The following is a 72,089-nucleotide window of genomic DNA, read 5'->3' on the forward strand; positions in this document are numbered from 1 at the left end:
ATACCGACAATGGGAACACATGCTTGGAATTTTATTATCTACATCATCAACGACTTGGACACATCTCTTGGAACTAGATGAATTGGTTTATTGATTATGGAATTCTAAACTTTAGTGGGAGGACTTTGGTATTTTGTAAATCATATATACTGGACATTTTTATTGGCACACCTTTTATTAAGGTGGAAGGAGATAACAAAAGGAAACTTCACATCATTTTTTCTGATATGGTTATGGTATTTTTTTTTCACTCCCACTAGAGGCTAGATTATTTATTTTATCTCATTCATTGATAATTGGACTTGATATGGTTATGTTTATACTATTTAAAATACAAGTCGGAATGTTTTATTGTGCTTGTCACATTACATACTCAAGTGGAAAATCAGTTGATTAAAAGATATCAAAGTTTTAACAACTGATTGGTGGGGGAAATTACACTTCATGAATATGTCAATTGGACATGAAAAGAGCATGGAACTATTCACCATTGTAATAGATCGTACACTCCGCAATCAAATGGAGGAATTGGATACTTTTACTACCATTTGTGTTTTGGACGAAGCATCGCATATATACTGTTGGTTGTCAATATCGCACATTACTACAAAGCACACACCAGGAATTTTTTCATGGTTATTCTAGTGGATCAAGTGGTCTTTTCTTTTTTTTATGTGGAAAAGGAAAATTGGTGGAAAGTAGGAACACAATTATTTTTATGATCAAGGGTGGAATTGATGACAATCATACTGGAATATAATCTTGACCCCAAGGAAACTCCCAACACCGACATGCTTAGGATAAGTGGGAGGAATTAACTTGGAATGACATCTATGGATAATTGTTATGTGTTGTGGGGGAAAATGCACTCTATATTTTGGAGGAAGTCTCTTGGGAAGGGTCAATTTTTTTCTCAATGTCAACTATGGGTGGAAGAAATGCGGGAAGGAATAAACTCATTGAGGAATTATATAGTTTGGGAACTTATTATCATAACAAGAAACCGCAAGTCCATTGTTTGTAAAAAAAAATATTCAATTTCTGAGGAAATTTGACTCACTGGAATATTATAATGTTACTGTTGTTATTCAGTTCTTCACACAAAGGGAAATATACTTTGTGGAAACTCTCTCTCCTGGAATTTTGGGAAAGAGGAACTAAAACATATAGTTTGCTAATTGAATACATTATTGTATGGTCTTATAACAAGCTTCACATCAATGGAATAGCAAGTCATATGATTTTCTAAATGAAGCAAGGAGGTCATCTACAAATGTAAGTATAAAATATTTTGCTTTATTATTGTATATATTAACATTGTTTTGTTGTTTGCAATGATAAAACCACATTGATGGAAGTGAAAGCTTGGTCATGTTTTAACTTTCATATGAAAGGAACATTTGAAGCTTCCTATGTTTTGGGAGTGGAACCACATAAGACATATTTTTGAAATGTTTCTATGGAAAATTGCAAACTTGTTAAAGTACGTGAAACCAAACTCAATGAGGAATTATGCTTGAATTCCTGAGGAAAAATGCATAGTACATGATGTTGAAATTTACTGTATCTTCATTATACAATCGTACCTTAGCTTCCGGAATTTACGCTGCATTCAAGTAATGGAAGGAAATACAAGAAGCTAAGGGAATGTCACACATCATATTAGATTGTGGAAAGTGCATCACAACATGTCACTTGTTAAACACATTGAGGAAGCTATTATTGTATCTACAAGATGAGAAATAAGTCCAGGTATGCATATTCATTTTTTTTAGTACTAATATGGTGCAGGTTCACTGACTAAAGTCAGGAATTTCATTCAGACAAGGTTACTTATGGAACTTCATTTACTCATTGGATTTGATATTTACGTGGTTTAAAAATAAATATTCATCATGGTTATCATATATTTCGACTCAATGTGGAATTATTCATAGTATTGATATATGTAACTGGAAATAATTGATGCGGAATTTTACTTGAGGAAACAAAATACTCAAGGTGCCTCTAAAGGTGGAATTGCACTCGAGGAAATAATACTCGAGACGCCGCAGACAGGTATGCTGGAATAATCAGGCGGAAACTAAGGTCTCTAGTAATTTTAGGGGTCACAACAAGGAAACATATTGAGGGAATATATCACAATATATATTTATGGAGTTTTCAACATAGTTTAATATGATTGTTGGTCCCTTGACTAAGCTTCTTAGTCAGGAGGTATTCGGCAAGCATGTTAAGGCTATGGATTTACGAATATTTGAATGATCATTTTGGACAAGTGGGAGATGTTGGAATTATGTGTCCTGCAACTATATTCAAATAATAGGAATTGCTAATATTCGGAATACCTCATCATGGAATTATATATGTATTTATACATGGAATTACTTTACATGATTATCGTGGAATTATTACTTGTTGGAACATACTTAAGTTATATACTTAAGGAAGCTCCTCGATTATCACAGGAATACAATATATTATTTATATTGGAAAGACTACCCGGGTACAGTGATGATCGGAAGGAGCTAGATCATATAATTAGATTACAGCCCTAATGTTGATCTACATAATTAGAGGAATTTACACTCTATTATGACGCGTTGCTCACAAGCGTGTGCTTCGGGGACATAAACGGATAGAATCCGTTAACAGACAAATATGATCGTGGTTGGTAATTTGATCTGGACTCTATCCCGGAAAACTAGTTAAAAAGACTAGGAATCTTATCTGTATAAGAGGTGGACTCTTTGGAAAGACAGTATAAGAAGGTCCCTACCCCCTAGCCTCAGATATGCGATTGTGAGCGGCACCACGGATAAGCGCAGAGGAATAGGGGGTAGACCACAAACCCTAAATATCTAACAGATCTGTGGGTCGTGGCTGTCAATGATGCTACTCATAGTGTCACATGAGTGCAGGATGTGGGGCGCCCGCTACATGTTTGATAAAATGTCAAGGAGATAGAGGTGCCACGTAGACAGTTTGACCAGTCAACCAGACAAAATACGAAGCTCTACAGTGAACCAGTGACCGTATAATCGTCATAACTCGTATTCAATGACCGTATTGAGCGTATTCTGAAGTTCAATGACCGTATTGTGCTTCCACTTTAACTTTAATGACCACCGATGTATTTATATTTTGTTTTTTGTAGTGAGGTGGAGAAGAGGGTGTTGTGTGCGCGACAAACTTGGCCGGAGTTTCTTCACAAGTGCGATTGACCAGTGCAAGACCTTGCACGGTAAAAATCACTGTTTTTAACTTTTTCGAAAAGTTAAGCCGGATCTGACCCCGACTGGAAAAAAAACTGGATCAGACCCTTTTGCTACCGCTAGAGACCTTGGCGGTAGGGTATAACAACCTAGCGCCGAGGCCCCTTGCGGTAGGGTTGCACGCCTACCGTAAAAAGATCTGCAAGTTGCGGACACAATGCGCGCGAGTGCCTACCACCGGACCCCTTTGCGGTAGGGTCACATGCGCTACCGCGAGCCTCTGTGGCGGTAGGCCATTTTCCTACCGCTAGGGGCCTCAGCGGTAGGTTGTTATACCCTACCACCAAGGGCTCTACGGTAGAAAAAGGGTCAGATCTGAAAAAAAATTCCAACTCCAGTCAAATCCGGATGAACTTTTTGAAAAAGGTCAAAACGGTGAATTTTACCACCTTGCTCAGGTTCCGCAACACATCTCGAAGCCTTCACTCCACTCACATGTGGCAAGAACATTGTCAACAAGATAACCAAGTTGAGTTGCTTGCACCATTCTCAGCACAAGGACAACAGGGCCAGGCACCACAAAGCAGCAAACTGAGTTTTCTCTCCCGACGATTAGAGCATCTCTAACAAATCCATATAACATTGATCCGCAAAATGCGTTTACAATTCATGGAAAAATGCCTTTGCGGGCCGGCACGGACGAGAGCAAAGTCAGACCCCGTAAAATGGATCCGTAAAAAAGGATATTCGTAGAAGATGCTCTTTTACGGGTCGGTTCGAGCTGCGGCCGAACAGACCCCTTAAACTTAAACTGTAAATCGAATTTTCGCTTACACTTTTTTCCCACTTCTTCTTCTTCCTCTCTCCCGTGTCCATGATCAACTAAATATGTTTCTAAAATCCAGCGGAGAGCGTATGAAACAGTTAAATATGAAGTCGCCGGTCCCTGAATCCATCCAGGAGCTAGCTAGCTAGCTAGCTCCTTCGTCCACGAATCTAGGAGCTAGCTAGCTATCTAGCTCCTTTCGTGGAATCCATCTAGGAGCTAGCTAGCTCCTTCGTCCACGAATTCAGGAGCTAGCTAGCTATCCAGCTCCTTTGTCCACGAATCCAGGAGCTAACTAGCTATCTAGTTCCTTTCGTGGAATCCATCCAGGAGCTAGCTATCTAGCTAGCTCCTTTCATGGAATCCATCCAGGAGCTAGCTAGCTAGCTAGCTCCCGTCCCCGAATCCATCCAGGAGTCAGGAGCTTGCTAGCTAGCTTCCCTCATCGACGCTGAATCGGGACCAGGACGGACATGGTAGTTGCAAGGATGGGCGGGGCGACGGCGGTGCTCGAGGGCGAACGGGCGACTGCCGGGACGGACGGGACGGTGGCCGGAGACAGGCGGGGCAACGTCCGGGGCGATGCACAGCGGACGTGGACGACGGACGCGAAAGTTTCCGTGATAGTTGGGCTCCCGCCAACTGCTTTCCGTCGATACACGGGACCGTAGAAGCAGAGGCGAAAACTGTGTTTTTGCATATCGGGAAGAGCTTTTTACCGCGCCTGGTAAAAATATTTACGGGTCCGACGCGTTTGCAGGGTCTGATCTGGCAACTTTTTTCGCACGGACTTGTATTTTGACGACTATTTTGTGGGTCGGCGCATTATATGGGATTTGCTAGAAATGCTCTAGGGCATCTCTAGCGGACCCCGTATTGCCATGATCCATAAAATAACCGTCAAAATACGGATCCGTGTGAAAAAACTTGTCCCGTCAGACACTGCAAACGCGTCGGACCCGTAAATATTTTTACGGGGCGCGGTAAAAAGCTCCTCCCTATCTGCAAAAACACAGTTTTCGCGTCCGTTTCTACGGTGCCCTATATCGAGAGAAATCAGTTGGCGGGAGCCCAATTGTCACAGAAACTTCCATGTCCATTGTCCACGTCCATCGTACGCTGCCCCGGACGTCCTCGAACGCCGGCCGCCCGTCCCCTGACACCGACAGCTCCTAGATGGATTCGTGGACGGAGGAGCGAGCTAGTTAGCTAGCTCGTGGATGGATTCGTGGACGGAGGAGCTAGCTAGTTAGCTAGCTCCTGGATGGATTCGTGGACGGAGGAGTTAGTTAGCTAGCTCCGGGATGGATTCATGGATGAGCGACTCCGTATTTAGGAGCAAATTTAGTTGATCATGGACACGGACGAGAGGAAGAAGAAGATATGAGAAAAAAATCAATTTACAGTTCAAGTTCAAGTGGTCTGTTTCGCCGCACCTCGAGCCGACCCGGAAAAACGCATCTTCTACTAATATCTTTTTTTATGAATTTATTTTACGGAATATGACTCTGCCTTCGTCTACGTGAATTGTAAACACGTTTTAGAGCCTTATACGATGTGTGCTAGAGATGCTCCTAGCATCGGCCTACAACCTCATTCAGAGCGGCACATGGATCTAACCTAAAGCCACGCGTGTACGACATACATACACTGCGCCTTATGCCGCCGCGCCGCGCCACGGTTGCAGCCTTCAAAGGACGACGCAACAGTATGCATGTGGAAAAGGTAGTCATCAATGCAAACACATATGTGTAGGCAGGGGCGACGCCATGCATATAGGGCGTGTTTGGTAGCCTGCATGGAGAGTGTATGAGCCCAAAAGTTCCCTCCCCGACCCACTTTTCGCTGTTTGGTAGGGTGTATGGGCTGAGGAGAGCATGCATCAACTGATGCAAAAAAGGGCTTCAGCATAGCTGAGCCCAGCACCCCCGCAGAGGCGAGCTATGCTCAGCCCATGCACCCTCGCCCCGTCGCCCCGTCGCCCCGTCGCCCCGTCGCTCCCGCGCCCCGTCGCCCCATCGCCCCGTCGCCCCGTCGCTCCCGCGCCCCTCCCGCGCCCCGGCTGCCTCGCCCTCGCCCTCCCGCGCCCCTCCCGAGCTCCGGCAACCTCGCCCGAGCTCCGGCAGCCTCGCCCGCGCCCCTCCCGAGCCCCTCCCGCGCCCCTCCCGAGCTCCGGCCGCCTCTGCCCCCTCCCCCCGTTCCTTCACCTCCCTCCTCTTCCTCCCTCGCAGTGCACCTCTTCCTCTTCCCTCTTCCTACCAAACACAGTCTCATCCAAACATGTCACAACACATACATGACCACCAAACAACTGAAGATGAATGTATTCATCATGTCTATACTTAGCATGCATCAACAGGGAACAACTATGCTAGGGTGAGAACAGCTGCCAAACACACCCATAATGCACACGAGATGCCATCACGGCGGTGAACGCTACCACCACCGTTGTACCATGACATGGCGACTGTACCAGCCAGCACGGCGGACATCCATTGCTACTATCCCGAGCAAGCGAGAAACCAACAAGCAACAATACACCAGATTCAGAGGTCAGGTCGTAAAGCCATGACGAGTAACAACGTCCAACCGCGCACAGAGCGTGCTCAGCTTGTTGGGAAATAAGCCGCGGCGAGGCTTAGTCGCGTGCGCGTGCGCGCGCTGGGCACGTCGGATCCGAGCCGCAGCTGGACTCGGGTGCGTGTGTGCGCGCCGAGTGCAGGTGTGCGTGCGTGCGTAGGGTAGCCGCACGGTTGTAGGGGTTGAGCTGGTCGCATGCGCGGTAGTTGGCCGCCTCGTCCGCGTGCGCGTGGGGCGAGAGGGCAGGCCTAGGAAGTGTCGTGCGTGGCGAGTGGGGCGTGGGCGTGGTGAGGCGTGTGCACGCGCGCGTATAAAGCCCACCCTCGCGGTTGTAATTGTTGAGAAAATTGAGTTCGAGCTGAGGAGCAATAAAGAAAACGTTGTGCGTCCGGTGATGGTGTTCGAGCGTCAGAAAATTCATTGTGTTCATCTTCCTTCCCTCTGGCTTTGTCTCCGACGATCGCCGTCATGTTCTGATTCCATTTTTGCGCCAACAATTGGCATCAGAGCAAGGTTGGGAGGTGATCGTCAACGGTCATGTCGTTGGTTTCGTACAGCGGCGGCGATGCGTCGGGGTCGATGCAGATCCCGACGTTGATGCCGACAAGCTACACCTACTGTGTGATCAAGGTGGAGGCGTCCTTGATGCCCAGGGGTTGTGGGGCGTGGTGGCGTTGGCGAATGAAGCGGCGGTGGACGCCGGCAAGTGCAAGACGGAGCGGGCGATGCTCCTCATGGCCCTGGCAGAGGACCTGCTCATGCAGGTGGCGCTGAAGCTCACCGGAAGGGAGGTATGACACTCCCTCAAGGTGCACTTCGTCGGCGCCGATCAGGTGAAGGTCGCGCGGCTGACGATGTTGCGCGGGGAATTCGACCGTCTTCGGATGGACGATGGCGATGAGCTTGATGCATACGTCGGGAGGGTCTACGACATGGCGGCAAGGTACGCGGGGATCAGGGCAACTCTTGACGACGCAACCATGGTGAAGAAACTGCTCGACACCGTGTCGCGCCAGTTGTTCGCCGCGGTGGCCGGCATCGAGCGGTTCTCTAACGTGGAGAACATGGCGTACGAGGAGGCGCTTGGGCGGCTGAAGGCTTTCGAGGAGCGGACGCAGCGACGCACTCAGGCCGGCGGCGAGCAATCAGATGTGCAGTTGATGCTCACTGAGGAGAAGTGGGTGGCGCGCCGGTGACAGAGGGACGCCGGCTTCTACGACGGCGACGGGGGCAGCGGCACGGTGTCAGGCAGGAGAGGCAAACGTTGTGGCCCCTGCTACAACTACGAGTAGCGGGGCCACTTCAAACACGACCACCCCAAGCCGCAGAAAGCACCGGTGGAGGAGCAGGCGTTGTTAGCGGACGTAGGTGACGACTTTGGCGGGCCGGGACTCCTTTGAGCCGCGGCTTAGGGGATGTGTTGGGAAATAAGCCGCGGCGGGGCTCAGTCGTGTGCGCGTGTGCGCACGCTGGGCGCGTCGGGTCCGAGCCGCGGCAGGACTCAGGTGTGTGTGTGCGCTTCGAGTGCAGGTGGGCGTGTGTTAGGCGTGTGTGCGTGTGTGCGTAGGGTAGTCGTGCGGTTGTAGGGCTTGAGTTGGTCGCGTGCGCCGGTAGTTGGTCGCGTGCGCCGGTAGTTGGTCGCGTCATCCGTGTGCGCACGCGGCAGGAGCGCGGGCCTAGGAGGGTGGTGCGTGGCGAGTGGGGGCGTGGGCGTGGCGACGCGCGCGCGTATAAAGCCCACCCCCAACCGTTGTAATCGTCGAGGAAACTGAGTTCGAGTTGAGGAGCAATACAGAAAACGACGCCCGTGCGGCGGTGGTGTTCGAGCACCAGAAAATCCAGTGTGTTCATCTTCCTCCCCTCCGGCCTTGTCTCCGGCGATCGTCGTCATGCCCCGGTTCCGTTTTTGCACCAACACTCTAATCTCCTGCACTGCCGCTGCTGCTATACCACATGTCTGAGAGCATATCCAATAGCACGTCTAAATGAACGTGTATATCAGTTTTATAGGATATGGCCCTAAAACCAGCGTCCAAGAGTTCTTCTAAACGGACGTCTAGATGTCCACATCGTCTAAATGGGACTCAACATCGTCCACGGTTGGATGATGTGAACCCGTCGTCCAAAGCTCAACCGAAGGCCAGTTTCTCCTTCTCGCGGAGACCAGGAAGAGGAGCGCCACCATCGTGAGTACACCATCGTGCCGCACCACCAGGCCAAGGTATGCCCTTTTTGCTTCCATGGACACAGATAGAGGAGGGGATCTCGCCGGGCTGCTGGATCCACCCGCTGTAGTCGGGCTGGATCCATATGCCGCCGTGCTCAGGGGGCAGGGAGAGACGCCGACGCCGCCACGCTCGAGGGGAGGGGAGGGCCACCGCTGCTGCACTCGGGGGTGAAGGGGAGGGTCGCTGCCACCACTGCGACCGGGGGTGATGGGGAGTGTCGTCGCTGCCGCTGCGCTCGGGGGAGAGGGGAGGGTCGTCGTCGCATGTCCGCTCGGGGGGAAGGGGAGGGCCGCTGCTGGTGCGAGAGGGGGAGGGACGGGGTCGCCGCGCAGGGGAAGGGAGGAACGGGAGCACGGGGAGCACGGGATGTGCTCTGTGTGTGGCTTTTGGATATGGATTTGGCCTGAAGGTCTGAATGTGTGTGTTTTCTCAATTTTTTAAGATGAAAGACGACGGGCGTTTTCTTGAGATGTTGAACTTTGGTGTATCATCACAAGTGCCACTCCAGTTGGGGAGCAAGAAATGACGTCAACTCAAAAAACATTTGCATCTACCAAAGGAAAATCTATTAAAGGACCGAATTGGTCTACTAAAGAGGATGAACTATTGGTGGAGGCATGGTTACACACCAATTTGGATGTTGTGATAGGGACAAATCAATCTGTAAATTCTTATTGGGGTAGGATTTATGATTACTACAGCACGCGCAAGAAAGTGTCATGGCCGGATTGTGTTCAAAATACACTCAATTGTCATTGGAGCACTATTAATAAACAAGTCAGCAAGATACTATCAGCAAATACTTAGAAACCAAAGTGGGGTGACTGTCGCTCAGCAGGTATGCATCCGTCTTTTTTGTTCAGTACTAAACTTTCATATGTTGTGTGAGAGTAATAGGCCGTTTATTTGTGCAGCAAGCTGAGGCACTTGTTTTATACAAGTCCAAAGATCCAAAAAAATAAGCCATTTGCATTATTGCATTGCTGGAGACTCGTGTGGTTTCGAAGGGGCCTCAAAAAAAACAGAAGAAGACTTCCGATGCAAGTCCAGGTACAACTTCCGATGATGAAGACTTTGGTTGCCCTGATGCTCTTGATACAAAGATAAGGCCTGAAGGTAATAAGCGAGATAAAGAACTTTTACAAAAAGTTAGAGGTTCTGCTTCCGATGCTCTTGCTCCCAAGTTATCATTAGAAATTGTGTGGACACAAAAGCTAGAGAAGGTCGAGGTGAAAGAGGCCACGAAGAATGCTCGTTATGAGCGAGCATTTGAATTGCAAGAGAAGCAAATTGCAATGCAGGAGAGGCATACGGCAAACGAGGAGAGGGAGCAGCGAAAGACAGATGACAATCCAGGAGAGGGAGATGGCACGGAAACAATTTGAGTTAGAAGAGAAATTATGTCCATGAACACTAGTGGTATGAATGGGGCACAACAATAATACTACATGAACCAGCAGAATGAGATTGCCGCTCATCGATAGAACACATCAGGTTTGTCGTGTGAACTAATTCTCATGTAAATTATTTATCATGTTAATTGTTTGTCGTGTGAACAAGCAGAATGAGTGTATTGAAAACATTGCATTATGCCATAACTAAAATAATACATGATAAAATTCAACTACATTATTACAACTGCGTACATACTTATTCATCTCCAAACTTCTATCAGATGTGCTCAACTAGATCATCTTGAAGCAGAGAGTGAAATGCATTATTTGTGATTCGTTGATTCATTTGAATAAACTTAAGGTGAAATGCATTGTTTGTCATTCGTTGATTCATTTGAATAAACGTACTCAATTGTACTCAATTGTTCCGCATGTGTACGAGGGATCACCTTGTTCCGCATGTGTACGAGGGATCACCTTTACTTCCATAGAGTCATAGTTGTAGTCATATTTATTCATTGTGTTATAGGAGAGAGGACACAAGACTTGAAAGATCAGACAAACACAAGATTAAATGATTTAAGAGAGATGAGAAAGGGTGTTATATGTAGGCCTGGAATAGGAATAGAGCCGTTGGAGGTTATAAAATGATAATTGAACTGATAGTTATAAAATAATATTAAAATATAGGAGAGAGAATATAGACGTCTATATATAAATGTTCTGCTGCAAAACTGGAGGTGTATGAAGGAATCATTTTAGACCATTGTCTATATAAACATATAGACATCCAAATATACACATTCTGTTGGAGATGCTCTGATGACAGAAACAGACTCGAAATGGGGACGGGGAACTTGAGCGGGTCTAATTTTCCAGGACATAACTCAGTCCTACCACCTTCTTACCGTCTCCCTGCTTCGAAACATTGGCAATGACCTCCCCAAGAGGCGGATGGTCAAACTTGCACTGGACGCCAAACTTGCATGCGCCCGTCTTCATGTAATAGGCGCAGGCCTCAGCATCCTGCATATTACATGTCAGCAAGTTTGCATCAACATTCCGCTTCGAAAGAAAAATAATACTCTGGATCAACATTAAAGCGAAAACAGGAACCAAAGGACGGTCCCAACTAAAATTTCATCATTCCTCACCGTAAAAGCTCATAGCAATATTTAGCTAGTTTTTCAGCAATTGAGATCATTATGGTCAAAGGATTACTGCCAACGGCTTACTACAATACAATGGCTGCTTCACCAACCAGACCTCTGAAGGAAATGTTTTAGCAACAGAGAACCACAAATGCATTTATAATCCTGAATCATCAACAGGCTAGTGGGGATTATTCCTGGATGTTACCTCTCTCCTTGGAAAGCCAGCAACAGTAAGCATCACAGGTTGCTGAGATGACTCCCGCTTTGCAATGGAACCAGGTGCAGACCGATCAACTGGATGGTGAAACTTGCATCTTTCAGAAAATTTACAAAATCCTGTCTTCTTATAGAACTGCATTAACCAAAGTAAAATGAGAGAAACGGTAGGGCATATGATGCAGCAATTGGTGCAGAGATGGTTATGTACATACATCACAAACAGTTTCTCCAGGCCTCTGAGGGTAGGTGATTGGCTCAGGTTCAATCTGTATTTTGCAAGAGAGTGTGTCAGTTCGTGTATTTCACAGCACCAGTTCTAACTCCTTTGTTTAACCTTACCGGCACATGGGCCGCGCGAAAATCAAAGCTCGGCAGGAATTTCGCAGCTGGATTTAGAATCTTGCCAGGGACAACAGATGCTGCACAGCACAGGAAAACAACATTAAAAATGTGTGTACAGTAATAATAGTACAAAAAGGTTCATGTTTAAGATGTTTGTGATCAAAATTGGTAGATTTGTCTATTGTAAGAGCAACCAGACGTAGCCCAGAATGCAGCTGAAAGTTGAAGGTGTAGAGTTTGTGGCAAGAAGAATAGGTTCAACTAACCGGCTGTCGCTGCCTACTTAGGTGGCCAGCGCCTGAAGAATTTTGCTCAACGCCCTGCCAACGGCACAAAAGGAGGAATCTTGCTACTATGGGACGAATCCACAGTTTCGGTCACAAATGATCAAATGGGCGTCTATTTCCTCTCGGCATCTGTCACCCTCAAGAATACCTCAGACCATAAAACATTCAAGCTAACTACGGTCTATGGTCCCACACGCAGCAACAACAAGGATGCTTTCTTCCTTGAGCTAACATCACAAAAACCTCCCTCAGGTACAAGATGGCTGGTTAATGGGGACTTCAATCAAATATACCGTGCTTGAGACAAAAACCATGCCAATGTGGACCGTAGCCGCCTCGCCCGGTTCCGAAACACCCTCAATGCTTGAGAGCTCAAGGAGACCCACCTTCAAAACAGGTGTTTTACTTGGAGCAATGAACAAAACAATCCAACTCAGTGCAAACTTGAAAGCTTCTTTTATAATGCTGATTGGGACATCGACTTTGCGACGCACATTCCCCATGCCCTCTCCTCGTCACTTTCAGACCATTGTCCCCTTTTGCTAGCCAACAACTCGGACCAAAGAGGCCCAATTCTTTCCGCTTTGAGAACCACTGGACCAAAATGCCCGGGTCTCAGAATGTGGTTAGTGCAGCTTGGAATGAGCACTCTGGTCATGAGGAGCCCTTCCAAACACACTTACACAAACTAAAGAGAACTAGCCAGAAGCTCCGCAAATGGAGTAAGACTCTTTTTGCACAGTCCAAGATTCAGCTAACATGGCCCTGGAGGTTATTTTGCATCTGGACTTGGCCCAGGAACAAAGGCTGCTTTCCCAGTATGAGAGGGACCTGCGGCAAAGACTTGAGAGAAAGATCATCGGCTTGGCGGTGCTGGAAAAGGCGTGTAAGCGTCAAAATTCAAGAATCACAAATTTGAAAGGAGATGCCAACACTCGCTATTTCCATCTTCGGGTCAACCATTGGAGAAGAAAGAACTTTATCCACCGCCTAAAGCACAACAATGGATGGGTTACTGAGCACGGGCAGAAAGAAAATATCGCTCACCAACATTTCTAAGAAAGGCCCCCCGTGCAACACTGACATCAATTGGGAGATCCTCCCTCCCCCGGCTGTGACCTGCGGGACCTTGATGAGCCCTTCTCCGAGGAAGTGAAGGCGGTGGTGTTTGATATGCCGAGCGACAAAGCGCCAGGTCCAGATGGGTTTACCGGTGCTTTCTTCAAGGCTTGCTAGAACACTGTGAAAGATGACATCATGACGGCCATCAACCACGTCGCGAAATCTTCACGCCTCTCACTTCCACTGGTTGAACTCTGCAAATGTCGCCCTCATTCCGGAGAAGGACGGTGCTGAGGACATAACTGACTTCCGCCCCATTAGTCTTATTCATGCTGTTACTAAGATCATTGCCAAGTTAATGTCCAACAGGCTAGAACCCCACATGAATGACCTTGTCTCGCAAGCCCAAAGCGCGTTCATTAAGAGAAGATGCATTCATGACAACTTCATGTACGTGCGGGACATTGCACGGAGGCTACATCGCAAGAAAACACCGGCGCTTCCATTCAAACTTGACATCAAGAAAGCTTTTGACTCCGTGAGATGGGACTTTCTGCTTGATTTGCTCCAACACCTCTGCTTCCCTCCTAGATTCCGAGGCTGGGTTTCAACATTTTTTATCTTTGGCTTCCTCTCATGTTCTTCTCAATGGAGTTCTCGGTAAACCAATAAAGCTTGGACAAGGACTGAGACAGGGCGACCCACTTTCACCTCTCCTAATCATGCTTGCCATCGACCCGCTACACCACATCCTTCGGGAGGCAACGGAACATGGAAAACTGCACCCTATTGGTGGTCAAGCAATGCCTGTTAGGACCTCCCTCTATGCAGACGACGCCGCTGTTTTCCTGGCCCCCAACAAGGATGACGTCAAGTTTTTTGCTGAAACTTTGAATCATTTTGGTGCACTGGGTTAATCACGAACTGCAACAAAAGCCTTGTTGCCCCAACCCGTTGTGAAAATCTCAAACTCATGGACATCCTTCAACCTTTCCCGGCCAACCGCTCTTCATTCCCAACGACATACCTTGGTCACCCCCTGTCGGTGAAGAGGCTGAAGCGGATCCACTTTCAACCGCTTGAGGATAAGATCGCGGCCCAACTTGTGCCTTGTTTTGCTAAACATGTGGCCTCTCCTGGGAGGGCTATTTTGGTAAAGTCTGTTCTCACGGCCACCGCCATCTACTTCATGACAGCCTTGAATCTTCCGGCTGAGCTACTAAACAAGATTGATGCTCTGTGGCGGGCTTATTTATGGGCAGGCTGTGAGCAAGTTTGCAAATCAAAAACTCAAGGAGGCCTGGGTATCCTAAATCTAAAAAAGTTTGCCGCTGCATTGCGTATTCGGCGGTTGTGGTTTGAATGGATGGACCCGATCAAACCTTGGGTGGGTCTAGGGAACCCATGTGACAAAGCCGATCGTCCCATTTTCGGGGCTGCTACAAAGGTGGAAATTGGGGATGGCCTTCGTGCTTTGTTTCGGGAGTCTGCCTGGTTCGAGGGGTTACAACCCAAAGACATCACCCCCACATCTTCCTGCTGTCCAAAATGAAGAATTGCTCCGTCCGAAAGGCCATGCACAACAACTTCTGGGTCGCCCAAATCAACATCAGCTCGGGCATCTCTGTTGACAACCTAACGGAGTTTGCTACTCTTTGGGAAAAGCTATCTTCCATCCAGCTTAATCCAAACAGGGTGGATACCATCTACTGGAAGCTAACGAGCGATGGACACTACTCCACCAAGTCTGCCTAGGAGGTCCAGTTCAGAGGATTGATTGATAGTGACCTTGTTCAAACTCTTTGGAGAAACTGTCCCCCCCCCCCCCCCCCCCAAAATGCAAGTTTTTTGCTTGGCTTGTCATCAATAACAGGATTTGGACGGCGGATCGACTCCAAAGAAGAGGATGGCCTAACTGCAATCTATGCCCCCTCTGTAAGCAAGTCCAAGAAACGGGGGCGCATCTTCTCTTCCATTGCAGATACACAAAAAGAGTTTGGGATATGATCAAGGGATGGTTGGGCATGCACGACATGAACCTTCTACATTGGGGTCAAATGGAGTCTCTTAACGAGTGGTGGGCCTTAATGCAACCAACAAGACGCAGTTCCGGCGATCACTCATCTCTCTAATGCTTCTCATCTCATGGGAAATATGGAAGGAACGTAATGCAAGGGTCTTCCGCAACGTTGCTGTGCCGGTCGGAGTAATAGTAGCTAAGATTAAAGAGGAATGTGTTCTATGGGGTCACGCTGGGGCAAAGTATTTGCGTTTTCTAATGCCGCGAGAGTAATGTTTTGTAACTCGGCTTCTGGCCACAAACTCTAAACCTTCTTCCTTATTCAATGAAAATAGCAAATCTACTGCCTAGTTTAAAAAAAAGAATAACCAATGAAAAGCTTCCATGGCCGTTTTTTTAGCCCATTTTTTGGAGCAAAATATGACTGCAAAGCAGGTATGGCAGAAGTAGCACTGTCAGTGCCCTGCAAAGCCTTTTTATTTTTGCGAAGAGAAGCATCTCTTTCAGCAAAACGAAAACCAGATTTAAGTTTGAGGACAGATATTGATAATCCCAATTTTGCATCAATCGAGTTTAAACCTTTAAAGATGCCTAGATTATGGATTAAACTTTACCTTTAGCATCAATTGCACAACTAAGTATTCAGTTCAACCAGGGCAACACATTGTGAGTTACAGAATGAGCTAGCTAGTGATGGTCATGCCCTCTGAACATAAAACAACGAACCTTCATTATGTCGTTCAGGATGGTTGAACCGACATGCTCTACCATACCTGCAGCTGTAGATGGATAAAAGGAAATGTGAGATCAGGATGCCCCAAGTGCATTCACAAAACCACAAACATGATAAAGTCAACTGAATAGAAGGTATTTTGTTCAAGAAGATGGTACCTGCCCGTCTTAATATAAAATGAGCAATCAACTTCACCCTGCAATACAGGAAGAGAAAAGGTATTCAACAAGACAATCATGATGCTCTTTCACTTGGATCCAGATAGTAAAAAATACAGTCTTTCAATATATACACACACATTGCACAGACCATCAACATATGCCAGTATTTTGAGAAGTCCCAGAATATTACCCCATAACAGAACTTGTAGCGAGAGCAATAGTATACGCTCATAAAGTTTTAACTGAATACTGGTATCGTGAAATCTCCAGAACAGATTGTGCACGATTAAAAAAAAACTTGCATTACAGTCACAGGCATATCTATCGTTTATAAACAGAAGACATGTATTAGGTATAAAACAAAAATTTGCAACTCTAGACAAGAAAATTAACACTTGATGAAAATACGTACCGGTCGTATAGGCATGCCCTTTGAGTTCTGCTCAAGAGCAACTGCTGCTACCTTCTTTGCTGAAACTAAATCATGCACTGCACCATTGTGCCCTGCTGCTTCAGCAGTTGCTGTATTTTCAGATTCATTTTCACCACTTGAAGGTGCCTCCATATCCTTTGCATGACTGAACTTACAATTTGTTCCTAATTTGCATTTGCCTTTTGCATAGTGCTGAAGTAAAGAAACACAATTCAGAACTGTTCTTTTGCACCATTGCTATATACGAGAGAGAGAGAGGGTAGCCTCTTACCGGACAAGGCTTAAAAGGCTTCACCGGTAAGGTAGAATTACCAGAAATTAGAGACACCTGCAGTCAAAGCACAAAACCCACATCGACATTTAAGATTATGATGGCTCCGGTTAGCAAAAGAGAGGAGTGTAGCCTCTTACCGGACAAGGCTCAGAAGGTTTCACCGGTAAGGTAGAATTACCAGAAAGTAGAGACTCCTGCAGTCAAAGCACAAAACTCACGTTGATATTTAAGATTATGATGGCTCTGGTTAGCAAATGAAAATAACTTACTTTATCGCCTGAGCCAGCCACTGTTCCATCATCCTTTTTCTTTGGATGGTTGAACTTGCATTCAGACCCAAACTTACACATACCAGTCTTTACAAAAAACTGCACCATCAAGAATATTGCAATGAACATGCTGGTTAGCTAGCTAGATTCTGAATAGAGGGCTATGATTTGCTTACAGGACAATCTGGTTTCCCTGGTCGTTCGGGATAGGATTCCTCGGCCTTTTGACCCTGTAAAATGAGCTTTAAGCAAGCGAAAGAAACTTTTGGAGGAATGCAAGACACAAGGTACAATTGCCAGGTGGTCGCAAAAGACTTAAAAACAACAAAACTGATAAGGCAATACAAATCAGAGGTATGACAGTTTCAAGCAAGTGATTCATATGAAAACTGGAAATTGCATTGTTTCACTTCATACCCTCTATTTTTCTCAGACCTATATGTTTTTCTCCTAGACTTAGGTGTGGATGTTTATTCTTCAAAAGGTAGATAAGGCCAACATGCTGAAGATATCTTTACTTATTTTATATTTTATATAAATGGGAATGTGTGTGTTTGTGTCTGGTGGTACTAAGGTACATCGATACCCTGCTCTTGCAATACCTAGTCCATTTTCCACCTTCCTAAAATCACAATGAAAAAACAAACTAGCTAAAAGTAGTCTCCTTATTTCCACCTTCCTGTACATTTCTTACCAGAAAATAACAATGAAACACAATGAAGCTCCTAAGAAATTAACTTAACCTCCTTGCTAAAAACACCTAAGAAAGGAGATGTGACATCGGGCTGTACAGGGCTTGAAGGAGCACGGTTATGCAGCCTCTGTGGATTGGAATAAGCAGACCACGATTGCTTATAACGATCAATACATACACCTTCCGTCCCGTATTACTTATAGCAGAAATGGATAGAACTGGATGTATCTAGAACTAAAAATGCGTCTAGATACATCCATTTCTGCGACAAGTAATTTGGGACGGAGGGAGCATCGGCGACCTTGGACGGGATCCACAAGCAGCTAGGCCACCCCAGCGAGCTACAGCAGCAGCAGACACAGGTGGCAGTGATTGATGGAGGCGGGGCTGATCTAAAGTACGCGCGAGCGCGCCGGATTGCGTCTGCGCCAGGCTTCTAGGTCACGTGCGCGGACGTGGAGATGACCCAGCTTGGCCCGATCTGAGGCACGGGTAGCGGCACCATGGGCTGCTAGACAGTGGCGGAGAGGCCATGCAGGCCCGCAGCAGAGGAAAGCATCGAGCAGACGCTGCAGACAGCAGGGCAAGATGCGGTGGGTTCGCAGTAGCCGGTCGGAGAGAGGATCAGCGGCGGCCCGCCAGATGGAAACGACGACGGAAGACGAGATCGACCAACGGATCGATCGCAAGGTAGAAAAAAAATGGATCGTAAGGACGAGTTGCGGCATCTGGAGACCTAAACCTAGGCTCTAATACCATGTAGGAAAGCAACTTATCTCTATTGAAGGCCCTGCATGGCTGAAATGCATTGCTTAGTGGGACTTTGAGGTGGTTCCAATTCTCTCAACATGCGAAGTGTCCACCTCAAAGTCCCACTAAGCAATGCATTTCAGCCATGCAGTTTGTCCACGTCAGCAATCCTGCCATGTCATTACCTTAGTGCGTTCTGTTTCCAGCGCAACCGCCTGAAGACGAGCGGCCTCTCCGATCTACTTCTAGTCATAAACCGATCGACCACTATTTCACCCGAAGTAAGAACAACAATTTCTCCCTGACGGCTGGTAGCCGATCTTTGTATCTTCCCCGACACTCCGTGTGTTGCCCTGCGTCGTCGTGACAACAGTCGTGGAGCCATGGTCCTTACGTCCCGTCTTTTTTCGAGAAAACGCAAAGACTCTGCGTTTCATTTCATTGAAAAGGGAGATAGTTTAGCAGTACACGCCTCCGAGGAGGAGGCTCACCGGGGAGCAAAAATAACGAAAGTACCTCGGAGGCTCACCGGGGAGCAAAAATAACGGAAGTACAGGAACTAGTGAACGTCCCAGGTTAGCGGCATGATCACCCCAAAATTTATCCAGCAGTCCTCCCAAAATTTGCCCGTTCTGCCGTCTCCCACGGCGAGTGAGGTGGAGGCGAAGAACAGGGCGTGCTCCTCCTTGGAGAACTGGAGGTCAAGGCCGTGCCAAGCGCGACCCTCGTCAGTGCGGCTGAACCAGAGCCACCGCAGCCGTAGGGCGAGCCCAGCACGCTCCATGTCCTGGACGCCGAGGCCGCCAAGGGGGAGGGCCCGGCAGATACGACGCCAGTTGACGTGGCAGCTACCGCCGTTTGCGGCGGCGCGGCCCTCCCATAGGAATCCTCTCTTGATTTTCTCAATGAGCCTGATCGTCTTCTTCGGAGGGGCGAAGACGAGGATTTGGTGGATGGGGATGGCGCAGAGCACGGACTTGACAAGTGCTAGGCGGCCCGCTTTGTTCATGTGCCTGGACTTCCAGTTGGGGAGCATGCCGCCAACCGTGTCGACCAGGGACTGCAGCTGGGCGCTAGTGGGCCGCCAAATGGTGAGAGGGATCCCGAGGTACGTGAGCGGCAGGTCCGCGATCTTGCACCCAAGGAGCTCCGTGATCAGCGTCGTGTCTCCCGGAGCGCAGTTGAGCATGGTGGCTGAGCTCTTGTTGTAGTTGACATGGAGGCCCGTAGCTCGCCCAAAAAAGCTCCAGGATCGCCTTGATCGCGGCGAGGTCGCTCGGGGAGGGGTGGCAAAACAGTACCACGTCGTCCGCATAGAGCAAGATGACCGGGATGGGGCGGCGTGGGTGCAGCTGCTCCAAGATGCCCAGGGACATGGCCCGCCGAAAGAGGCGTCCAAGCGTGTCCATGGCGAGGACGAACAGTTGGGGCGACAAAGGGTCGCCCTGCCGCAGCCCCCGGCGGTGCCAAATAGGGGGACCCGGCTCGCCGTTGATCATCACCCACGAGCAAGCGGACGACAGCAAGATGGCCAACCAGTCAAGGAATCTGCTCCCGAAGCCATACTGACGGAGCGCCTCGAACAGGAAGGGCCATGAGATGGTGTCCAAGGCGCGCGCGGGGTCGAGTTTGAGCAAGACCCGGGGCGCGCAGCTGGTGCAGGAGGCGCATCGATTGTCGGACGAGAACGAAATTGTCATGGAAGGAACGACCGGCGATGAAGGCGTTCTGGTTCTTGCTGACCAACCTGTCCAGCTTCGGTGCCAAGCGCAGGGAGAGCATCCTGGCAAACACCTTGGCGACTAGGTGGATGAGGCTGATGGGTCGGTAGTCGCCGATGGCCTGGGCATCCGAGCGCTTGGGAAGGAGGGAAATCAGGGCCTGGTTGAGGCGGTGAAATCCTCTGCCCCTTAGCTGATACAGCTGGTGGAAGACAGCGACGACGTCGTGCTTAATGGTGCCCCAGCAGGCACGGAGAAACTCCGCAGTGAAGCCATCCAGCCCCGGCGCCTTGCACGCCGGCATGGGCGTGATCGTGCCCCAGATTTCCTCCCCCGTGAAAGGAGCATCGAGGTCCTGGGGGTCATCGGCGGGGTCGATCAGGTGCTCCAGGTTGAGCGTGCACTCGCGGTCGGGGGCCGTGCCAATGAGGTCGTCGAAGTGCACGAATGCAGCCTCGCCCATCTCGCTCTGCTCAATGAGGATCTGGTCCCCCGTGAACAGGCTGAAGATCATGTTTTTTGTCGTCGATAAGAGCATTGCCGGTGGAAGAAAGTGGTGTTGGCGTCCCCATCCTTCAACGAGGCGATGCGCGCCCGCTGTCGGGCGATGGTGCGCTCCAGCGAAGCGAAGCCCAAGAAGGCGAGCTTCAGGCTCCTGTGCAACCATGCCTCATGCGGCGACAGCGTCCGATCCTCCTGGGCTTTGTCAAAGCTGAGAATGAGCACCCTGCAAAGCGCAAGCTTGTGCTTGACGCTGCCAACAGATTTCGCACCCCAGCTGGTGAGCCTCCTGGCGGTGGCCTGCAGGCGTAGCAGAAGGCGGCGGAAAGGGTCGGCATCATCCACCGACGCCCAGGCCTGCGCAACTGTCTCCTGGAATCCGTCAAGGCGCAGCCAAAACTCCTCGAAGCGGAAGCGACGGTGGGCCGTGGGCGTGGGAGAGCAGTCCAGCAGGAGGGGGTTGTGGTCGGAGACCACAGAAGCCAATGCAGGTGGCACTCGCCGACGACGTCCTCCCAGTCTGACGAGCAGAGGACACGGTCAAGGCGAACCAGCGTGGGTGGGGATTGCGCGTTAGACCATGTGTACCAGCGGCCATTGAGATACACCTCCCTCAGGGCGAGGTCGTTAAAGCAGCGCCGGAAGCGGCCCATCATCCTTCGGTTTAAGTTCCCATTGTTTTTGTCCTCGTCGCGCAGGATCAGAATAAAGTCACCACAAATCATCCACGGGCTCGTGCAGTCGCGACGCACGTCCCGGATCTCCTGGAGGAATGCGACCTTGTCGTCGTCATCCTGGGGGCCATAGACTATGGAGATCCACCACGGAGTGCCCTCGGACGTGGCGACCCTAGTGGTGAGGGCATTGGTGGTGAACAATGGGTCGGATAAAGTCACGACCCTGCTCTTCCACGCTAGGAGGATGCCCTCGTGCGTGCCCTCCGCGGGCAGGAACAGGTAGTCATCGAAGTCGAGGGCCAGGGCCTCCAAGACGATCGAGAGACACATAAGCTCCATCTTCGTTTCCTGCAGGCATACTACCAACGCGTCGGCCGTAGCAATGAGCGAGCGAATCGCCAAGCGTCGCGCACGCGCGTTTAGGCCGCGTACGTTCCAGATCACAAACTTGAGGTTGTACCAAGGTACCTCCGACGTCGTTGGGACTGTTCCACCGCAATTAGACCAACCGCTCATGGGATTGAACTACCGAGCTTTCCCTTTTTCAGCCTTGATGGTGCGATGCCGGGAAGGGCCGCATCCGCCAACGAGAGGAACAGCGCACCGGGAACGTGTCGCTACCCTCCATGTACGGCGACTCCGACGGCCGCACCGGTTGAACTGCCTTCAGCGTATACGTATCCGTCCATCTACACCACAAAAGTGTAGAGTACTGTATATGTAGCCATGTAACCTTTTGTATTTACCCTATTGTATAAATGGTTTTCTGCATATTACACACATGTACATGTATATATACTGGCCTATGGCCTCCTGGAAATACAAGTTGCATATTTCCTAACATGGTATCAGAGCCTAGGTTCTTTTTCGCACGCGCAACTCGTGATCTTCCCGATCCAATCTTCTGCACAGCCGCCAGCGCTGTCTCTTCTACCCGTGGCTGCTTTGTTCCCCGCTGAAGGCAGTCTCGTCCGCTCCCGAGTCCCGCTCGATTCCGCTGCCCGAGTCCCGTTGGATCTCGCGCCAGGATCGCTCGCTCTCGGGCTCTCGTTTAAGGAGAGCAATCCCCGATGGATCCCGACGCCAGCATGAATCGAGACGGCTCGTGCATTGATGATTGCTGCCTCTCTCCCGCCTCATTTTTGGGCTAAGGCCGTCTCCACCTCCACCTATCTCATCAATCTACAACCTTCCACTGCTCTACAGGATGGTGTTCCTTTCGAGCGTCTTTTTGATAGTTCTCCCGATTATTCGATGCTTCGTTTGTTTGGTTGTGTTTCCTATGTTCTTCTTGCCCCTCGAAAACGCACCAAACTGAGCGCTCAGTCCGTTGAGTGTGTCTTCTTAGGCTATAGTGATGAGCATAAGGGCTATCATTGTTGGGATCCTATCGGTCATCGGATGCGTATTTCTCGGGTTGTGACTTTTGATGAGTCTCGTCCCTTCTACCCGCGCCCATCTTTCTCGACCTTTTCAGTGGAGGATATCTCTTTCCTCACTTTTCCTGACACACCTATCACCACCATCGAGCCTTTGTCTATTCGTTCTGCTACCTCTGCTTCTCCACCTCTTGCTGATTTGCCGCCACCATCTCCCACAGTTTCCTCACCTAGCATGTCACTGGATCCTGCACCTTCATCACCGATGACTTTTTCGTCTCCACCCCCCAATTCTACCTTGGTGATTCCTCCTTGTATTCTTCCATCTTTTCCTCAGTATTTCACTCGTCGTTCACGTCATGTGGATGCCTCTGCGGATGTGTCGTCTCCTCGTCTCAGCCTACCTGTGACTTGCGTTCTCGTCCTCGTCCGCCTGTTGATCGCCTTGGATTTCCTGCTGCTGGTGCTGCTGTTCTTAAGCCGACTTCTTATCGTGAGGCTGTTGTTCATCCTCAATGGCAGTTTGCGATGGCAGAGAAGATTGCTGCTCTTGAACGCACGGATACATGGGATCTTGTTTCTCTGCCTCCCGGTGTCCGTCCCATCACTTGTAAGTGGGTCTACAAGGTTAAGACTCGCTCCGATGGTTCTCTTGAGCGTTACAAAGCTCGTCTTGTGGCTCGTGGCTTTCAGCAGGAGCATGGTCGTGATTACGACGAGACTTTTGCTCCTGTGGCCCATATGACCACTATTCGTACACTTCTTGCCATGGCCTCGGCACGCCACTAGTCTGTATCTCAGCTTGATGTTAAGAATGCCTTTCTTAATGGTGAGTTGCGTGAGGAGGTGTACATGCAGCCACCACCTGGGTATTCTGTTCCTGATGGCATGGTATGTTGTCTTCGTCGCTCTCTCTATGGCCTTAAGCAAGCCCCCCCCCCCCCCCCCCCGCGCGCGCGCCTAGTTTGAGCGGTTTGCCTCTGTGGTGACTGTCGCTGGTTTTTCAGCAAGTGCCCATGATCCGGCATTGTTTGTCCACCTTTCTCCTCATGGTCGGACTCTTCTTCTTCTCTATGTTGATGACATGATCATCACTGATGACGACCCCGAGTATATTGCCTTTGTAAAGGCCCGTCTTAGTGAGCAGTTTCTTATGTCTGATCTTGGACCTCCTCGCTACTTTCTTGGGATTGAAGTCTCTTCTACCTCTGATGGCTTTTTATATCCCAGGAGAAGTATATCCAGGATCTTCTTGCTCGTGTCTTACTGATGAGCGCACTGTTGAGACTCCCATGGAGCTCAATGTTCACCTCCGTCATACTGATGGTGACCTCCTGCCTGATTCGACGTGTTATCGTCATCTTGTTGGCAGTCTTGTCTATCTAGCTGTCACTCGTCCGGATATCTCTTATACGGTTCATATTCTGAGTCAATTTGTCTCCGCTCCCACCTCGGTTCACTATAGTCACCTCCTTCGTGTTCTCTGATATCTTCGGGGCACGATCTCTCACCGTCTATTCTTTCCTCGCTCCAATTCTTTACAGCTTCAGGCCTATCCGGATGCTACGTGGGCTAGTGATCCTTCAGATCGCCGTTCACTTTCTGCTTACTGTATTTTTCTTGGTGGTTCTCTCATTGCCTGGAAGACGAAGAAACAGACCGCAGTTTCTCGTTCGAGTGCAGAGGCTGGGTTGCGAGCTATGGCTCTTTTGACGGCAGAGGTGACTTGGTTATGGTGGTTACTTCAAGATTTTGGTGTTTCTGTCACTACACCTACTCTGCTCTTATCTAGATAGTACAGGTGCTATTAGCATTGCGCGTGATCCTGTGAAGCACGAGCTCACCAAGCATATTGGTGTCGATGCTTTCTATGTGCGCACTGGTGTGCAGGATAAGGTTATTGCTCTCCAGCATGTGCCTTCCGAGTTACAGTTGGCAGTATTTCTGACGAAGGCCCAGACTAGAGCATAGCATGGCTTCTATCTCTCCAAACTCGGTGTTGTTCATCCACCATGAGTTTGAGGGGGGTGTTAGAGTACTATATATGTAGCCATGTAACCTTTCGTATTTACCCTATTGTATAAGGGGTTTTCTGCATATTACGCACCTATGCATATATACTGGCCTATGGCCTCCTGGAAATACAAGTTGCATATTTCCTAACAAAAAGAACCGGCAGGTGCTATCCCCGTTGAGAAGTGGAGCAGCTCCGTTCCCATCAGTCGTAGTCTCAGCCTCTCGGGTATTTGGTGCCAGCGCCCCTAGTCGACTTTATTCCCCTCCTAATATTCTATATTCTCTTTATCCCCACCACAGCAAAGCTATGCGCGTCCTTATTGAAATTCCTTAATTTCCGGTCCCAAAAAACTAACGTGAATAGCCTTGCCGTCGATGTGTATCTCCTGCTGGAATTACACGTACTGGACAGGGCGAATTTCAAGGCCTCTCTGTCGACAATGCACCGTTGGCGAATCTGAAATCATCACCTTCGATGCGCAACTACTGCTGGTACTACATGTATTGGACATGGTGAATTTCAAGCCCTCGCAGTCGCCACCACACCGTTGTGTGGCCGCTTGCTCGACGAAACTGAACCCCTCCATAGGTACACGTTCGGACCTTCCTTTATTACCATCTTGCATGATGATGTGTTTACTAATCCCCAATCCATGGACTCTTGCATCTTGCTTTTACCCATTGAATTTGTTTACGTGCCAGATTTGGATTCAAGGCGTTTGGATTGAATTGGTGGAAGCGCTCATTATTTTTCTGTCCACAACATTTAGTGTAAGACACATGTTTATTTTGTTCTCCCCATCAGACTGAAATTTGCTAGCACTCGCGGAAGCTCTTGGGATTTCCTTGTCGTGTGCAAGATGAACTCTCATTGGCGGCAATGTCCCCGTCACCAAGGTAAATGGAATTCAGCAATTATTATTTTGCTGTTTTCTTTTACATTGTCAAATCTAAAGGTCAATTATCAATCACATATTAGGATTCAAATCTCTATTTTTCTACGGTTCATTCAGATAAATGCATCGTGTTTTGTTCAGACAAGTGTTGATCTATACCTCCACGAGCAGTCCATCGATCAATCTCTATGTCACCCGCAAAAAAAAAGACGTCTATTTGTCTATTATCTATCAGTCTGCTATCGATATTGTATTTATTTAACGTGTCTATTTGAAAGATAACTGTACAAAATGCTCATATGTGATATTTGTAGTCTCATGAGATACTTGGTTATTTGTAATTACCATATATCATCCATGGTGATAGGTCATGCAGTCTAGGTCTCGCTAAAAATAGATCCGCAACAAATCTTTTTGCATAATAGTGATTCATTCTTTTCTCATGTATGGTTATCATTGTAGCACATAGAGGGTAAGGTGCTCAGAAGTATATGTACAATTAGATTAAGTGTGATATATCCTACCAAATTGTTGGTAAATAATAAATGGATTCCACAATATTATATCATATCTCTATAATTTGCCAATATTAATCCGTTTGTTTCATGTATATTTTTGCAGGGAGCTCAATTCTGAGGATGTTTGGTTGGGCTTTTCCATGACTTTTGCACCTTCGCTCATAAGCCAAAAAAGATTGTATTTTGTAGAGCTCTTTGTCGTTGGTAGCTTCCATGAAAAATCCACGAGTTAACTACAAGTTGTCAAGAGAATACATTACTCCCTCTGTCACGGTTTAGAAGGCACGGTTAAATTTACGTGCATTTTCACAACGGACAAGGTTTACGACGCGTTGCATTTACTCCTAGCAGCTAAGTAGTACTTCGTTGTACTATTTCTATATGCATGCGTAGTGTGAATGCTATCTTTCAGCCCATCTCACAGCCAATCAATAACCACCTAGGTTCCAGAGAATTTCCAAACACGCCTTCTAAACCGTGACGGAGGTAGTATATGATTATTGGTTAGTTGCTTGCATGTGATTGTGTTTTATAACTACATGTATAACTTGGATCTTGGCGCTTATCTATGTGTAAGTTCTCATGCTTTTTATAGCCTAACACTTTGAGACAAAAGGAATATGTATTTGTTTTGGCAGGAAAAGGGCAAATAATTGGGTACTCATTTGTGCAGATGATCTTGATTTGGTTTGTTCTTATTGTGATATTGGATCTCCGTCACTCGCCATCAAGTATAGCAAGATACTACAATGGACAAATTCATTTTTAGTTTGTGTTCTTCGTTAAGGTCTTAATAACTATGTAGATATTTAGATTGATTTACTCATGTAATATAACTATATTTACTAGGAAACTTTATTACATGATTCACATTTTGTTATTGTTCATAATTACATTCAAAATATAGTGGTCACTACAAAATTTTCATCTTAAGATCATATATCTACTATATGCAAGCAAACTTATATTAACTTATGTATTATCAGTGTGTACCTCAAAGAGTTTCGTGTTGAACCGGTATGGGCCCAAGCCCAGCCTCTTCTCCCTTAGGGCCCAAGCCCATGTAGAGGGACTGACCTAGATAGGAGGCACCCAGCCATCCAGCCCCCTCCTGAGCCGCCACATCCACGAGAACACCAACGAGCGACCAGGGTTCGTCCCGTCTGGAGCCTGGAGGTAATCCTCTCCCCCTCTCCCGTTCCTACATGGTATCAGAGGCCAGGGATGGCGGGGCCTGAGGAGGCGACAGCGGCGTCCGGCGAGGTGGCGGCGGATTTGGGCGGCGTCCGGCGAGGCGGCAGTGGATCTGGGAGGCGTGGCGTGGCTGCGCAGGAGGAGCGGCTCATTGGCTGCGTGGCAGAGGAAGGAGAGGTGGAGCTGATGTGTTGCGTGGCAGGAGGAGGAAGCTGAGGAGCGGCTTGGTCTCCTCGAGAGTGGGTTGTGCTGCGGCTGCTGCTTGCCCCTCGGTGTGGCGGCATGTGGTGCTGCCAGAGGAGAAGAGGAGAAGGGTAGTGGAGAAGAGCAGCTCCTTGTTGTGCTGCTATGTGTGCGTGTGTCTGCAAGGGACCGGGAGCTGGAGAACTGCTGCTGGGGTTGGCTGCTGTTGGAGGCCAAGATCCTCTGGAACTGCTGCTGTTTGTTGTTTGCAGAGGGAGGAGGAAGAGAACTGCTGCTGGAGGAAGAGGATGTGGTTGCTGCTTGCAGTTGGAGCTGCTGAGTTGTTGGGTGCTGCTGCTAGCCAGGGGGCGTAAAGGGACCAACCGTGCAGCTGTAGGGTTGTGCTGCTGAGGGCTGTTGTTGCTGATTTCCGGATCAGAGATGGCTGAACCAAATGCGCTTGCTGCGGCTTTCGAGAAGCTCGCTAAGATCCTCGACTCTGGGGCCATCGTTCCTCGACAGGAAGTGGCTCAGAAGCTCGAAATGTCACCCCTGGACATGAAGTTGGAGGGGGCCACAAATTACTTGAGTTGGTCCAGAAGGGCATTGTTGGCTGTAGAACAGAAGGAACTTGATGGGCACTTATTGGGTGCGATTGATGAACCAGGAGACAAGAATACCACGGAGGGAAAGAGGTGGAAGGTCATAAACTCTATGCTAGTTGGCTGGTTGTTGAACTCAGTGGTGCCCTCCATTGGACGCTCTCTGGAGGGACTATCCACGTCCGCCGAGATATGGAAGACCCTATCCACCCAATACTCAGGCAAGGGTAATTTCATGCTAATCGCTCAGATTGAGGGGAAGATCAGTCGGTTGCGCCAAGGTGACGACATGTGAGTGATGGCATATGTGACAGAGCTGCAGGCTTTGTGGGCGGAGCAGGATAATGGCGATCCTTTGGAACTCTATGATGCGGCTTGCATCGAGTGAGGGCGCAAGTGGATTGCACGCAGACGTGTGCTGGAATTGTTGGAAGGGCTCAGAGGTTGCTTTCATGAAAGGGCGGCATCCCTGTTGCACCAACCACTCCTGCCAACTATTGAGGAGACGATTGCAGCAATGTCTCAAGAGGTGAGGCTATCTCTTGAGCATGCAAACCAAAGTTGTCAGATACATGACTCAAGTCTTAGAATCTTACGATCTTACAATCCAAACAAGCCCCCCCCCCCCCGATTCTACGATTTTGCTCATAGAATCTAAGTTTCTACGATCCCGATAGTTAAGATTCTACAATTCACGGAGCTTCGATCCGATTCAGAATCGCGATTCTGACAACTTTGATGCAAACGTGAAGGCTGTGCCGGCTTCGACATTTGCAGTCACCGAGTGCATGGAGTGGGGAGATCCGAGCAAATGACATATCTATGGGGAGGTAGGTCATTGGAAGAGTGTATGTCCAACTCGTGGTAGAGGCAGGGGATACAACAAAGGAGGAACTGGCAGAGGCAGGTATGCTCGAGGCAGAGGTGGATACCCAGGGAACTCAGGGGGTCAACTTTCTAGGGGCAGAGATGGCTACTCAGGAAATTCCGGGGGTCAGAGTGCTCATATGGTAGTTCAAAGGGACACCGAGACGTCACAGGGCGAGGGAGTTGATGAGGCTGCCTATGGAGACTTTGCTCACTGGGCCTCCACTGATGAAGGTAATCCGACAAATGCATCTCTTACTCCTAATGAGAGTGCTTCAGAGTGGATCCTAGACTCTGGAGCATCTAAGCATGTTGCGGGTAATTCCTGTGTGTTTGAGCCTTACCATAAGCATGATCCTACTCACAAGGGCACCATACAAACTGCCGATGGTACAAATCAGCCTGTTGTAGGGGTTGGCACAATCAAATGCACTTCAACCATCTCTTTCTCGTCGGTTTTACATGTGCCAGCTTTTCCTGTCAATTTGGTCTCTTTCAGTGCTCTCATTGATCAAATAGACTGTCGTGTGATTCTTGATAAGTTCGGTTGCGTGATTCAAGATCGACAAACGAGACAGACGGTTGGGACTGGCACCAGGCGTAGGGGGCTCTGGTACATGGACCAGGAGGTGCAACCGGACTTGGTGTGTGCTGCGACCATGGAGGACAAGGAGAAGAAGGCGATGATCCATCACTGTAGGATGGGTCATGTATCTTTTGATAAGATGAGTAGAATATTTCCGGATGTTATGTGTGGAATAGGCAAGGGCAAGTTCACATGTGATGCTTGCGAATATGCAAAACACATACGAGCCTCATATGTGAGTAAGGGGCTTAGGAGCATATCTCCTTTTATGCTTATTCATTCGGATGTATGGACTAGCCCAGCAGTGTCAATGAATGGAAAGAAGTATTTTGTTACCTTTATTGACTGTTATTCTCGTATGACTTGGATTTACTTGTTGCGTCACAAGGATGAGGTGTTTAGCTGTTTCCAAAACTTCCATGCTCTTGTAAAGAGACAGTTTCAAGTGCAGGTCAAGGTGCTTAGGACTGACAATGGTACAAAGTACGTGAACAATATTTTTGGGGCTTTCGTGTTTGAACAAGGGATTCTTCATCAAACTTCATGTGCGACACCGCACGTCGGAATGGTGAGGCTGAAAGGAAGAATCGTCATATTCTTGAGGTTGCTCGGTCGTTAATGTTTTACCATGAATGTGCCTAAGTTCTTATGGGATGAAGCAGTTATGACAGCCACATACCTGATCAACCGGACACCTTGCAGGATAGTAGGTATGAAATCTCCGTCTGAGTTGCTCGTTGGAGATAATAAGTTTATTGTTTCCCCAAAGCTGTTTGGTAGTATTTGCTTTGTTCGTGATCACCGACCATCTGTTGGGAAGCTTGATCCTCGGGCAATGAAGTGTGTCTTTCTGGGATACTCTTCTAGTCAGCAGGGGTATAAATGTTGGTGTCCCTCTGAAAAACGCAGGTTTGTGAGTATGGATGTTACCTTCAGGGAGTATGAGCCATTCTACGGTGTGCCGACTAATCTCAGTCTGCTGTTTGCAGAGGTTGACCACCTACATCATGTGCAAGATGGTCAAGAGGGGGAGAAGGATGTGTCTCAACCTCTACATCATGTGCAAGATGGTCAAGAGGGGGAGAAGGATGTGTCTCATACTCTGGGTGATTCTGTGGGCAATAACACTGATAATGATATGCAAGTCCAGGTTCAACCAATAGTGGGAACAATTCCAGTTAGTACTCTCACTGATGATGGTGTGCATGTTCATGTTGGGCCAACTGTCGATACACTTAAGATTGGTGCTCTTCGACTTCCTGTTCGGGATCGATGGCAGACGAACACCCTGGTGTACTCCCGACGGCAACCACACGTGCAAGGCAGTGAGGCAAGAGTGCAAGGGGAGCAGCAAGGCAGTGAGGCAAGAGTGCAAGGGGAGCAGCAAGGCAGTGAGGCAAGAGTGCAGGGGAACAGCAAGACAGTGAGACAAGCTCATCTGACACAGTGGAGCTGCCCATTGCATTGCGAAAGGCTACACGTGAAGCGGCATTGAAGGGTGAAGTAGCAAGGAAGGCTCTACCAAAGGATGATGCTCGTGATGATCTTGATATTGGTAATTTTGTGTCTTATAAGGCTTTGTCACCCTCATATAAGGCGTTTGTTGCCTCCCTTCAAACTGTGTCAATTCCAAAGGATTAGAAGGCTGCAAAGCAAGATCCGAAGTGGCGTGAAGCGATGATAGAAGAGTTGGAAGCACTGAGAAAAAACAAGACATGGGTGCTCACCACATTGCCGACAAAAAAGAAAGCAGAGAGTTGTAAATGGATCGATACAGTGAAGCAGAATCCTGAAGGAAAGGTGGAACGGTATAAGGCCAGATTGGTCGCGGGAGGATATAGTCAAACTTATGGAATTGACTATGATGAGACATTTGCTCCCGTGGCAAAGATGAGCACAGTAAGGATATTGGTCTCTTGTGTTGCAAACTTTGGGTGAAAGTTGCATCAATTAGATGTCAAGAATGCCTTTTTGCATGGTGAGTTGCAGGAAGAAGTGTACATGGAGATACCACCAGGTTTTGGTACTTCAGAGACTACGGGGAAGGTATGCAGGCTGAAGAAATCCTTGTATGGACTGAAGCAATCACCAAGGGCATGGTTTGATAGGTTCAGACGTGTTGTCCGTGGTATGGGGTATGGTCAGTGTAACGGTGACCACACGATGTTCTACAAGCACTCTGATCAGAAGATCACCATTCTTGTTGTTTATGTGGATGACATTATCATCTCTGGAGATGATAAGGAGGAAATAGAGAGATTGAAGGGCTGTTTGAGCAAGGAGTTTGAGGTAAAGGATTTGGGTAACCTAAAATACTTCCTTGGCATTGAAGTGGCCCAGACAGAGAAGGGAATCTCTTTGTGCCAACGAAAATGCACCTTGGATCTCTTGAGTGACATGGGCATGATGGGATGTCGCACTGCCCCTACTCCGACTGAACAAAATCATCAAGTGACAGCACAATCAGGAGAGCTAGTGAATAAGGAAGATTATCAGAAATTGGTTGGGAGGTTGTTGTACTTGTGTCATACCAGGCCTGACATTACGTATGCTATGGGGGTGGTGAGCAGATACATGCATGAACCAAGGAGTGGGCATCTTGATATTGTGCACAAAATTCTGAGATACTTGAAGGGGACTCCGGGTAAAGGGTTGTGGTTTGGAAAGAGTGGACATCTTGAGGTGGATGGCTATAGTGACTCTGACTGGCCCAGTTGTAAAGATGATAGAAGATCAACTTTTGGCTACTGCATGTTTGTGGGAGGAAAGGCAGGTTTTATAGGACAGCTATCCGACCTGCGATGTTGTATGGCGCGGAGTGTTGGCCAACCAAGAGACGACATATCCAACAGTTAGGTGTAGCAGAGATGCGCATGTTGAGATGGATATGTGGCCACACAAGGAAGGATCGGGTACGGAATGACGATATACGAGAGAGACTTGGGGTAGCACCGATTGAAGAGAAGCTGGTCCAGCATCGTCTCAGATGGTTTGGACATATTCAACGGAGGCCGCCGGAAGCGCCGGTGCATAGCGGACGGATAAAGCGTGCTGAGAATGTTAAGAGGGGTCGTGGTAGACCAAACTTGACATGGGAGGAGTCCGTTAAGAGAGACCTGAAGGTTTGGAATATCGACAAAGACTTAGCCATGGACAGGGGTGCGTGGAAGTTAGCTATCCACGTTCCAGAGCCATGACTAGGCTTCGAGATCTTATGGGTTTCAACTCTAGCCTACCCCAACTTGTTTGGGACTGAAAGGCTTGGTTGTTGTTGTTGTTGTTGTTGGAGAAGCAAGAAACAACCGGCTGTGTCTAGATCAACAGCAGAAGCTGAGTATAGAGCATTATCTCAAGGGTTGTGTGAGATGCTCTGAGTGAAGTACCTGCTGAGCGAGTTGAAACTTCTGAGGAAGGGACCCTTGAAGGTGTGGTGTGACAATCAATCAGCTATAGCTATCGCTTAACCCAGTTCAACATGATAGGACAAAGAATGTGGAAATTGATCGCTTCTTCATTAAGGAGAAACTTGATGCCGGGATCATCAGCCTTACCCATGTCAGCTCTGGGCAGCAGTTTGCAGATTGTTTGACAAAGGGACTGGGAACAAAGGAGTGTAACTTGGCATGTGACAAGATGGGAATGATAGAAATCTACCGCCCATCTTGAGGGGGAGTGTTCAACCGGTATGGGCCCAGCCTAGCCTCTTCTCCCTTAGGGCCCAAGCCCATGTAGAGGGACTGACCTAGATAGGAGGCACCCAGCCATCCAGCCCCCTCCTGAGCCGCCACATCCATGAGAACACCAGCGAGCGACCAGGGTTCGTCCCGTCTGGAGGTAATCCTCTCCCCCTCTCTTGTTCCTATATTCCGCAACAACGTGCGGGGTTTCATCTAGTACTTCCTAACAGTTATATCCACTCCCCCAACCAAGTGAGCTAAGGCTCGGAGCATCGCCCCCCCAAAAAAAACTTAATAGCTACACCCATAGTTAATTTCATCAAGTTTGGCTCTTGGTGAGGATGCAAGTGGGGCGGGCTTGCCCGCTTGGCTGCCCCGCGCTGGAATGCTTTTCGGGTGTTACGAACACGCTGCCAGATGAAGCGGCGATTTGTTGTCAACCCGCATAGCCCGCGTCATCTATATAAATCGGTGGGGAACATAAACTAAAATAAGAGAATGGTAATCGAAGGTGGAACAAAAGCTAAAAGGCAGGTTTTATAGGACAGCTATCCGACCTGCGATGTTGTATGGCGCGGAGTGTTGGCCAACCAAGAGACGACATATCCAACAGTTAGGTGTAGCAGAGATGCGCATGTTGAGATGGATATGTGGCCACACAAGGAAGGATCGGGTACGGAATGACGATATACAAGAGAGACTTGGGGTAGCACCGATTGAAGAGAAGCTAGTCCAGCATCGTCTCAGATGGTTTGGACATATTCAACGGAGGCCACCGGAAGCGCCAGTGCATAGCGGACGGATAAAGCATGCTGAGAATGTTAAGAGGGGTCGTGGTAGACCAAACTTGACATGGGAGGAGTCCGTTAAGAGAGACCTGGAGGTTTGGAATATCGACAAAGACTTAGCCATGGACAGGGGTGCGTGGAAGTTAGCTATCCACGTTCCAGAGCCATGACTTGGCTTCGAGATCTTATGGGTTTCAACTCTAGCCTACCCCAACTTGTTTGGGACTGAAAGGCTTGGTTGTTGTTGTTGTTGTTGTTGTTGGTAATCGAAGGTGGAACCAGATAGCCATTATTTGTTCTCCTTGGCTCGCCTGATGAAGCAGGGGATGATAAATGTAAAGTAATCGGCTGTATTCGGAGCAGCGCAGAACGAGGCCATCTGCTCACACTCCTCCGTCGTCAGCACCTTCGGCTTCAACGGTGGCAGGCACAGTGGGCTTGAATCAGACACAGTATCAGGACCATCAATTACGATGCTACCTAATAAACTGTACCATGTGATGCTAGAAATTCTCAGGAGAACGGCCCAGCGTAAACAAGAGAGATAGAAGATGCCCTGATATGCGGGTCAGGCGGCGGCAACGGTACTCGAATAACTACTTCATCATCAACCGCATTACCGATAATAACTATGCGGGCAGAAGTAGAGGGATGCGGGATAGCCGCAGCCTATCCCACTTGCAACATGAGCTCTTGGAATGGAAGGTGCCGTTACCAGATCATTCTAGCGTACCATTCAGGAGTAAATAATCATTATCTATAAAAAATGGATGATTTCCATTTAGTTCACTGTAACAGATATTTTATCTTTTCTTCAAACACCATTCATTAATTTGTCATATCTCTACGACTAAAAAGGTTCCTATCCGGAACATCAAAAGTTCCAATGTGAAACAGATATACGACCCCTGCCTACCCCAATCTATCGCATCATAACCCCCCCACACACACACACACCACCACCACCACACACACACACACGCACACCCTGCCGCCCTCTCTGTTCTGCTTACATCGTCTCCTCTTGTAGCTATGCCGAGCAGCAGTTGTTAAGTGTGAATGAACAGTACAGGTAGTAAATCAAGAAATTTGTAAATTAATTGATCTAGTTCAAACTAAATTTGCTACTATACTTATACCACTGGTAAGGAATATCTAATCATGTTTGAAACTAGATGTGTTTTCTGCCATGACACCCACGGAGGGGTACTTCTTTGTTTGTCAAACAGCAGAAAAAGTTAGAAAATTTTGGCAATATAATTATGGTTTAATGGTACTTCTCACATAAACTACCATGATAAACACTATCTATTATTTTCACTGCAAGCAATATTTAATGGCAATACAATTTGTGATTTTGGAAATAACATATACTCCCTCCATCAAGAATTACTTGTCACGGGAATGGGTGTATCTAGACGTATTTTAGTTCTAGATACATTCATTTTTATCCGTTTCTACGACAAGTAATTCAAGATGGAGGGAGTACTTCTTTAAAATAGCTTACTATAAATTGACATAGAATATATAGACCTAAAAAAAATGAAAGATAATCACCTCTTTCCATTTTGGAATCCCACCCTTTGGAACCCATTGTGGATGGTCAAATTTGCAGGTTTCTTCATACTTACATGTTCTGGTCCTCATATAGAAAGCACATTCCTTTTCCCCAGGTCGTTGTGGATAAATAGGAAGGCTGCTTTCAAGCCTAGGGCGTTTGGCCATAGTGTTTGGAGAATAAAAATCATCACTCTGCCCAATAGTACTATGGCTTCCCATAATAGGTCGATGATAGAGAACTATAGTAGATATACAAAAGAACTTTATTAAGCTAGTGGTATTAGAAAACCATATAGTAGCAATAAATAGTGGTAATAATAATATACTGAAATGAAAAATAATGGTACGACAAGGAAACTAATATATTGATCGGCTTCACACTCCTAACCTAAACACTAATATAAGTTGAGAATGAAGCTCTAAGGTCATTTACAGGACATCATGGGAAATATCTCCGACACCTCAAAGGTAGACTTGCATAAGCACATATACAAAATTCCCATGGAGCAACCTCTCGAAGTCTAAGAAATAGGCTTGCATTTTGGTTTACGTAAATTTATAGATAAAGCTGTTTCAAGCTTTATCTCACTACAATATTAAAAAAAAAACGTGTATGGTCATCCAGTTCTCGAGCACAAAATCGATATATGATGACAAACAGGAAATTAACTTAAGTGATAAGAAGTTACACCGTCCAGCATAAGAATTATATAGTTCGTTCATCCTCATTTCATCTGTAAATTGTGTAAGAACCAAACTTCTTTTTTCTTGTACAGCTGCTAATTTCTCCTCTTTCAAACTTCAATAATGCTACGTTAAGCTTATTCTACGCGCAAGATTATGAGATGTCTGAAAAGGCCCAAACTATGCAAGGACCTGAGATGTTCTGGAGGCCAAAAGTTGACACCCACATGAAACTCAGACCACTAGAAACCCATTGTAATCCAGAAGGACCTACCATATAGCTCCCTCCAACTTGGATAAGCCCCCAACAGCATTAATGTGTACAAAGGAGCAGAAACTGCTCAAGAAATAACTATCAGAAGCTTCTCCTTGACAGAATGGCTTGATCTGACATCTAACTTGTGTGGACGCTCAGGAACCAGTTAAAAACTGGCTACGAGAAATGTATGACGGAATAAGCAGAAGCACATGGCGCTGACAAACTTTCTCCGTACCCACTATCTACTGTGTTCTAAGTGAAAATGCATAGGTTTAGGTAGCTGCATGATTCACATAATGCAACAAACCACTGATGTGTTCATAGATCCTAGTATGTGTAGTATAGAAACATTAACAACACGTGGACACAATTTATGCGAGTACCAACGCATATTGATGCGCGCCAAATGCCACAACCAATCGATGTTCTCTGACTCGATCCCGTACCCGTAGAAAAATTCAGTCACGCCAGAGAACTTGGACGTTTATTTCACAAGGAATATGCTGCCGCACATGTGTAACCGGCAAAACTCGGTAGCATTATCAAATAAACGCAGTAGAACACTACCACTTAATAGAACAGGGAATGGGCTGCTCTCACCATCTGCGGGGCGCCTCGCGCCGACATGCGTGTCGAATTCGCCGGAGGCGGAGGGGTAGGGGTAGGGGTAGGGCGACGGGTCGCCAGCGTAGCGCGCCGCGATGAGGTCGATCTCATAGGAAGAGTACCTCGCCGCCGCATCGTCGCCTACACCGCCGCGGCCGTATGGGTAAAAAGGGTAGCCCGACATCGCCGCCGCATCGTCGCCTGCGCCACCGCGGCCGTATGGGTAAAAAGGGTAGCCCGACATCGCCGCCGGAGTACGAATGCGCTAGGGTTTCACGGGCTCGGGGTGTGGAGTGGGGTGGGAAGCTGTTGGGTACAATTCACCCAAAGAACGAAACTCTCTTTTTTTTCGAAACAAGAACTTGTATCTTTACGCTACTCCTAATTGGGATTGGTAGCTTGATACGCGGGGTTTTTTCGTACATGGATTTTTTTTGTCTGGTTTTTTTGTCCCACCTCCCACCGTCTTCTTCGTTGGTTTCTTGTCTATTGGTTTATTTTATTTTATTTTTAAATCAACACTTTCCTAACACACGAAAGAATACAGATTTCGTTTTCCTAACTTATCTAATCCCGCATATCTATCTAATCTATACTAATATTACCTATCTATATATACCTATACCTACCTAATAATAAAGCGGTTATTGCTTCCGTCGGAAAACCCACCACGGTATTTTTCTAAAAAAAAACCTGTAATTTTTGTTATTCAACCCGCGCTTCATCATTTATCTGCAACGCAAAAGGAAAAAACGATTCGCTGTAAAAATTATACCCGTACGCATCGCCTCCTCCCGTCGACCCTTGGCCACCCTCGCATGTGCCCAGGCCGCTGCCACACCACTCGTCGCCGCGTCCGACCTCAACCGCCATCGCTGCCGATCTCAACCCACCCGTCTCCACGGATGTACCTCTCCCCGCTCACTGCCCCCGTTGCGGCACTCGAGCGCATCGCGTCGACCCTGGTCCACCCTGGCCTGTGCCCAGGCCGCTGCCACACCACTCACCGCCGCGGCCGACCTCAACCACCACTGTTGTTGATCTCAACCCACCTGCCTCCGCGGTCGTATCTCTGCCCGCTTGTTGCCCCCGTTTCGACGCTCGAGCACAGCTTCTGGATCGAATCAACGCGACAGCTACAGTGACTTTGGATGATGCGTCTGCTCGATGCAGAACGGCAGCGGCGCGCGGATAAGGCGCGGTGGAGCGAAATACTTGCAGGTGGAGGCGGGCCTCCATGCCTCACACGGGGAACTCCGAGGTTATGGCGCGGCAACGACGACTCCTTATGGCCAGGTAGAGGCGCCTAACCCTCATCGTATCCCCTCCTCCGGCAGGAACTCATCATCTGATGAGATCCCCTCCCCATGCCTCCAACCGTGTGCCAAGCACCGGCAAGAAATTTTGTTTTGTGGAAATTTGTTTGCTCATGAATGAATGTATTGAATGTAAGATTGCATTGTTGTAGAGAGAGAGAGAATGGAACACCACCTTTAGTTTGTCATCTGATCCCACATTCTCTACCCCATGAGTGACGTAGCCTATTTGTTTTGCTTTGCTTGTCCCGCTCAATTTTTCATCATGGTGGAATTAACAATGGACGGGTTGATTTCTCAACAAAATAGGATAGGACTGACTACATTAGTTAGTTACCTTATTATTTTAATAAATCAAAATGATTATAAAAAGATTAAAAGCGTGTGGTCTTTTTTCTCCCATTGCAACGCACGGGCCCTTTTGCTAGTAATAATAAAGAGGCTATTACTTCCGTCGAAAAACCCACCGCGGCATTTTTATAAAAAAAACCTGTAATTTTTGTTATTCAACCCGCGCTCCATCATTTATCTGCAACGCAAAAGAAAAAAATGATTCGCTGCAAAAATTATACCCGTACGCATCGCCTCGTCCCGTCGACCCTGGGCCACCCTCGCCTGTGCCCAGGCCGCCGCCACACCACTCGACGCCGCGGCCGACCTCAACCGCCACCGCTGCCGATCTCAACCCACCCGTCTCCGCGGCCGTACCTCTCCTCGCTCACTGCCCCCGTTGCGGCGCTCGAGCGCATCGCGTCGACCCTGGTCCACCCTGGCCTGTGACCAAGCCGCTGCCACACCACTCGCCGCCTCGGTCGACCTCAACCACCAATGTTGTCGATCTCAACCCACCCGCCTCCGCGGCCGTACCTCTGTCGGGTTGCTGCCCCCGTTTCGGCGCTCGAGCACAGCTTCTGGATCAAATCAACGCGACAGCTACAGTGACTGGGGATGATGCGTCTGCTCCATGCAGAACGACGGCGGTGCGAAGTACTTGCAGGTAGAGGCGGGCCTCCATGGCTCACACGGGGAACTCCGAGGTTATGGCGCGGCAACGGCGACTCCTTATGGCCAGATAGAGGCGCCTAACCCTTGCTCCCCTCATCGCATCCCCTACTCCGGCAGGAACTCATCATCTGGTGAGATCCCCTCCCCATGCCTCCAACCGTGTGCCAAGCACCGGCAATAAAAATTTGTTTTGTGGGGATTTGTTTGCTGATGAATGAATGTATTGAATGTAAGATTGAATTGTTGTAGAGACAGAACATGGAACACCACCTTCAGTTTGTCATCTGATCCCACATTCTCTACCCCATGAGTGAAATAAGATAACAGTCCATTGATCAATTCACGTAGCCTCTTTGTTTTGCTTTGCTTGTCCCGCTCAATTTCTCATCATGGTGGAATTAACAATGGACGGGTTGATTTCTCAACAAAATAGGATAGGACTGACTACATTAGTTAGTTAGCTTATTATTTTAGCTAAAGTGACTGGGGATGATGCGTTTGCTCGATGCAGAACGGCGGCGGCGCGCGGATAAGGCGCGGCGGTGCGAAGTACTTGCAGGTGGAGGTGGGCCTCCATGGCTCACACGGGGAACTCCGAGGTTATGGCGCGGCAACGGCGACTCCTTATGGCAAGATAGAGGCGCCTAACCCTTGCTCCCCTCATCGCATCCCCTCCTCCGGCAGGAACTCATCATCTGGTAAGATCCCCTCCCCATGCCTCCAACCGTGTGCCAAGCACCGGCAATAAAAATTTGTTTTGTGGGGATTTGTTTGCTGATGAATGAATGTATTGAATGTAAGATTGAATTGTTGTAGAGACAGAACATGGAACACCACCTTCAGTTTGTCATCTGATCCCACATTCTCTACCCCATGAGTGAAATAAGATAACAGTCCATTGATCAATTCACGTAGCCTCTTTGTTTTGCTTTGCTTGTCCCGCTCAATTTCTCATCATGGTGGAATTAACAATGGACGGGTTGATTTCTCAACAAAATAGGATAGGACTGACTACATTAGTTAGTTAGCTTATTATTTTAATAAATCAAAATTATTATAAAAAAATTAAAAGCGTGTGGTATTTTTTTCTCCCGTTGCAACGCACGGACCCTTTTGCTAGTTAATGTAATTTGTTTTAGGAAATAAATAATATTTTTTCTTTCAAATTAACATTTTCTTAACATACAAAAAACACAGATCTAGCTTTCCTAACTTATTTAATTACACGATTCCTTTAATTGATGCAATTTGTTTAAGGAAACAAATAGTAACAATCTCTACTCCTAATCTACTCTTAAAGGAAGAGTCTGCGGCGTTCATGGTACGTCGGTACGTCATTCGTTTGGTTTTGTTTCGTTCGTTTTGTTCAACCTAATGATGGATCTCAATCGATAGTTTCCAAAGGTAGCTCGCCTTTCTTTTTGATCTTTCCTACAATTTTCTGCCAAAACGAGCTCCTAAAAATTTAGCCACCCCACCCGTTCATCCCCCCTTTCGTACGGAGCCCCATGGACGATCTGTCGGGAAAAAAAGAACACATGTGATCGATTTTGCCGTTGCCCCAGCCCTACTCTCCCTTCCCTTCTCCTAATAGCAGTGCCGGGGGGAGAGCCACACGAAACAACAATGGGACGACAACAGCGGCAAGAAGCAGGTGGTCGGATGACTCTATGACTCTATCCCACGGGATCGTTCATCTCTCATTATTTTTCTTTCTCAATATCAAAATTGTGATATCAAAATTAAGATATATAGCAGTTGATTTGGAGCGAAGTTGTTGGGGTGACGGATGTGTGTGGTGGCATGTTTGGAGCGTGAGAGGGGCGTCGAGACAGTGATGGTGGAGGGCTAGAGCCTAACCGCGTCATGAGTGGTGACCAAGAGCTCGGAAGGTTGCTCGCATTGAGAACGCGGTTAGCGGCCTCCTCTAGCAGAGTCGGTGGCGGTTGGGTCATGGTTGCCGCCTCCTTCCTCCGACCACCAACAACAGCTCCCCCCGCACGGCCTAGCCTTTGCCATCAAGGAGATGTATTGCGACCCCGCTCGCTCCCTCCCTCCCTCGATCACATCGACATCAATCTCGCTAAATGACTCACTCATTGGTCGATTGCATCAGCCAGTTCGACACCGCGCACTAGGCCCGGACACATGCGTTGGCCGCCGCCATGGCGCCTGCCGTGCTGGCCGCACTCGACGTCGCCGTCACGGCATGGGCAAGATCGTGATGAACGAGATGGCCTACGACATGAACAGCGAGAACACGCACTACGCACTCCCTCCAACCCCTGCACTCCCGGTGGCCTCGGCCGCCAGCCTCGCCGACTTTGCCCTCGACACCGACATTGGCGACAGCTTCAGTGTGCCCGTCGCCTACTACGTGTAAGTGCATCTAGTGCCCCTTAGTGATTTTGGTGGCTTGAAGACTTATAGGTTAAGAGACTGATATGTTTGTGAGTGTACACAAGCTCTATAAGTCGCTGAGGAGTTTGAGTTATTCAATGAATATCGACCCCTAAAAATGAATGTCTTTGGGTGAAGACTTTGGTCATTCCTTGAAGACTTTGATCGTGAAGAAATTGCAAAGAAATTGACATTCCTCATGAAAATATTGAAGATGAGGAATTCGGTGTGTTCTGAAGAAAACACTCTGAAGACTTTGGAGCGTGAAGATTTACTCTTTCTGTTTCACTTTCTTTACACTTGAGTCATAGAAACAACGTACTGTTAAAGGGGGTCGAGGTAAAACTATGGAACAATTTTCCTCATGATGCTCAACCCAAGCCTAAATCTACCAAAGCCTCAAAATGAGGAATATGAGAGATATGAGGACTTTCACAGTTGAAAGTTCCGACCATTATCGCGCCACACGCCACGTGTCACATATCTTATCCACCCCAACAGTCATATTATTAAAGGGCATTTATGTCAAATCATGTCGGGATGCTCCCAGGCTATAAATAGTCGCCCCTGAAAGTGCAATCATGCCCTTAATCATGTTTTGATGTTGGTGACAACACACATATAGGAAACTAATCATCTTGTGTATCTCAGGTTTTGTTCCCATGAGAGTTTTTGTATGGATCATGACTAATTTATCCAGGATGCTCAAGAATGAAGAAACAAGACGAAGTGGTCTATCATTTTATTTGTCTTTCTTGAGTATAGGGACCCCGCACTATTAAGAGGGGATCACTGAGTCTCGCAAGAAACTTGCTCAAAACTATTATAAGTTCCTCTCTCTATCTTCCTGTCTGATCTGCTCATGTCCGATCGTCCGGTGGTTCTCGAACGTCCGGACCGTGGATGGCCGACGTCGTCTGGAAATCCTGAGCCAGCCAACAGAACCAAAATGTCGGACTTCCGGCCCCTCCGGTCGTCCGAGGACATGGCGTCCGGGTACGGTAGGAATTCCGTTGCCACCCAACATATCCAAAATGTCGGACTTTCGACCATTCACGGCGACCGTGCCCCGGACGGTCGATGCCCTTCGGATGTCCGTGCGCTGTTCATTTTTTCACCTGATGCCGACCTAATATCTTGTGTGTCTTCGGACGACCGACATCCTTCGGACGACCGTATGCTGATTACCTCTCCACCAAATATTATGGTAATTAGATGCCTTCTGCATCTTCGGACGACTGACCACTCTCGGACGTCCGACCCTTCGTGGGTGGCCGGACGACCGTGAACTGTCGGACGTCCGGCAACTGGACAACATAAGTGGCTCCAACGGTCACTTTTCTACCACCACTATATATAGTCTTCTCACACCTCGAGGGGGGTGGTTGAACACAGCTGAAACACTCTAAGAATATCTTTCTCTCTCACTCCCATTTGCTTACACCAAATCCTAGATCCCAAGAGCATTCGTGAGTCCCTTTGAGTGTTGTTCCAATCAAAAGATAGATCGTCTCCCTCTCCTCCTCTCAACCCAAGCTATTTGTGTTTTGAGCAGTCCCCGTGATCTTATTACTCTTGGAGGTTGGAGACTCCTAGGCGGTAGGAGTTCTTCGGAGAGGAATCAAACCTTTGTGATTTCCCCTGGAAAGTTTGTGAGGGTTTGGAAGCCACCTCAAAGGCTTACCACTAGTGGTTGATAAACGCCTTGTGGTGTTGTCTCAAGGAGAGAATAGGGCGAGCCTTCGTGGCGTTGGTGCGCCTTTGTGGTAACACCCACCTCTCTAAACGGTGACGTAGCTTCCCTCCAAGGAAGTGAACATCGGGATACATCCTTGTCTCTTGGAGTGGCGGTTATACCTAACCTTAACTTCCTACTTGTTGCTAGTCTTTGATTACTTACTTGTGCTTTATTATATCCTACTTGTTGTCGTGCTTGGTTCACAAAGCTCACCCTTCACCCTCGCAATTGTTAGGCTCATTTTCATATTCCGCATTACTGCCTAAAATTGCAAAGTAATCGATAAAATTTGTAACTGTACCTATTCACCCCCCCTCTAGGTACATCTCGATCCCTTTCAATTGGTATCACAACCTCGTGCTCTATTCTTGTGGCTTAACCGCCCTAGAGCGAGATGAACCCCGATGGGACTCCCCTAGTTGCAGATCAAATGGATAAGGGCACAACTTCCAAGGAAGTCAAGTCCTTCACTTCTGAGGATCTGGAACGGGCCCTTGCTAAGCAAAAGGAGGAGCATGATGCTTCTCTTGAGGCCTTGGTCCAAATGAGACTGGCCACATTGTCCACGATGATGGCATCACCTCCAAGTGGTGGGGCCTCGAGGCCAAATGTGCCGAGATCTTCACCTGGACAACAACCTCCTGGCACTGACCAAACTAGTGTTCCATGGCTTTATGCTAGACCTCAAGTTGAGAATCCTAAGTACAATCCTGGAGGAAAACCTCCTTTGCTTGATGACAATTCCGATTTTGCTTTGTGGAGAGTTGGTATGCAGGATCATCTTAGGTACGCCAATGATGAATTGTTGGACATTCTGGAGCATGGCTACCATCCTGTCGACCCAAAGAGTCTCACTCTAAGAGAAACTTATGACAAGCATCTCAACGACACCGTAATCATGTGCATAAGAAAAGGAATGAATGATAAGCAACGGAGACCTTACATACACATCACAAGCGCCAAGGATTATGGTCCTCGAAGAAGCAGAATTGTGTTTCCCTCTCCACTGCCGAAGCTAAATACATTGCAACTGCGAGCTGTGCAACTCAATTGCTATGGGTGAGACAAACTTTAAAGGATTATGGTATCACCTATAGACATGTGCCTCTTTTATGTGATAACAAAAGTGCCATCAAGATTGCTGAGTGCTACCTCTTGAGCTTGCGTTGGTTTTTCCCTTGAAGAGGAAAGGGTGATGCATCACAGTAGCAGTAAGTATTTCCCTCAGTTTGAGAACCAAGGTATCAATCCAGTAGGAGTATCAAGGCAAGTCTCCAAAGTACATGCGCAAACACAGCAAACTTGCACCCAACACTACAAATGGGTTGTCAATCCCTTCACGATTGATTGCAAGGTGAGATCTAAAGGCGGAAAGTGCAACAAAGTAAAAGTGTAGAGCTGAAAATATAATGTGAAGTAGACCCGGGGCCATAGTGTTCACTAGAGGCTTCTCTCTTGATAGCAAATATTACGGTGGGTGAATGAATTATTGTCGATCAATTGATAGAACCGCGCAAAGTCATGATGATATCTAAGGCAATGATCATACATATAGGCATCACGTCCGAGACAAGTAGACCGATACTTTCTGCATCTACTACTATTACTCCACACATCGACCGCTATCCAGCATGCATCTAGTGTATTGAGTTCATAACAAACAGAGTAGCGCCTTAAGCAAGATGACATGATGTAGAGGGATAAATTCATGCAATAGATATAAACCCCATCTTTTTACCCTTGATGGCAACAACACGATGCAAGCCTTGCTACCCCTTCTGTCACTGGATGAGGACACCACACAGTATGAACCCAAAACCAAGCACTTCTCCCAATGCGAGAATTATAGATCAAGTTGGCCAAACGAAGCTCACAACTCAAAGATAATTACAAGGATATGAAATCATGCATATAAGAGATCAGAAGAAACTCAAATAAGATTCATAGATAATCTGATCATAAATCCACAATTCATCGGATCTCGACAAACACACCGCAAAAGAAGATTACATCGGATAGATCTCCATGAAGATCATGGAGAACTTTGTATTGAAGATCCAAGAGAGAGAAGAAGCCATCTAGATACTAGCTATGGACCCGAAGGTCTGTGGTGAATTACTCATGCATCATTGGAGAGGTAATGGTGTTGATGAAGAAGCCCTCCATGTCTGAATCCCCCTCCGGCAGGGCACCGGAACGTGCCCCAGATGGGATCTTGCGGAGACAGAAGCTTGCGGCGGCGGAAAAGTATTTTCGTGGCTCTCTCCCGTGGTTTCAGATTTTTAGCGAATTTATAGGCGGAAGAGGTAGGGCAAAGGAGCCACGGGGGGCCCACAAGCCTGTTAGGCGCGGCCCCCCCAGGCCGCGGCTAGGGGGCTTGTGGCCTCCCCCGGGACCCTTTGCCTTGGTTCTCAAGCTCGCTCCGTATCTTCTGTTCCGAAAAAAATCTTTTCGGAGGTTTTATTCCGTTTGGACTCCGTTTGATATTCTCCTCTGAAAAAGGTCAAAAACACGGAAAAAACAGGAACTAACACTTGACACTGAGTCAATAAGTTAGTCACAAAAAAATATATAAAATGCATACAAAACATCCAAAGTTTGACAAGATAATAGCATGGAACTATCAAAAATTATAGATACGTTGGAGACGTATCAAGCATCCCCAAGCTTAACTCCTGCTCGTCCTCGAGTAGGGAAGTGATAAAGACTGAATTTTTGATGTGGAATGCTACCTAACAAATTTGTCCTTTGTAACTTCTTTCATGTGACATGAATGTTCAGATCCATAAGATTGAAAACAATAGTTTTCTATTGACATGAAAACAATAATACTTCAAGCAAACTAGCAAGGTAATCATGAACTTTCGAAATAACAAGGCCAAAGAAAGTTATCCCTACAAAATCATATAGTCTGGCTATGCTCCATCGTCCCCACACAACGAATTTAAATCATGCACAACCCCGGTATTGTCCAAGTAATTGTTTTCGCACTCTTTCTTTCTCAAACTTTTTCAAATCTCACGCAATACATGAGCGTGAGCCATGGATATAGCACTATAGGTGGAATAGAGTATGGTGGAGGCTGTGAGGAAAAAAAGGAGGAGATGGTCACATTGACTCGGCGTATTAATGGGCTATGGAGATGCCCATCAATAGATATCAATGTGAATGAGTAGGGATTACCATGCAACACATGCACTTAGAGCTATACGTGTGTGAAAGCTAAAAAGGAGAAGTGGGTGTGCACCCAACTTGCTTGCTCACGAAGACCTAGGGCAATTTTGAGGAAGCCCATCATTGGAATATACAAGCCAAGTTATATAATGAAAATTATCACTAGTGTATGGAAGTGTCAAACCAAGAGACTCTCTATCTTGAAGAACATGGTTCTATTATGAAGCACAAGTGTGGAAAAGATAGTAGCGTTGTCCCTTCTCTCTTTTTCTCTCTTTTTTTTGTTTTTGTTTGGGATCTTTGGCCTCTTTTCAATTTTTTGTGTGGGCATCTTTGGACTCTTTTTTTTTATTTCCTCACATGGGACAATGCTCTAATAATGATGATCATCACACTTTTATTTACTCACAACTCAATACTTAGAGCAATGATGACTCTATAGGAAATGCCTTCGGCAGTGTACCGATATGTGCAACGATCTAGCTTAGCGTATGACGTTGAATCATCTCGCTAGCTATCTTACGATCATGCAATGGCAATATGAAAGTGACGGCACATGTCATGATACGGAACGGTGGGAGTTGCATGGCAATATATCTCGGAATGGCTATGAAAAGGCCATGATAGGTAGGTATGGTAGCTGTTTTGAGGAAGGTGTTGGTGGTTTTGTGCATCGGTGAAAGTTGCGCGGTACTAGAGAGGATAGCAACGGTGGAAGGTGAAAGTGAATCTATACCATGGACTCACATTAGTCATGAAGAACTCATATACTTATTGCGAAAGTTTTTATTAGTAATCGAGACAAAGTGCGAAACACATACTCCTAGGGGAAGGGTTGGTAGGTGTTAACCATCGCGCGATCCCGACCGCCACACAAAGGATGACAATCAATAAATCAATTATGCTCCGACTTCCTAACATAGCGGTTCACCATACGTGCATGTTACGGGAATCACTAACTTCAACACAAGTATTTCTAGATTCACAACATCCTAATAACATAACTCTAATATTACCATATCCATGTCTCAAAACTAATTGTGAGGAATCAAACTTTTCTTACTAATCAATGCACATGAATATGGAAGTTTCATTATATCCTCTTTGGATGCCTATCATCTTTAGGACTACTTTCATAGCACAAGCCAACTACCAAGTTACTCAGAGAGAGCACTCTAAAAAAGATATAAGTGAAGATCGAGAGTTCTTATTTCTCAAAAAGATGACACCGTTGTGCTCTAAAAATATCTAAGTGAAGCACTAGAGCAAACTTATCTAGCTCAAAAGATATAAGTGAAGCACATGCGAGCTAAATTGCCTAACTCAAAAGATATAAGCGAAGCTCAAAGAGTATTCTAGCAAATTCATGATGAGTGCATGTAACTCTCAAAAGGTGTGCATCAAGGATGATTGTGACACAACAAAAAGAAAAGACTTCTATAATACGCGACGCTCCAAGCAAAACACATATCGTGTGGTGAATAAAAATATAGCTCCAAGTAACGTTACCGATGGATTGAAGACGAAAGAGGGGATGCCTTCCCGGAGCATCCCCAAGCTTAGGCTTTTTGGTGTCCTTGAATTTGGCTTGGGATGCCTTGGGAATCCCTAAGCTTGAGCTATTTCCACTCTTTATCCCTTTTTCCATGAGAACATCACCCAAAACTTGAAACTTCACAACACAAAACTTAAACAGAAACTCGTGATATCATTAGCACAAGAAAACAAACTACCAACTCTTTAGGTACTGTAGGAAACTTGATTTCTCTTTATATTGGTGTTATATTACTGTATTTTCACTTTTCCATGACTAGTACCCCCCGATACTATCCATAGTTTCATCAAAATAAGCAATCAACACAACAAAAACAGAATCTGTCAAAAACGGACCAGTCTGTAGCAATTTGTATACTTTGTGTACTTCTGTTATCTCAAAAATTATGAAAAATTATGACAATTTGGGCAATTGGCATATCAACCAGCAGCAAAAAGAATCAACTCAAAATCTCTTTCTGGATAGGAATGAAAAATAATTTTGTGAGCACAAAATTTCTGTCTTTTTCAGCAAGATCAAACAACCATCACCAAAACTAGTCATAAAGGTTTTACTTGGCTCAAACACAAAGAACACAATCATAATAGAATTATGATGGTGTGGACACAACAAAACAGAAAGCAAAAAAGCAAAGATAAATTCATTGGGTGGCCTCCCAACAAGCGCTATTGTTTAACGCCCTTTGATATGCACAAGGCAATAGAATCAAGTGTCGTCATCTTTGGTGCTCAAAACATAAGTAGCCCTCATCATGGATTCATAAGCCAATCTTATTTTCTTTCTAGGAAAATGTTCCATGCCCTTATTTAATGGAAATTGAAATCAAATATTCCCTTCCTTCATATCGATGACAACACCAATAGTCCTTAGGAAAGGTCTACCTAGAATGATGGGACATGTAGGATTGCAATCAATATCAAGCACAATGAAATCTACGGGTACATAGTTCCTATTTGCAATAATAAGAACATCATTGATCCTTACCATAGGTTTCTTAACAGTAGAATCCGCAAGATGCAAATTAAGAGAGCACTCATCAATCTCATTGAAGCCTAGAACATCACATAAAGACTTTGGAATAGCGGAAACACTAGCACCCAAATCACAAAAAGCATTGCATTCATAGTTTTTGATCTTGATTTTGATAGTAGGTTCCCACTCATCACGAAGTTTTCTAGGAATAGGAACTTCCAATTCAAGTTTCTCTTCAAGAGATTTCATCATAGCATCGACGATATGTCGGTAAAGGCCCTGTTTTGGCTATAAGCGTGTGGAGAGTTTAGCATGGATTGCATCAAGGAAATACATTCAATCAAAGAGCAACTATCATAATTGAATTCCTTGAAATTCAAAGTAGTAATTTCATTACTACTCAAAGTTTTGATATCCTATACTCCACTTTCAATGCTTTTAGCATCAAGATAGATAGACTCCGAATCATTGGGGCATTTCTCAACGAAAGTGGATTCATATCCAGCCCCATCATCATTAGGTTTGACATTAGAAAACAAGGATTCAATGGGAGTCACACCAAGCACTTTAAGATCTTCGTGATTCTCATCACATATTTCAGGTTTAGCAGCCATTTTATTGACTAAGGTAGCCTGTTTATCAGAAATCTGGCCTACCAATTTTTCAAGATGAGCAAACTGAGAATTTAACACAAGGAATTCTTTGGCCATATCATCAACTTCTTTATTCATATAAGCCATAAAAGAATTTTGCTCCCTTGGTTCTCCACGAAAGTAGTTGATATGATCAAACTGAGTAGACATGAAGCCTTTAACACTAGTTTCAATCTCTTCCAACCTTTTATAGTAAGCATCATAATAATTTGGTTGGGACATACTGGTCTTAGCAGGCAGACAAGCACACAAGCAAACAGAAAGCAAGCGAAAGAAAAGGGCGAACGAAAAAGGCAAATATTTTTGTAAATTTTTGTTTTTTAGAAGTGGGGGAGAGGAAAACGAGAGGCAAAAAAGTAAATGCAAGAGATGAGTTTGCAACAGTTACTTGGATAAGCTTCACTTAGAATAGTCCCCGGTGCCAGAAATTGACACGTTAGAGGAAGACTATTCTTGACTTGATACTCCCCGGCAACTGCGCCAGAAATTCTTCTTGCTACCTCTTGAGCTTGCGTTGGTTTTTCCCTTGAAGAGGAAAGGGTGATGCAGCACACTAGCAGTAAGTATTTCCCTCAGTTTGAGAACCAAGGTATCAATCCAGTAGGAGTATCAAGCCAAGTCTCTAAAGCACCTGCGCAAAAACAGCAAACTTGCACCCAACGCTACAAAGGGGTTTTCAATCCCTTCATGATTGATTGCAAGGTGAGATCTGAAGGCGGAAAGTGCAACAAAGTAATTGTGTAGGGCTGAAAATATGATGTGAAGTAGACCCAGGGCCATAGTGTTCACTAGAGGCTTCTCTCATGATAGAAAATATTACGGTGGGTGAACAAATTACTGTCGAGCAATTGATAGAACCACGCAAAGTCATGACGATATCTAAGGCAACGATCATACATATAGGCATCACGTCCGAGACAAGTAGACCGATAGTTTCTGCATCTACTACTATTACTCCACACATCGACCGCTATCCAGCATGCATCTAGTGTATTGAGTTCATGACAAATAGAGTAACGCCTTAAGTAAGATGCCATGATGTAGAGGGATAAATTCATGCAATAGATATAAACCCCATCTTTTTACCCTTGATGGCAACAACACGATGCATGTCTCGCTACCCCTTCTGTCACTGGGTGAGGTCACAACACGGTATGAACCCAAAACCAAGCACTTCTCCCATTGCAAGAATCATAGATCAACTTGGCCAAACAAAACCCACAAATTGAAGAGAATTACAAGGATATGAAATCATGCATATAAGAGATCGGAAGAAACTCAAATAAGATTCATAGATAATCTGATCATAAATCGACAATTCATCGGATCTCGACAAACACATCGCAAAAGAAGATTACATCAGATAGATCTCCATGAAGATCATGGAGAACTTTGTATTGAAGATCCAAGAGAGAGAAGAAGCCATCTAGATACTAGCTATGGACCCGAAGGTCTATGGTGAACTACTCACGCATCATCGAAGAGGCAATGGTGTTGACGAAGAAGCCCTCTGTGTTCGAATTGTTGGGGAACGTCGCATGGGAAACAAAAAAATTTCCTACGCGCACGAAGACCTATCATGGTGATGTACATCTACGAGAGGGGATGGTTGATCTACGTACCCTTGTAGACCGTACAACAGAAGCGTTAGTGAACGCGGTTGATGTAGTGGAACGTCCTCACGTCCCTCGCCCGCGAACCGTCCCGCGATCAGTCCCACGATCTAGTGCCGAACGGACGACACCTCCGCGTTCAACACACGTACAGCTCGACGATGATCTCGGCCTTCTTGATCCAGCAAGAGAGATGGAGAGGTAGATGAGTTCTCCGGCAGCGTGATGACGCTCCGGAAGTTGGTGGTGATCTAATCTCAGCAGGGCTCCGCCCGAGCTCCGCAGAAACGCGATCTAGAGGTAAAACCGTGGAGGTATGTGGTCGGGTTGCCGTGGCAAAAGTTGTCTCAAATCAGCCCTAATACCTTAGTATATATAGGAGGGAGGGGGAGGGAAGAGGCAGCCTCAAACCCTCAAGGTTTGGCCGAAATTGGAGGTGGAGGAGTCCTACTCCAATCCTACTTGGAGTAGGATTCCACCTTCCCACTTGGAAACTCTTTCCACCTTGTGCTTTTTCCTTCTCAAACCTTATGGGCCTTAGTGGGAACTTATTCCAGCCCACTAGGGGCTGGTTTATCTCTTCCCATAGCCCATGAGACCCCTTGGGGCATGACACCCCTCTCGATGGTCCCCGTCACCCCTCCCGGCACTCCCGGTACACTACCGATGAGCCCGAAACTTTTCCGGTAACCAAATGAGGTCATCCTATATATCAATCTTCGTCTCCGGACCATTCCGGAAACCCTCATGACGTACGTGATCCCATACGGGACTCCGAACAACATTCGGTAACCAACCATATAACTCAAATACGCATAAAACATCGTCGAACCTTAAGTGTGCAGACCCTGCGGGTTCGAGAACTATGTAGACATGACCCGAGAGACTCCTCGGTCAATATCCAATAGCGGGACCTGGATGCCCATATTGGATCCTACATATTCTACGAAGATCTTATCGTTTGAACCTCAGTGCCAAGGATTCATATAATCCCGTATGTCATTCCCTTTGTCCTTCGGTATGTTACTTGCCCGAGATTCGATCGTCAGTATCCGCATACCTATTTCAATCTCGTTTACCGGCAAGTCTCTTTACTCGTTCCGTAATACAAGATCCCGCAACTTACACTAAGTCACATTGCTTGCAAGGCTTGTGTGTGATGTTGTATTACCGAGTGGGCCCCGAGATACCTCTCCGTCACACGGAGTGACAAATCCCAGTCTTGATCCATACTAACTCAACGAACACCTTCGGAGATACCTGTAGAGCATCTTTATAGTCACCCAGTTACGTTGCGACATTTGATACACATAAAGCATTCCTCCGGTGTTAGTGAGTTATATGATCTCATGGTCATAGGAACAAATACTTGACACGCAGAAAACAGTAGCAACAAAATGACACGATCAACATGCTATGTCTATTAGTTTGGGTCTAGTCCATCACATGATTCTCCTAATGATGTGATCCCGTTATCAAGTGACAACACTTGCCTATGGCTAGGAAACCTTGACCATCTTTGATCAACGAGCTAGTAAACTAGAGGCTTGCTAGGGACAGTGTTTTGTCTATGTATCCACACAAGTATTGTGTTTCCAATCAATACAATTATAGCATGGATAATAAACGATTATCATGAACTAAGAAATATAATAATAACTAATTTATTATTGCCTCTAGGGCATATTTCCAACAGTCTCCCACTTGCACTAGAGTCAGTAATCTAGTTCACATCACCATGTGATTCCAACGAATCCAACACCCATATAGTTATGGGGTCTGATCACGTCTTGCTCATGAGAGAGGTTTTAGTCAATGGTTCTGAAACTTTCAGATCCGAGCGTTCTTTACAAATCTTTATGTCATCTTATAGATGCTGCTACTACGTGCTATTCGGAAATGCTCCAAATATCTACTCTACTATACGAATCCGTTTCACTACTCATAGTTATTCGGATTAGTGTCAAAGCTTGCATCGACGTAACCCTTTACGACAAACTCTTTAACCACCTCCATAATCGAGAAAAATTCCTTAGTCCATTAGTTACTAAGGATAATTTTTGACCGCTGCTAGTGATTCAATCATGGATCACTCTCTGTACCTCTCAACAGACTTTGAGTCAAGGCACACATCAGGTGCGGTACACAACATGGCATACTTTAGAGTCTACGGCTAAGGCATAGAAGACGACCTTCGTCTATTCTCTTTATTCTGCCGTGGTCGGGTTTTGAGTCTTACTCAAATTCACACCTTACAACACAGTCAAGAACTCCTTCTTTGCTGATCTATTTCGAATTCCTTAAAAAACTTGTCAAGGCATGCATCTTGTTGAAACTTCTATTAAGCGTTTTGATCTATCTCCATAGATCTTGATGCTCAACGTTCAAGTAGCTCAATCCAGGTATTCCTTTGAAAACTCCTTTCAAACAACCTTATATGCTTTACAGAAATTCTACATTACTTCTGATCAACAATATGTTTACCACATATACTTATCAGAAATTCTATAGTGCTCCCACTCACTTCTTTGGAAATACAAGTTTCTCATAAACCTTGTACAAACCCAAAATCTTTGATCATCTCATCAAAGTGTATATTCCAACTCCGAGATGCTTGCACCAGTCCATTGAAGGATCGCTGGAGCTTGCATACTTGCTAGTATCTTTAGGATCGACAAAACCTCCTGGTTGTATCACATACAATGTTTGCTCAAGGAAACCGTCGAGGAAACATTGTTTTGACATCCTATGTGCAATATTTCATAAATAATGCAGCAACTACTAACATAATTCTAACAGAATTTTAGCATCGCTACGAGTGAGAAAGTCTCATCATAGTCAACTGTTTGATCTTGTCGGAAACATCTTTGCGACAAGTCGAGCTTTTCTTAATAGTGACTTATCACCATCGTCGTCTGTCTTCCTTTTAAAGATCCATCTTTACTCAATAGTCCTACGACCATCAAGTAGTTCTTCCCAAAGTCTACACTTTGTTTTCATACATGGATCCTCTCTCGAATTTCATGGCTTCCAGCCATTTGTCGGAATCTGGGCCCACCATCGCTTTCTCCATAACTCGTAGGTTCACTGTTTCTCAACAACATGACCTCCAAGACAGGGTTACCGTACCACTCTGTAGTAGTACGCGACCTTGTCAACCTACGAGGTTTGTAGTAACTTGATCCGATGCTCGATGATCACCATCATCAGCTTTCACTTCAATTGGTGTAGGCGCTATTGTGGAACGTCGCATGGGAAACAAAAATTTTCCTACGCGCACGAAGACCTATCATGGTGATGTCCATCTACGAGAGGGGATGAGTGATCTACGTACCCTTGTAGATCGTACGGCAGAAGCGTTAGAGAACGCGGTTGATGTAGTGGAACATCCTCACGTCCCTCGATCCGCCCCGCGAACAATCCCGCGATCAGTCCCACGATCTAGTACCCAACGGACGGCACCTCCGCGTTCAGCACACGTACATCTCGACGATGATCTCGGTCTTCTTGATCCAGCAAGAGAGACGGAGAGGTAGAAGAGTTCTCCGGCAGTGTGACGGCGCTCCGGAGGTTGGTGATGATCTCGTCTCAGCAGGGCTCCGCCCGAGCTCCGCAGAAACGCGATCTAGAGGAAAAACTATGGAGGTATGTGGTCGGGCAGCCGTCAGAAAGTCGTCTCAAATCTGCCCTAAAAGCCCCATATATATAGGAGGAGGGAGGGGGACCTTGCCTTGGGGTCCAAGGGACCCTCAAGGGGTCGGCCGAGCCAAGGGGGGGAGGACTCCCCCCCCAAACCGAGTTGGACTTGGTTTAGTGGGAGGAGTCCCCCTCCCTTCCCACTTCCTCCCTCTTTTTTTTTCTTTTCCTTTGATTTCCTTCTCTTGGCGCATAGGCCCCCTTGGGGCTATCCCACCAGCCCACTAAGGGCTGGTGTGTCTCCCCAAAGCCTATGGGCTTCCCCGGGGTGGGTTGCCCCCCCCGGTGAACTCCCGGAACCCATTCGTCATTCCCGGTACATTCCCGGTAACTGCAAAAACCTTCCGATAATCAAATGAGGTCATCCTATATATCAATCTTCGTTTCCGGACCATTCCGGAAACCCTCGTGACGTCCGTGATCTCATCCGGGACTCCGAACAACATTCGGTAACCAACCATATAACTCAAATACGCATAAAACAACGTCGAACCTTAAGTGTGCAGACCCTGCGGGTTCGAGAACTATGTAGACATGACCCGGGAGACTCCTCGGTCAATATCCAATAGCGGGACCTGGATGCCCATATTGGATCCTACATATTCTACGAAGATCTTATCGTTTGAACCTCAGTGCCAAGGATTCGTATAGTCCCGTATGTCATTCCCTTTGTCCTTCGGTATGTTACTTGCCCGAGATTCGATCGTCAGTATCCGCATACCTATTTCAATCTCGTTTACCGGCAAGTCTCTTTACTCGTTCCGCAATACAAGATCCCGCAACTTACACTAAGTTACATTGCTTGCAAGGCTTGTGTGCGATGTTGTATTACCGAGTGGGCCCCGAGATACCTCTCCGTCACACGGAGTGACAAATCCCAGTCTTGATCCATACTAAATCAACTAACACCTTCGGAGATACCTGTAGAGCATCTTTATAGTCACCCAGTTACGTTGCGACGTTTGATACACATAAAGCATTCCTCCGGTGTCAGTGAGTTATATGATCTCATGGTCATAGGAATAAATACTTGACACGCAGAAAACAGTAGCAACAAAATGACACGATCAACATGCTACGTCTATTAGTTTGGGTCTAGTCCATCACGTGATTCTCCCAATGACGTGATCCAGTTATCAAGCAACAACACCTTGTTCATAATCAGAAGACACTGACTATCATCGATCAACTGGCTAGCCAACTAGAGGCATGCTAGGGACGGTGTTTTGTCTATGTATCCACACATGTAAATGAGTCTTCATTCAATACAATTATAGCATGGATAATAAACTATTATCTTGATACAGGAATTATAATAATAACTATACATTTATTATTGCCTCTAGGGCATAATTCCAACAGTCTCCCACTTGCACTAGAGTCAATAATCTAGCCCTCACATCACCATGTGAATTACATTGTAATAAATCTAACACCCATACAGTTCTGGTGTCGATCATGTTTTGGCCGTGGAAGAGGTTTAGTCAGCGGGTCTGCTACATTCAGATCCGTGTGCACTTTGCATATATTTACGTCCTCCTCCTCGACGTAGTCGCGGATGAGGTTGAAGCGTCGTTTGATGTGTCTGGTCTTCTTGTGAAACTTTGGTTCCTTTGCTAAGGCAATGGCACCAGTGTTGTCACAGAACAAGGTTATTGGATCCAGTGCACTTGGCAGCACTTCAAGATCCGTCATGAACTGCTTCATCCAGACACCCTCCTTAGCCGCCTCCGAGGCAGCCATGTACTCCGCTTCACATGTAGAATCTGCTACGACGCTTTGCTTGGAACTGCACCAGCTTACTGCACCCCCATTAAGAATAAATACGTATCCGGTTTGCGACTTAGAGTCGTTCGGATCTGTGTCAAAGCTTGCATCGACATAACCTTTTACGGCGAGCTCTTCGTCACCTCCATACACGAGAAACATCTCCTTAGTCCTTTTCAGGTACTTCAGGATATTCTTGACCGCCGTCCAGTGATCCACTCCTGGATTACTCTGGAACCTACTTGCCATACTTATGGCCAGGCTAACATCCGGTCTAGTGCACAACATTGCATACATGATAGAGCCTATGGCTGAAGCATAGGGGACGGAGCGCATATGCTCTCTATCTTCATCAGTTGCTGGGCACTGAGTCTTACTCAATCTCGTACCTTGTAACACTGGCAAGAACCCTTTCTTGGACTGTTCCATTTTGAACCTCTTCAAAACTTTATCAAGATATGTGCTTTGTGAAAGTCCTATCAGGCGCTTTGATCTATCCCTATAGATCTTAATGCCTAGAATGTAAGCAGCTTCTCCTAGGTCCTTCATAGAGAAACTTTTATTCAAGTAACCTTTTATGCTTTCCAAAAGCTCTACGTTGTTTCCAATCAGTAATATGTCATCCACATATAATATCAGAAACGCCACAGAGCTCCCACTCACTTTCTTGTAAATACAAGATTCTCCAACCACTTGTATAAACCCAAATGCTTTGATCACCTCATCAAAGCGTTTGTTCCAACTCCAAGATGCTTGCACCAGTCCATAAATGGATCGCTGGAGCTTGCACACCTTGTCAGCATTTTTAGGATCGACAAAACCTTCGGGTTACATCATATACAACTCTTCCTTAAGGAAACCGTTAAGGAACGCCGTTTTGACATCCATCTGCCAGATTTCATAATCGAAAAATGCAGCTATTGCTAACATGATTCTGACGGACTTAAGCATCGCTACGCGTGAGAAGGTCTCATCATAGTCAACTCCTGGAACTTGTGAAAAACCCTTTGCCACAAGTCGAGCTTTATAAACGGTCACATTACCGTCAGCGTCCGTCTTCTTCTTAAAGATCCATTTGTTCTGAATAGCCTTGCGGCCCTCAGGTAGTATCTCCAAAGTCCACACTTTGTTCTCATACATGGATCCTATCTCGGATTTCATGGCTTCTAGCCATTTGTTGGAATCTGGGCCCACCATTGCTTCTTCATAATTTGCACGTTCATTGTTGTCTAACAACATGATTGATAAGACGGGATTACCGTACCACTCTGGAGCAGCGCGTGATCTCGTCGACCAGCGTGGTTCAACAGAAACTTGAACTGGAGTTTCATGATCATCATCATTAACTTCCTCCTCAACCGGTGTCGCAATGACAGAGGTTTCCCCTTGCCCTGCGCCACCATCCAGAGGGATGAGAGGTTCGACAACCTCGTCAAGTTCTATCTTCCTCCCACTCAATTCTCTCAAGAGAAACTCCTTCTCGAGAAAAGTTCCGTTCTTAGCAACAAACACTTTGCCCTCGGATTTGAGATAGAAGGTGTACCCAACTGTCTCTTTTGGGTAACCTATGAAGACGCACTTTTCCGCTTTGGGTTCCAGCTTTTCAGGCTGAAGCTTTTTGACATAAGCATCACATCCCCAAACTTTAAGAAACGACAACTTTGGCCTTTTGCCATACCACAGTTCGTATGGTGTCATCTCAACGGATTTCGATGGTGCCCTATTTAAAGTGAATGCAGCTGTTTCTAATGCATAACCCCAAAATGATAACGGCAAATCAGTAAGAGACATCATAGATCGCACCATCTCTAACAAAGTACGATTACGACGTTCGAACACACCATTACGCTGTGGTGTTCCAGGCAGTGTTAACTGCGAAACAATTCCACATTGTCTTAAGTGAGTACCAAACTCGAAACTCAGATATTCACCCCCACGATCAGACCGTAGGAACTTGATCTTCTTGTTACGATGATTTTCCACTTCACTTTGAAATTGCTTGAACTTTTCAAATGTTTCAGACTTGTGCTTCATCAAGTAGACATAACCATATCTACTTAAATCGTCAGTGAAGGTGAGAAAATAACGATATCCGCCGCGTGCCTCCACGCTCATTGGACCACACACATCGGTATGTATGATTTCCAACAAGTCACTTGCACGCTCCATTGTTCCGGAGAACGGAGTCTTAGTCATCTTGCCCATGAGGCATGGTTCGCACGTGTCAAGTGAATCAAAGTCAAGTGACTCCAAAAGTCCATCAACATGGAGTTTCTTCATGCGCTTTACACCAATATGACCCAACCAGCAGTGCCACAAAAATATGGCGCTATCATTGTTTACTCTAACTCTTTTGGTCTCAGTGTTATGTATATGCGTATCGCTATCAAGATTCAATATGAACAATCCTCTCACATTCGGTGCATGACCATAAAAGATGTTACTCATAGAAATAAAACAACCATTATTCTCAGACTTAAAAGAGTAACCGTCTCGCAATAAACAAGATCCATATATAATGTTCATGCTCAACGCAGGCACTAAATAACAATGATTTAAGTTCATCACTAATCCCGATGGTAGTTGAAGTGACACTGTGCCGACGGCGATTGCATCAACCTTGGAACCGTTTCCTACGCGCATCGTCACTTCGTCTTTCGCCAGCCTTCGTCTATTCCGCAGTTCCTGCTTCGAGTTGCAAATGTGAGCAACAGAACCGGTATCGAATACCCAGGCACTACTACGAGAGCTGGTTAAGTACACATCAATAACATGTATATCAAATATACCTGATTTTTTTTTGCCCGCCTTCTTATCTGCCAGATACTTGGGGCAATTGCGCTTCCAGTGACCCATACCCTTGCAATAGAAGCACTCTGTTTCAGGCTTAGGTCCAGCCTTGGGTTTCTTCGGCGGATTGGCAACAGGCTTGCCGCTCTTCTTCGAATTGCCCTTCTTGCCTTTGCCGTTTCTCTTGAAACTAGTGGTCTTCCTCACCATCAACACTTGATGCTCTTTACGGAGTTCAGACTCTGCGACTTTCAGCATCGCAAACAACTCGCCGGGAGACTTGTTCATCCCTTGCATGTTGTAGTTCAACACAAAGCCTTTATAGCTTGGCGGCAGTGATTGAAGGATTCTGTCAGTGATAGTTTCTTGCGGGAGTTCAATCCCCAGTTCAGCTAGACGGTTTGAGTACCCAGACATTTTGAGCACATGTTCACTGACAGACGAGTTTTCCTCCTTACGTGCTAACCAAGCGTTCTTAACATCCTGATCAGCCGTAGCGGGTGGTTCATCTCCTAGCGCAGCATTAAGGACATAATCCTTCTTTCCAGCTTGTAAGATTAGCTTAAGATTACGAGCCCAGTCTACAAAGTTGCTTCCATCATCTTTCAACTTAGCTTTCTCTAGGAACGTATTAAAATTCAGGATGACACTTGCGTGAGCCATGATCTACAACACAAATATATTCAAATTGGACTTAGACTATGTTCAAGATAGTTAGAGTTCAACTTAATCAAATTATATGCCAAACTCCCACTCAAAAAGTACATCTCTCTAGTCATTTGAGTGGTTCATGATCCACTTACACTATCCCAAGTCCGATCATCACGTGAGTTGAGTATAGTTTCAGTGGTAAGCATCCCTATGCTAATCATATCAACTATATGATTCATGATCGACCTTTCGGTCTCATGTGTTCCGAGGCCATGTCTGCACATGCTAGGCTCATCAAGCTTAACCCGAGTGTTCCGCGTGCGCAACTGTTTTGCACTCGTTGTATGTGAACGTTGAGTCTATCACACCCGATCATCACGTGGTGTCTCGAAACGATGAACTGTAGCAATGGTGCACAGTCAGGGAGAACACAATTTCGTCTTGAAATTTTAGTGAGAGATCACCTCATAATGCTACCGTCGTTCTAAGCAAAATAAGGTGCAAAAAGGATTAACATCACATGCAATTCATAAGTGACATGATATGGCCATCATCACGTGCTTCTTGATCTCCATCACCAAAGCACCGGCACGATCTTCTTGTCACCGGCGCCTGAAAGGATCGATATGGTTGGCTAGAGGGGGGGGGGTGAATAGACAACGACCACTTTTTAATTAATCTTAGCAAGTTAAGGTAAACACTATACGGGTTCACAAATAATATGACAATGAGGTGAACCCTATAGAAGCTAACAATGAGAGCTATTAAGACTACTAAGATATAGTCACAAGCGAAAGCAAATACAAAGTAAAGGATAGAGATAACCACAAGTGGAACCGATGGAGACGAGGATGTGTTACCGAAGTTCCTTCCCTTTGACAGGAAGTACGTCTCCGTTGGAGCGGTGTGGAGGCACAATGCTCCCCAAAAAGCCACTAAGGCCACCGTATTCTCCTCACGCCCTCGCACGATGCAAGGTACCGTGATTCCACTATAGGTGCCCTTGAAGGCGGCGACCGAACCTTTACAAACAAGGTTGGGGCAACTCCACACAAAGCTTGGAGGCTCCCAACAAGACCACGAAGCTTCACCACAATGGAATATGGCTTCGAGGTGACCTCAACCGTCTAGGATGCTCAAACACCCAAGAGTAACAAGATCCGCAAGGGATAGGTGGGGGAATCAACTTTTCTCTCGGTGGAAGTGTGAATCTAGGCCTTCTCAACCAATCCCTAAAGAATCAACAAGTTTGATTGGCTAGGGAGAGAGATCGGGCACTTTTAAGCTTGTGGAGCAACAATGGAGCTTAGAGAGGTAAGAGATAGGGTTCCTCAGCTAGAAGAACCCTTTATATAGTGGGGGGAAAATTCAGACCGTTTTCCCACTCTCTGCCCGAGATCCAGCGGTAGTACCGCTGGGAAGGAGCGGTACTACCGCTGCCTGGCGGTACTACCGCTGCATTCAGCGGTACTACCGCTGAGGCTTCCAGCGGTACTACCGCTGGAGCAGCGGTACTACCGCTGGCCCTTGGTAGTGTATAAACACTACTACCGCCGAGAAAGTCTTCGCAAAAGGGTCCGTCCACGAAGTACCGCTAGGTAGGTGGAACAGGGCACCTGGAGCGGTACTACCGCTGACCAGGGGCGGTACTACCGCTGGCCAGCGGTACTACCGCTGAACAGGGGCGGTACTACCGCCAGCCAGCGGTACTACCGCTGGCTGCAGCGGTACTACCGCTTGCAGTCCAGCGGTACTACCGCTGGGACCAGCGGTACTACCGCTGGGGACCATTTTGCCGAGACACAAAGAACAAACAGGCGAGGGCCGCGACAAGGATAAAGGAAAGGGAGAAAATAGAGGTGTGCGCGTGCAAAGATAGATTCCACCCAAACCTTTCCACTACGGATCCCCTCTTAATAGTACGGCTTTCCTATGACTCAAATGAAAAGAATCTAGGATAGCGCCGTGCTTCCGTTCCCGAAGAGAGGAGTCGTGTCGTCTTGTGCCGTTGACGAATGTTGCCTGAAACCTTGACACACACGATTAGTCCTGTATGGTATTGTCAACAATCACCAAAATTACTTACGCATAAATTATGCCTCAACAATCTCCCCCTTTTTGGTGAATTGATGACAATACCGGATTTGCATCGATAATAATATGAGAATAAAAAGGATGGAGATATATGACATATGACTCACAGCATATGATGGAGATAAATCTAAACTCACATAGGGTAGATCATGTCTCACACACGATAGCAAACAAAGCAAACCAAGTTCAAAGCAAATCAGCAAAGCAATGCAAAGTTCGAATGAAATCAAATCCTAGACTCTCTCCCCCTTTGGCACAAGACACCAAAAAGGGGCACACCTAATGTCACAGGTAGCTACTCCTCGTCCTCAGGATCACCAGACTCGTCAGTCCCCTCCTGGTCAGTCTCCTCCTCATCTTCCGCCTCATCACCCGACCACTGGTACCCCTGAGCCTGCATCCAGGTGGCCTCCGGCATGATGTCGTCCTCTGAGCCACTGGAGATGTCCACATCCAAGGTCCTGAGAACACGCTTATGCCTCTGGCGGCTCTGCTTCTCAGCCACGTGTGACTGATACTGACCCTTGGCCTGCATACAGAAGAGAGTCTTCATCTTGTCCTGCAACTTGATAGCCCAAGATGGCATGGCAGACGAGCGGGGCTGAGAGGCAGGTCCTCTACCAGCAGCGGTCTCTGTATCTGTGTCCATTTGCTGAGAGGAGGAAGATGGGTTGGTCCACTTATCCTTGATGCGCAGCTTGATTGGGTCATGCACAATATAGTCAGACTGCGCGTAGAGCACCTCACCCGGAAATGCCTGTTCCCACTTGTGGCAGATGTAAGCAAACAGGTAAGGCCCGTAGATAGGGACCTTACGGTTGATGATGCAGTTCCATAGTTCTGTGAACATCACATCTGCAATATCCAATTGAGCAGACTCCACAGACATAGCCTCCTCACATAGTAACAACATCTCAGCCAAGACGCCATGGACCTCATCGAAGTTACCACTCCGAGGGAAGAGGGTGTTCCGAAAGATGCGGTGCATAATGTCCAGGTGCTTGGGAAGCACCCCCTTCCTCAGATATAGTTGCTACAGTCTGTCCTTTGCAAGGCCCTTATCAGCGGGGACTGGAGCGTGAGGACGCAGCCCAAGAGGGGTGTCAGCACCCTGAAAATCAATGTGCAAGAACTGCATGAACTCTGACCAGGAACCAGTCATCTTCTGTGACCCAGTCATCCAAGTCATGGAGCGCTGTTCATCATGGGAGAAATGAACAGTGACGTAGAACTGAGCAACTGCCGTGGGATCAAAATCGGTCTTGAAGGTGATGATGTTTTTGAGCCCCATCTTATCAATCAAAGTAAGAGCATCACCAAAGTAATCTGTATGCCGCTGAAGATGTGCCAAATCAATCCACTGGACAGAGACGTAGTTCTTCTTGAAGATTCCAATGATATCTCGATATATCCTGCAATGGTCCTTAACCCAGACATTTTCAACTCCCTCGATCGTCTCCCTCTCCTGGAGATAGTGGTTCTTGGTGCGAAACTGCAGAAACTCTTTAGGAGACATTGCTCGGATGTTCACCCTCTTGTCCTTGTGGGCAACCTTTTTGAAGGACTTCTTCTTAGGGGGGAGACCAGACGTGGCAGACCCCTCGGGCGCCTCTGTGTTGCGAAACTGTTTGGATGCCGTGTCCCGTGGGGGGTTCGAACGGCGAGCAGAGCCACCTGTGACACAGACCATAAAGCGAAAAAGAGGCAACACGAAAAGTCAAGGCAATGAATCTTGAAAGTGCAGAGAAACGAAACAAAAGAAAACATGCATTGCTAAGCCCAAGGAGAAAACACCGTGAATGCTCCTGGCGGTAGTACCGCCAGACCTGGCGGTAGTACCGCTGGGGGTCAGAGCGGTACTACCGCTACCTCTGGCGGTAGTACCGCTGGGTCCTGGCGGTAGTACCGCTGGGCCCTGGCGGTAGTACCGCTGGGGTTTGACTGTCAGATCTAGACATATAAAACTCGTATTCTAGGGCATGGACTTAATATATAATCATTAATACGCATCCATCAGCCCTATTGTCAAACGGAACACATAGTAATACGAGGTACAAACATGCATAGGCAAGAGAGAGAGCACGTTTTAGATCTAAATGACAAGGTTCAACTATCCGATCTAAGACGATGAAACCATAAACCACGGCAGTAATCTTAGCAACCAGCCATTGGATCAACAAGATGAATGCAATCCCCAATGCTCCTAACCCTAGAACACGAAAAACAACCAAATAGAAGAGGGGAGGAGCTTTTGTTACCGGGATTCATGGCTTTGGAGGAGGAAGAAGAAGTAAATCAGCCCTTCCACACCAACGGGAAGAGGGAGCTCCTCCAAGAAAGATCCAAGCAGCAGGTTTTCGGGGTAGGGGAGGGAGGAGCCGCGAGGAAGAAGAAATAGATTGAAAATCGGGCTCCCCCCTCCCTTTATATAGCCCAAGGGGTATAGGAAGCGGTAGTACCGCTGTATTACAGCGGTAGTACCGCTACCTAGCGGTAGTACCGCTGGGTTGCAGCGGTAGTACCGCTGGGGGTCCTGGCGGTAGTACCGCTCCCCTGGCGGTAGTACCGCTCCCCCTCGAAACCCTAGAAATATTCCGGCCGGCCGAGTTAGATTTTGAACTCTGGCGGTAGTACCGCTAACGATGGCGGTAGTACCGCTGGGGTCCTGGCGGTAGTACCGCTACCCCTGGCGGTAGTACCGCTGGGGTCCTGGCGGTAGTACCGCTACCCTGGCGGTAGTACCGCTGTACATGTTTCAATGCGGCTAGGTAAGGCGGGAAAACTTGGGCATATGACAAGTGAGAAAAAAGGGATGACTTCTAAGAAGAGGTATCGACTTGTCATAGAATATCCTCTCCTTTATACGTAAGAGAGGATGGAGGGGCGGTGGCCGAGGCCACCTATGTTTGAGACAATGGTATGACACCGCGAAGAATTATCCTTGGGTTCATGACCAATGCTCGTCTTTGAGGCACAAGTGCCATTTGAAAATGGCTAAAGTGAAAGACTAGATTGATTTACGCATAATGGGGGGAGGGAGAGTTCATTGAGAGAACAACACTCCCCCTATGTCCATGCCTACATCTAGACCAAGATGAAATGTGAAGTGAGGTGCAATATGCCTAGTTTCAATCCACATTACTCGAATCAATGATATTTAGCTCGTGCCTTAACTCCCGGAACCTTGCTTCATCAAGTGGCTTGGTGAAAATATCTGCAAGTTGCTCTTCAGTGTGAATGAAATGAACCTCAATATCACCTAGCTTGATATGTTCACGGATGAAGTGATGACGAATATCAATATGTTTGGTTTTGCTATGTTGCACTGGGTTGAGGGAGATCTTGATGGCGCTTTGATTGTCACATAGAAGAGGCACTTTGTCACAAGTGACACCATAATCCTTTAAAGTTTGCCTCATCCATAGCAATTGTGCACAACAACTTGCAGCTGCCACATACTCAGCTTCGGTGGATGATAAGGAGACACAGTTCTGCTTCTTTGACGACCAACTTACCAAAGAGCGACCAAGGAATTGGCACCCTCCAGATGTTGACTTCCTCTCCACACAATCTCCAGCCCAGTCTGAGTCAGAATAGCCAACTAGATTGAAGTTTGCTCCTTTGGGATACCAGAGGCCAAAGTTTGGGGTATGAGCCAAATATCGAAAGATTCGTTTGACAGCCATGTAATGACTTTCTTTTGGTGCGGATTGAAACCGTGCACATATCCCTACACTCAACATAATATCCGGTCTAGATGCACAAAGGTAAAGGAGGGATCCAATCATGGAGCAGTATACCTTTTGATCCACTGCTTTACCATTGGGATCACTGTCAAGCTTGCATCTGGTTGGCATGGGAAACTTGACCGGTTTGACATCTTCGAGCTCGAACCGTTTGAGCATGTCTTGAGTGTACTTGGCTTGTTTGATGAATGTCCCTTCTAGACCTTGCTTAATCTCGAATCCGAGGAAAAACTTCAACTCTCCCATCATGGACATCTCAAACTTCTCAGTCATTAGCGCGGCAAATTCTTCATTGAATGAAGTGTTAGGAGAGCCAAAGATAATATCATCAACATATAGTTGGCATATGAATAAATCCCCTTTAACCCTCTTAGTAAAAAGAGTGGGATCAATCTTCCCAATTTCAAACCCACGATCTTGTAACAACTCAGTAAGGTACTCATACCACGCGCGTGGGGCTTGTTTAAGACCATAGAGTGCCTTATTGAGTTTGTACACATGATTTGGGAGCTTGGGATGTTCAAATCCCGGGGGTTGTTTGACATATACCAACTCATTTAAAGGACCATTAAGAAATGCACTTTTCACATCCATTTGCTGTAATTTGAAGTTATGATGAGAAGCAAAAGCAAGTAGCATGCGAATGGATTCTAGACGAGCGACAGGGGCAAAGGTTTCACCGTAGTCGATACCCTCGACTTGGGAGTAGCCTTGAGCCACCAATCTTGCCTTGTTTCGAATCACAATTCCATTTGCATCTTGCTTGTTCTTGAATATCCATTTGGTCCCGATGACATTATGTTCCTTCGTTGGCCGAGGCACTAAATCCCAGACTTGGTTGCGCTCGAAGTTGTTAAGTTCTTCGTGCATGGCCATAAGCCAATCCTCATCATCGAGCGCTTCCTGTACCTGTTGAGGTTCACAATACGAGACAAACGCGTGATGCTCACAATAATTCCAAAGCTGTTGACGAGTGGATACTCCCCTTTTTAAGCTGCCAAGGACATTCTTCATAAGATGTGACTTGACTCTCAGCTTGTTCGCATGCTTGGCTGCTCGGCGCTCCAAGAGTTCTTCATTAGATAATGGGGGAGCATCGACTTGTTGCTTCTGTTTGCCCTTGCGTCTTGAGCCGGTTGTTGGAGCTCCAGACGGGAATTGTGAGACAGTCTCCTGATCATCTTGTCCTTCGACTTGAGCAGGTTCACTAGTTTGATCTTGTATTAGTGGTTGCTCTTGATCTTGATCTTGTGCTTCTACTTGTTCTAGATCTCGGGGTTGCACTTGATCTTGATCATGAGTAGGTTCGGGGTCTTGGGGTAGTGCTTGAATATCATTGGGCACATCACCATTGTTAGGCAAGTGATCTTGACCGAGAGTTTGATCAACTTGTTGAGAGTCTTCTCTTTGTTCATCGGAAGCGTGTGGGGCTTGTGGGGGTGATGGCTCCACTTGAGTAGAGCATTGTCCTTCTCCTTCGGCCACAAGGGGTTCCTCAATGGGGAGTATTTGACCAATCCCCATTCTTCTTATGGCTTCAGGAGGAATTTCATCACCTATATCACAAAGACCACTTTGCTCCACTTGGGAGCCATTATTTTCGTCAAACTCTACGTTACACGTCTCCTCAATTAGTCCAGTGGACTTGTTGAGGACACGGTAAGCATGAGAGTTTGTAGCATAACCAACAAAGATACCCTCATGTGCTCTAGAATCAAATTTAGCTAACCGAGCTCCCTTTTTGAGAATGAAACACTTACAACCGAATACCCGGAAGTACTTGAGATTGGGTTTGTTTCCAGTTAGAATCTCATACGGAGTCTTGTTCAAGCCTTTGCGGATGTAGAGCCGATTGGACGCATGACATGCTGTGTTGATGGCTTCTGCCCAGAAGTTGTATGGAGATTTGAATTCTGCCATCATTGTTCTTGCCGCGTCTATCAAGGTCCGGTTCTTCCTTTCTGCCACGCCGTTTTGCTGAGGGGTGTATGGTGCAGAATATTGGTGCTTTATCCCCTCATCACCTAGAAACTCATCTAGGGTGTAGTTCTTGAACTCGGTGCCGTTGTCACTCCTAATCATCAAGATCTTTGCTTCATGTTGACGTTGTGCTTCATTGGCAAAGTTGATCACCGTTTGTTGAGTTTCACTCTTCCTTTTGAAGAAATATACCCAGGTATATCTTGAGTAGTCGTCAACAATTACTAAGCAATACTTTCTGCCTCCAAGACTATCAAATGTTGGAGGACCAAACAGATCCATGTGAAGAAGTTCCAATGGCCTCTTAGTGTAGATAAGAGTTGATGGACGATGAGCAGTTTCATGAATCTTTCCTTCAATGCAAGCACTGCAAACACGATCTTTAGCAAAGCTCACATTTGTTAGTCCACGAACATGGTCCCCTGTCAGAAGACTTTGCAAAGACCTCATATTGACATGAGCTAAACGGCGATGCCAAAGCCAGCCCACGTCAACTTTAGCCATTAGACATGTCGCAGTCTTAGTGGGTCGCTTTGAAAAGTTTACCACATAGAGACCATTTTCGACATGTCCAACATAGGCTACTTTAAGAGTCTTGCTCCTTAGGAGGACCACAGTGTCAAGATTAAAGAATGTGGAAAAACCCATGATTGCAAGTTGACGAACGGAAAGTAAATTGTAGGCAAGAGACTCAACAAGCATGACCTTCTCAATAGACAAATCTTGAGAGACGACCACCTTACCAAATCCCAATACCTTTGACGAGGATGCATCAGCGAATTGGACATGGGTGGGCATAGATGGAGAAGGGTGCACATCCACCACTAAGTCCTTGCTTCCGGTCATATGATTTGTTGCTCCACTATCGAGCAACCATGACACCCCACCGGAAGCAAACTCCTGCAATGGATCAAGGCTTGGTTTTAGGTACCCATTTTTTAATGGGTCCTTTCATGTTAGAGACAAGGGTCTTAGGAACCCAGATAGCCCATTCAATATCTTCATCGTAGGAACCAATAAATCTGGCATAAACATGCCCATCACTAGCACAACATAACACATAAGAGGAATTGAGTTTGCCGGCTGTGTTAGTAGGAACGGCTTTGCCCTTCTTGAGGTTCCCATAGTCCACCTTGTTCCTGTTCACCTTCTGAGTACCCTCACCCTCCTTGACAAAGATGTCCATGAGGGTGAGAGATCGTTTGTTCTTGTTCTTTCTTTTACCTTTTGACTTGGAGGTAAGTCCAATTCCTTCCTTTCCTACAACACCCTTTTGAGTGCTCAAGAGATCGTTCAGACTCTTCTCACCTTGTCTGCATGACACAAGGCCCTTCTCAAGTTTCTCCTTTAACTTGGCATTTTCTTCCACAAGATGAACATGCTCACAACAAGGGTTAGTTGCACAAGTATTATCAATTAGCACAAAGGGAGGACAAGTAGAGATCTCCTTGGTAAGCTTTGCTTGGAGTTGATCATGAGACTCTTTCAGAGCGAAATGAGCACCTTTCAAGGCTTTGTGGGCCTTGTCAAGTATGTCAAACTCTTCTTTGAGTCTTTCACGGCCAACCTCAAGAGCATACTTTTCAGATTTAAGCATGCGAGTAAGAACAACATCATGATCCAGTTTCTTTTGCATTTTAGTGCAGTCATCGTTATATGACTCCTCAAGAGCCAAACGAAGAGTGCGCTCTTCTTCAAGAGTACTAGATAATTCGGCAATTTCATCGACATAGTCACGACTATGTCCATGAAGCTCGGAGATGGTCTCCTCATGAGACTCAATAAGGTCAGTGGCCTCACCCAATTGTTCCAAGAGAGCAACAAAATGCTTCTTGGTTTCTCCCTTAATAGTGCATAGAAACTTATCAAGATCATGTTCATTAAGTTTTCCAACATCACTATCTTCTACACAATTTAACAATGAAGGAGTAGAAGTAATGTTGGTCTTAATGATAGAAGTTACCTGATTGGTACCTTTTGCCATGAGGCACTTGGTGATGTGGTTCTCGTTGGGGGCGTTGAAAAGAGACACCTTCTGGGAAGGGGTAGTGGCTATAGCAACAGTTGCCTTTGCCACTGTATCATCATCATCATCATCATCAGAAGGATACTCCTCCAGGGCCACCATTCCTTTTGGGTGAGGTTTCTTCACAAAGTTGTTCTTGATTGGAAATGATTTGGTTCTGTCTTTGCGAATGAGCTTGCCTCCATTGTCTTCTCTCTTCTCATATGGACATTCTGCCACGAAGTGACTCACGTTGCCACAGTTATAGCATGTCCTTACTCGTTGTTTGGGTTTGAAACCACTTGAGTTGTTCTTGTTGAAGGTTGGTCTTGAGTTCCTTTTATTTCCCCAGAATTGCCTTGATGCAAGAGCCATGTGCTCATGATAGGCATACTTTGTGTCTTCCGGGCAGCTCTCCTCTTCCTCATCTTCTTCTTCTTCTTCAAGCATTACTCTTGCTTTCAACGCAAGTTTGGGTGAAGCGGTTGTTGATCGGACACGAGCAAGTGCATTGTCGGCAGTTTCGTTCATGATTGACATTGCAATGAACTCATCCAACACTTCACTGGAAGACAAAGAGTGAAAGTCTGGCCGCTGACGAATGACAGATGACATGGCTTTGTTGAAAGGCATGATGGCTTTGAGGAACTTGCGTTTGACCCAAGTGTCATCCACATCCTTACTTCCATGATCCTTTAGTGCCACGACAATAGCAGTCACCCTCCGATAGAGATCACGAGGGTCCTCTTCTTCCTTCATCACAAACTCATCGGCCTGATCAAGTATCACTTCATAGTTGGATCGTTGAATACTTGAGCTTCCCTTATACAACACCATAATATGCTCCCAACAATCCTTGGCCAATGTGAAGGGACGTAAGTGGGGAAGATCTTCAGGTGGCACAGCAGACTGAAGGATAAACAGCGCAGAGTGATTATATTGATTGTCTGCATCTTCTCTTGGAGTGAGGTTGCTTGGGTCATGGGGGTAATATCCTTGCTCGATAATTCTCCACAAGTTTGTTGAGCTGTGATTCAAATGAGACTTAATAGAAAGTACCCAGTTAGCAAAGTCACCTTTCACAAGTTTAGGAGGAGGACCAACAGGATTAAGACGAGGTGCGAGAACGGGTCCTCCATAAGTCATGGGAGGTGGAACAGAGGCATATGTTCCAGTCCCATCCTTTTCGTGAGGTGAAGCAGTTTGCATACCTTTAGCCGCTTCCTTAGAGGAGTTGGCCTCCGAATCGGAAATGGTGGGTTTAACCACTAAAGCCGGTTCGGGTGAACTTCTAAGACCATCAATTAATTCCTTAAGCATGGTTTTGACTTCGCTCGTCAGGGACGTCTTGAGGGCTGCCATAGCCGTATTCAAGTCGTCCCTTGTGACCGAAGTCAAGTCCATGCCCTCGGGTTGCCCATGGTTCACTTCCTCTTCGCCTTCCATACTCTTCGGGTGGTTAAACCCTTAATAAAGAGACGTGGCTCTGATACCAATTGAAAGGATCGATATGGTTGGCTAGAGGGGGGGGGGTGAATAGACAGCGACCACTTTTTAATTAATCTTAGCAAGTTAAGGT

At 46.6% G+C, this 72,089-nt stretch overlaps 1 protein-coding gene across 3 annotated transcripts; it reads right to left on the minus strand.

Moving 5' to 3' along the window:
• Nucleotides 1-10,930: 10,930 nt before the first annotated feature.
• LOC123443882 (zinc finger CCCH domain-containing protein 8-like) lies at nucleotides 10,931-37,724 on the minus strand. 3 transcript variants are annotated; one of them, XM_045120424.1, is made up of 13 exons: nucleotides 37,350-37,724; nucleotides 35,804-36,045; nucleotides 17,374-17,427; nucleotides 17,198-17,296; nucleotides 17,066-17,122; nucleotides 16,926-16,982; nucleotides 16,634-16,846; nucleotides 16,219-16,256; nucleotides 16,054-16,106; nucleotides 11,956-12,035; nucleotides 11,829-11,882; nucleotides 11,603-11,749; nucleotides 10,931-11,269 (listed from the first exon to the last, which is right to left on the minus strand). In XM_045120424.1, the coding sequence occupies exons 1-13, from the start codon at nucleotides 37,597-37,599 to the stop codon at nucleotides 11,111-11,113; spliced, it is 1,503 nt and encodes a 500-aa protein (XP_044976359.1). In that variant the 5' UTR covers nucleotides 37,600-37,724; the 3' UTR covers nucleotides 10,931-11,110. The 3 variants fall into 3 exon arrangements, with proteins under 3 accessions (XP_044976359.1, XP_044976360.1, XP_044976361.1); XM_045120426.1 differs by having other exon boundaries at nucleotides 11,176-11,269; nucleotides 11,603-11,691; XM_045120425.1 differs by lacking the exon at nucleotides 16,926-16,982.
• Between the last annotated feature and the right edge of the window lie 34,365 nt (nucleotides 37,725-72,089).

Source organism: Hordeum vulgare, chromosome 3H, assembly GCF_904849725.1.
Source record: "Hordeum vulgare subsp. vulgare chromosome 3H, MorexV3_pseudomolecules_assembly, whole genome shotgun sequence".
Taxonomy (NCBI): domain Eukaryota; kingdom Viridiplantae; phylum Streptophyta; class Magnoliopsida; order Poales; family Poaceae; genus Hordeum; species Hordeum vulgare.

Coding starts and splice junctions, on each gene's coding strand:
- LOC123443882 (XM_045120424.1), bottom strand. CDS start 37,599: ATGTCGGGCTACCCTTTTTACCCATACGGCCGCGGTGGCGCAGGCGAC. Junction 16,257..16,633: donor AGGGCATGCCTATACGACCG/GTACGTATTTTC, acceptor CCTGTATTGCAG/GGTGAAGTTGATTGCTCATT. Junction 12,036..16,053: donor TCCTGAACGACATAATGAAG/GTTCGTTGTTTT, acceptor TGTGCTGTGCAG/CATCTGTTGTCCCTGGCAAG.